We start from the raw sequence: 72,089 nt of genomic DNA, 5'->3' as shown, positions 1-72,089 counted from the left end.
TTTGGTGGATTTATCACGAAAACAATTTTGCCCCACTAAGCAATTAGTGGGGCAAACTTTTTTTAAGAATCCACCTCTGATGTTTTAATTTGACCGTCAATGCTACCCGCTTCCAAACTGCCCGCCAATTCTAGCGCGCTTCCCTCACATGTATAGTAGGTCTAGTAGTATATAGACTAATGTTTTCTGAAAGTTAATCATATTGAAATTTGTTAATTTAGTAGTTTAATTTGGATTATTAAATGATAATATAATCTTATTTCAATGTCATAATTTAATGATCTTTTTGGATATTACAAATCTTTTAATTTCATTGTTATTATATAATATCTTATTCCATAGAATATCATTTGGTGATTTGTTTTACTTATTAGTTTGCTTAAAAATTTGAATGCACCAAACTTTTCAACCAGTGATTTTAATCTACGAAGTGGTAATTTTATCATGATTAAGAAAGTATTTTAAATTGTCTTGCATTATCTGTAAGGGACCCTGGGTAATATTGAATTTTACACGTAAAGCATTGAAAATTTAACATCAATCAGACAGTCAACACTTTCCTTAAAAAAAAACTTGTATAGGTTGCTTCAATAACATTGATAAATTCTTTACATTTTACTAATTACCAGGTTATTAAGGGATAAGACAATGGACACATTTTTTTCGACCATTAGATCTAAATTATTGGTGGAAAAGTTTGGGCACTTGTTATATAAACTTAAATATAAAGTTCCTAAAGTTTTGAAGTCAAAGATTGTGCCTTTTTTAAACTTTAATTTTATAATTTACATTTAATTTCCCTCATTTTCTTGCATTACTCAAACTTAAAATCCTTTTCATGCATGTTTTATTTCATACTCATCTCAAAACAAACTATGTAGGGGGTTACCTCTAGCTAACTCTAGGGACAAAACCAACATAAAAAAAAATATGGAAGGAATATTATATGGAATCCCAGTTTAGTTGTGAGGGTAGGGCTGAGATAGAGAGGGATAATAAGATTCAAAAAGAAATCAAAGTCCATACAAAACAGCAATAAAACTTTATTTTTTTTAAAGTTCAGGATATCTATGTGTGTGTCCGTATCGAAATAAATTGCTAACCACGGAACCAATATGGTTCTCCTTTATAATAAAGATATTTTATGGGAAGGGTTTTACCACAACCCTGCCAAGAGAAATGGCCACAGAATTTTATTCTTTTATTTAATCTTTATAAAGTTCCTCAATTAAAGCACCCCCTCCCTCCCAGCTCAAGTGCCCCTAGAGACCTGTAAGGTCTTAGCTGATAGTGCAAAGATCAATACAAGAACGAAAGCAAACCTAAACACAGAGATATTGGCAAAAATATAGAGTAACAGCGAATTATGTATTGAGAAACTTTTTTGTAGCTTTGTCCTTTTTTGTCTTATCATGTTACAGAGTTTATAATGACGTATCTAAAAATTTAGTCGTACATCGGAAAAAGCCTAAATGTAAAAAAAGCTTCGCTGTTAAAATTTTTTATTTTGTTAGAATAACTTTTTAGTAAGGTGTTGAGAAAAAAAAATATTTTAAAGGATAAACCCCATAGACGCCAAGTTTTGCTTTATAAAAAGTGCTTCTATTGATCTTCATAAAAAAAGTAATAGGATGAGAGTAGGGGGAATGCCTATGTCCGTAAACAGGCGTAACTCACTAACGTGCACAGTAAGGACTTCCAGAAAAAGGTCTTCCAATCAAAGGGTTGTTTGTCTGTTGGATCTTTCCATTTGCTTTCCATTAAAAATTGAAAAAGTCAATAGTAGATACAAACCAATCAATAAATTTATGACACTGGGATTATTAAAAAGTAGAAGGAGGAAGATTAAGCTTGCTAACAAAGCTAAACTCCGCCCTACTGAGGAAAATAAAAACAAGGATGACAACATCCATAAGTAGCGAAGCACAAAAATCGTATATACAAGTAGATTTAAAGTGATTTTTTTAAATTCAAGAATAGATTTATTGGAGAAAATAAACACAAAACCTTGGTTTATTTGTATGATGATGACAGTCAAAGTAAATTACATAAAAGATGCTCAAAACAATGAGAAAAATTATTTTGATACTGGTTTGAAAGTTTGAAAATAGGACCAAAAACAATAAAGATATGGGGAAATATGTAAAACATATAAAAATAGCCAAAAACCTGCGAAAAGACAGTTTGACCGCCACGATTGTTTACTTAAAACTACCGGAAATTTATTTTGATATCTATAACTGAAAAAAATCTTGAAAATCGGACCATAAACACCAAAGATATGGAGAAAAATCTGAAAAATAGAAAAAATAGCCTAAAACCTGCAAAAGGCAGTTGGACTGTCATAGTTGTTTCCTGTAATAGACGGGAAATTTGATTTTGATATCTATATCTGAAAGAATTTTGAAAATCGGATCATAAACACCAAAGATATGGATAAAAATCAAAAAAATATAAAAATAGCCTAAAACCTGCTAAAAAGTGGTCTGACCGCCATCGATGTTTTATAGTTAATTGTGCTCCTTAATGATAGGAATGTTGTCAAAAAGTTTCAGCCTTTTATCATTTATAGGAGCTGAGTAAATCCCATTTCCCCCATAGCGTTACGGACTGACTGACTGACGGACTGACTGACTGACGGACAAAGCGAATTATAGAGTAGCTTCGCTACTAATAAGTATAAAAAATATAGAAATGTTTATATATCTTTGATTAGGAAATCAAAACAACTTCTTTTTAATAGCGAAATTTCGGCAGCAAATGGAGACTCTAAAAAAATCTGGAAAATAATAAATGAAAACATGAATAATGTTTCCAACCAGAACTCTATAGGACCAATTTTAGTAAACGATCAGTTAATCACAGAAAACAAAGAAATGGCAAATCATTTTAATTTACACTTTTCTAATGTAGGCAAAAAAGTCGCTGAAAAAATACCAGAGTCTTCAACTCATTTTTCTGATTACCTCCCCCCTCCCATAAGAAACTCATTTTTTCTTGGACCTATAACTAGGCTTGATGTCATATATTATATTTTTATGTTAAAAAAGAAAAAGTCTCAAGATATGAATGAAATTTCTACCGAATTATTACAATTCATTGCTTGTCCTATAGCTGCCGCATTGAGTCATATTTTTACACTTTCAGCTCAAACTGGTATTTATCCAGAAATATTCAAAATGTCTAAAATTATACCAATTTTTAAGTCTGGTGATATGAAAGATATGTCATGTCACCGTGGCGTAACAATAACGGATAATATTTCAAAAGTCTTTGAGAAAATTGTAAATGACAGATTAACAAATTTTCTTGATAAAAATAATTTTTTCTACTCCCATCAATATGGATTTTTAAAACATAGATCAACAAATCATGCAGTCATTGATTTTATTAACCACATTTCTGATAATTTAAACAAAGGAAATATAGCCTTAGGGCTATTTATGGATGTAGAAAAATGTTTTGATTGTATATCTCATCCTATTTTATTTAAGAAACTGGAAAATGCAGGTGTGCGTGGCATTGCATTATCTTGGTTTAAAAGTTTTTTTTCTAATCGTACACAAAAAGTAAAAATTGGGGATGAATTTTCTGAAAATACTTGTAATATAGATATTTCTACTTTCCAGGGAAGTGTATTAGGGGTATTAATGTTTATTATATTTGTTAATGATGTACACAATTGTACAGATGCATTTGCAGATTTGTTTGCAGATGATATTTCTACCATCACTGTAGCAAAAAATTTAAAGGATCTTATGATCAAAGCAAATAAAGACTTAGATAATCTCTCTAATTGGTATAAAGCAAATAAGCTTTCTATACACCCTAACAAATCTTATTTTATGATCTTCAGTTCAAACAGAAATATTCTTTCCGATCTTCCTGTTCATGATAGCAATATTTATCTACCTTTGTTTATAAATAATAATGCACCAGGAGAATCTAACATAACTAAAATTTCTCGTGTACAAATGGTACCTAATAAAGATACTAAATCAATTAGAATGTTGGGTGTCTATCTTGATAGCAACTTGAATTTATCAGAACATTGTAAACATATCCATGGAAAAATTTCTAGATCCTTGTATAGTCTTAATTTAGTTAAAAACATTTTGAACAAAGATTGCATGAAATTAGTTTTTAATGCTCATGTCCAATCACACCTTGAATATTGCTGTAATATTTTAGGCATGGCACCTGAAAAATATTTAAAACCATTAAAAATTGTTCAAAAAAAAGCCATACGCATTATTAGTGGAGCTTCATACAATGAACACACTCCACCCTTGTTTAAAGAAAATAAAATTCTTCCTCTAGCTGAACTTATTAATTATAATATATTTAAATTTATGCTTGATTTTAAATTAGAAAGACTCCCAATTTCTTTTTCTGGCACATGGATTCAAAACAGTCAACGTGGAGCCTATGCTCTGCGCAATGCAGAAGATTTCTATATCCCCAATGTTCGATGTATTTCATTTTTTAAACACCCTTTGTTTAATTTCCCTCGTGTTTATAATGAGTTACCTAATGATTTTAAGAATCTTGAAACTAATAGAATTCTAAACTTGAAAAAAGTGAAGGATTACCTGTTAAATTCGATATAGATTTTTGTACTTTAGTTAAAGATAGAGAACACCATACTAAATTATTTACCAACAAATATTAATATTTACATCATACGTGACTACTATAATTTAATACTTCTATACCTGAACCAACCCACCTTGTCCTGCTTGGGCCACCACCGAGCCACCACTCCTGACAACAACATCACCATTTTACTATTTATATTAATTACTCTATTCCGGAACCAGCTTTACAGGCAAGCTTTCCTTGTAACAGTGGATAGCTTACATGCCTTCTTGGAATCTGGATCACATGGATCTTACCTTTTATGAACTCGACCAAAATCATCATGATTTACAATATACAACAATAGTAATAATTAATAAAAATATTTTATTTGTAAACATATTGTCAATTTGATCTCATGTAATAAATATTTTAGCATTTTAGCATTTAGCATACTTAACCTAATATTCTACAAACTAAAGTTAGAGTATTGCATCCCATTAAAAGCGAATGATGCCTTTAGGTTCTATAAAAAATCACTATAAATTGAAGGAAAATCCCGACCAAATGAGCTTATAACTAAAAAAGAAAATACTTGACAACCACGAAAAGAAGATAAGCTTTGATACAGAAAAAAATGTATAAAAGGCTAAAATTACGGTTGATTGAAGCCAATTGACACGTAAAAGTTTTTTTTGTGCATATTTAATACGCATATTTTCTATAATCCTAAAGTAGTAAGTTTTTCTTTTCTGAAGTTTAAAATCTATTGAGTTCTCATTACATTACATTACTTGCAGAGTGTAAATACGAAGTAAGTCGCTCAATGTGAGGGATTATCCATCTCTTTTTTAGGGGTTTTCTTTCCCATTCCTCCTCTCCTCATTCCTCATCTTTATGACGTCAGAATATTTTTTTGAGGGACTTTCTTCGTCTTCACAGAGTGGTTTTAGAATATTTTATCAGAGTTCCTATGCTTTTTAAATTGTATATACTAAGTTTGTAATGAATAGAACAATTGTAACATGCCTAAATTAACGATAAGCGCTATCCGTTACGAAAGACCATACAGACCTACCCAAATTATAGAAAAGCCTTATTTTTTAATCTAGTGATTAAATCATCTTTAGAATAAACAAAGAAATTTTAATATTGATCTAATATTAATATGTTTAAGTAAGATTTCTGTGATGGCTCAAAATTATAACGTTATGGGTATCTGTTTTTCTTTATTATAAAAATTGATGTCAGAATTGCGCTTTCAGCTTTTTGCATTTATGCTGCTTTAATTTGAGAGGGAGGGGACATACCTAATGTTTTCTCATTCGTTGGCTGAAAAACTTTGGGTACTTTCATTGAATTTTAAATGGTTGGTGCCAATTTAGTTTATCCAAACCATTCAACCAATAATTTGATCTACAGAAGGGATAATTTTGTTTATCATCATTGGAGATGTAAATCAATTTACCCCCATTGTCTTATCCCTTCAGATCCCTGTACTGTGTATACTTAAATCCGTTATCCTAAATGGCAGGGATCTTAAGGGATAAGCCTATAGGCGATAAATTGATGTAGTTCCACAATGATAATAAACAAAACTACCCCTTTTAATTATTGGTTGAAAGTTGGGACACTACCTGTTTGGAACCATTCAATAAAAAAGTACCTCTTTTATTTACAGTCCAATGTCTCTTCCTTCTCTGGGTAATGGTATAAGTATTTTTTTAATGTTTGAAATCATATTTTGTTCGTCGCTAATATAAATATTCGATAATTATGTATTATGCAAAGAAAGAAATACCGTATAAAGGATGCTTTATAAACTTTCAAGCAATTTTGTATATAATTCGCTGCTTTAAAATAAGTTTAGCAGCTGGAAAACGGTTGTGGTTGAATTAGTCGCAATTAAAAGGGAGGGAGGGGACATTCGGCTATTTATTACACTGGTCCCTAAAGTTTTATAAAAACGTTTAATAAAACTTTAATGAAATGTTTATTGTTTGGTTCACATGTTTTAATCACTCAATTTAATTTAAAGAAGGGGTAATTTTGTGTATCATTATTGGGGAAATAGATCCATGCGCAGTTTATATTTCTAGTTGATTACATAGATTGTTGTTCACAGATAATAAATAGATATTATTGCAACTTCAGAACAAATTTTATTCTCTTTATGTCATTGCCATCAAACATTTATATTTATAGTTTTAATATTCATTAACAGTACGGACATTCTTGTAACGATTATCAAGTTGCTACGCCTCCCAAATCGAACCTCATATAGGAATCATTATGCAAAGTTTGAAAACTATAGGACAATTATAAAACGTCCTATAGACGTCATACGTCCAGAGCGACGGACTGGTCCTAATTATCGTAAAGTCGTAAGTTAGTAAATAAAACTCGCTAAAACAAACCAATAAAACCAATTTTTTCATTCATTTTTAAAAAAAAAATTTGCATGAAGAAAATGAAATTACACTTTAGCTGTCAGTGAAATGTTGTAATTATTTCAAATTTAATTTTCAAATTATAATAAGGCTCTTCTTAAAGTAATTTTACTATTTAATTATCATTGTTTTTCGTGAATATTCTTCCAGCTGGCTAATATAATGATACTCTCCATCCCCTCCCCTGACTATAGAAGAACGTACTGACCAACATATAAGGACTATATTAGCAACCTAAATTGACGATAAAATTCCGCTGTCACAATATCCACATATTCTGATAATTATTTGTGCTTCGCTACTTATGGATGTTGTCATCTTAGTTTAGATATTTATAAAAATTCACGGCTATTATGAAAATACTTGTTCTTGTTATTTCACACAAAGCCTCGGGTGATATTGAATTTGTTTATTTGAATTGGTATTAGCGAAGATACCCTACAATATGAATACGTATCACTGTGGGCTAGAATTGAATCAAGACAAAAGTAAGTGCCGAGCCCTGGGACCTATGTATGGTGAAAATAGACTTAAAACCATGATTATTCAAGGTAAAACCAAAATATTTCAGCGGGGGCTTTTTGAGAAAATTAGATTTGAAAATTTTATGTTCAATTTTCAGCCCCTAGGAGTTGCCGCATAATCATGACAAGAAAAGCAAATATTATTTATTTTAAATTTTGAACAACTTTGCTTTCATAAAGTTCTTCATAAAACCACTCCTGAAGGGAGTTAATTAATGGCCATTTTTATCAATTGCTTTGCAAAGGTCACGAGAATTCAGCCTAAAATAAATCATATATAGAGAGGTTTTATGAAAGACTTCATAAAAGCAAAGTTGTTCAAAATTGAAAATAAATAATATTTGCTTTTCTTATTATGCGGCATCATCATGGTTTTATTTCAATTTTCACCACACATTGGTCCCAGGGCTCGGCACTTACTTTTGTCTTGATTCAATCAAGTCCATCATTAAGGGCGGGCTCAAAGTACAAAGTACACTCTTTTTTAATTAAATTGAAAATAAGGGGGGGTATTTTTTAGTTTTTTTGCATTACTTTAGGTCAGGTTAAATTGGGTACTGGGTCAAAAGACCAACTCTACAAAAGACCAACGCCTACAAAAGACCAACGCCTACAAAAGACCAACTAGTCGGTTCTACAAAAGACCAACGCCTACAAAAGACTAACTCTACAAAAGACCAACGCCTACAAAAGACCAACGACTACAAAAAATCGTAATGCTAGAAGGTCATGGCCGCAGAGCTCGGCCCCCTGGCCTGCCTAGCCGCGGGCGCTCGGCCCCTTGCCTATAACCTAACCTAACCTATATGTAATAATGTATGAATGTTTAATGTACATTAATAATTATAGTTTAGAATTTCGTGGATTTACAAAAAGTGGTTGGTAGATTTTTTTCTTCAAATTTTTAATATTTTTTTCTGCAACATTTAGGTAAGGTTAGGTTAGGTTATAGGCAAGGGGGCCGAGCGCCCCGCGGCTAGGCAGGCCAGGGGGCCGAGCGCTGCGGCCATGGATTGATAATGTATTACTTTATTAATAAGTTTATGTTTATATAACAATATATATTTGTTGGTCTTTTGTAGACGTTGGTCTTTTGTAGGTGTTGGTCTTTTGTAGAGTTGGTCTTTTGTAGGCGTTGGTCTTTTGTAGAGTTGGTCTTTTGTAGGCGTTGGTCTTTTGTAGAGTTAGTCTTTTGTAGCACCGCCCCCCCCCCTTGGGGTTAAGCATAAGGAAAATCCTACTACTAATAATATTTGCGTTCTTGTTTGATTTGAAATGTTAAAATTAAGGGGTTCAAATATCAAAACATAATAATTATCATAGAAAGAGACATTTATTCTACAAAATACAGTATACGTTACAAAAAATGACCGGTCTTTAAATTGCTATTGCTACACTTCTAATAAAGTTTTAACCATATTTTTTGTGTGTGTGCTCTTTATACATATGTATGCTTGTGTTTGTTATGTTCAATGAGATTAAAGAACATTTACCCACATTTGGCAGGCTATAAAAGAAGATATTCAAAATGTCAAAAATCAACCAATTATGTATTTTGAGTGAATTTTTTCCAACCTCTACCGAAGCGGTCTCACTAAAAGTTGTCTCAGCGCCTTGATAGTTGAGATATCAAGCTACCAAGCTAGGATAATACACTGAGATACCACAGTGAGAGGGTAGACAAGACAAAAGTCCAGTATCTCAACCCTAGCTCCACTTATAGCGAGCTAAAGTCAAACCAAAGACTCATACCTGGAATCCTGAAAATTGAAATTGAAAATGTCTCGATTCTAGCCTATAAGGGGCCCTAAGGGTACTCTAAAGTCATTTTAGACTATGGTTTCAAATGGTAACTGCCTTATTTCTTATGCAATGCATGTATATAAAGATCACACATTAAAAAAATAGGGTTAGAACTTCATTACAGGGGGGGCTAGACCATTATAAAGACCGGTCATTTTTCGTAACGTATACTGTAAATAAAGTGAAACCAAAATGTTAAATATCTAGTAGGCTTAATGTTATTTACATTACTATTTGCTTCACAAGCAGCTATGCCCCTAGAGTGGGGGAGCAAATTCCCTATTTTTTGTTTCAAAAAGAAAAAGTAAAAAAAATAAGGGGGATGGTGAGCATCTTTTTTTTAGCGCAATTTCTTTTGGGATTATGATGGTACCCTCCCCTAAAATAGTTATAAACCTTCCCTAGACCTATAAAAAGCTTCATTGTAAAAAAGAACAATAAATGTCTAGCAGTTAGCGAGATCTTAATCTATAGATAGACTGAGACAGACAGACAGACAGTTAGACATTCTGATATATACTTTTAAATAAGGATAAAGTAGATTATGAAATAATGATTATAAGAACAAATACGATTTGGATATTGTATTAGTGTAGAATCTTTATAATAGCACTCAAATGTAAGTATACGATAATGTTGTCATCCTTTTTTTTGTGCAACACCTATCCCTCTCCCACTATAAAGCTAGTAATTATTAAAGATTTTAATTTGCAGCACAACTATTATCAAAGTCACAAAACATTACAATTCAATTTTTAGTAGCGAAGCTACTTTATAATTGATTATGTTTGTCATTTAGCTTTTCTCACCTTCCTTTTTTTATTTTATTTTCTCTGTCTCTAAGTTTAGCAGGATTTGAGGGGACTTGGTTTAATAAACTAGTCCCCATTAAAAGTTTTCTTATTTGTTGGCTTAACACCTTTTCTGAATTTTCTTTTGGTAAATTCATTAAGTTGAGTGTCCAAACGTTTAAACCACTAATTTTGATCTACAGAATAGGTGATTGTATTAACATCATTGGGGATGTAATTGTACATCTATTTATTGTCTATTGTCTCATCCCATTAACCTTACAATAATAACACTAAGACCCAAGTCTTTATTATTATTATGTTGATTTAATATCAACACAAAAGTTTGTTTTTGTAACATTTGTTATTTTTATTATGAATTCGTTGCTTCGCTTCTAACCTCTAGGAAAAGGAAAGAAGGCCATGAAAATAGCTGAAACCCCCCCCCCCCCCCCCAAAGACATTTATAAAGCTTCTTTTGAAATTCGGACCAGCAGTTTATGAGATCTTAAATTTTAGACTGACAACAACACAAAAGTTTCATAGATAATTAACTTTCCCTGTGCTATTTCATCCAATTCTGACTTCGTATAACGCAGGGATCTTAAAGGATAAGACAATAGACGATAAAATGATATAAATATCTAATGATAATAAACAAATATTACCCTTTTTGTAGATTACAATAATTCAAAAGTTTTAGTTTAGAACAACCCAATCAAAATTCAATACCCAAAAGTTTTTAGCTAGCGAATTAGATTAAGTGGCGATACATTCAACTTTGTGTACCAGTGTAATTTACAGTCCAATGTCCCCTCCCTCCCTGGGTATAACCTCTTGTTTTGACCTTATGGTACTATTTATCATTAACAGCTCAGGGAAGTACTCATATGTGGATGGACTAAAAATCTTGATTGAACAATTCTTCCTGTCGTCAGAAAGGTGCCATGACAACACTGCGTCATAACAAAGATGTTAAAATGATCTGCCCGGCATGTAAGACTAGTGGGAATACCTTGGCCTATATATAGGGGTTACTCATTATCAAGCACAGTTAGAACTTTCAGACAAGGTTTGGATGTCTAATAGCAAAACGTTCAGTTTAATTGAACGATGCACCAAGGTTGCTATTATAAGCTCCTAGAGCTTATAATAGCTACTGCATATTTCAATATTTATTAACTTCAATTCCCAAAATTAGTGCGTTCATTAGTGTTTTGTTTGATTAAGATCAAAACTTTTATACCATCTTTTTAAATGAAATTTTGATGCTTTCTTCAGTGGTCGGTTGGGCATTTTGGAAAAAATGAAAAATAGGTATATTTTTACTATGCTTAACCGCTGTGGGGATAAATAGTACCTACTACAACCTAACCTATCCTGAAAATAAATAAATGAAAACCTGTTCTCCTTGTTTTCAATTAATTTTGATTTTTTCGGGGGGGGGGGGGGGGGGGGGGGGGGGGGGGGGGGGAGGAGGTTACTTGTGTGGTAGAGCCAAGCTTTTTATATCTAATCTTTAATTTTAAAACAAGCAATTTACTATCCCTTTATCTCTGAATACTTTGCTTTCATGTCGCCTCAAATTTATTATAAACCAAACTGGCATAGGAAACTATAACCAATAGATGTATTACTCTAGATGGTAAATCTGTTCAGCTTAAAATTAAATTCTTAGCAGACTGGAAAACTGATATAGGAAAGTATAACCAATCGATGTATTACTCTAGATGGTGAATCTGTCCAGAATCAGATTATAATTAAATTCTTAGCATTCTAGTAAACTGACATAGGAAATTATAATGAATAGATGTATTACCCTAGATGGTGAATCTGTCACGCTTAAAATTAAATTATTAGCAGACTGGCAAACTGGCATATGAAAGAGTAATCAATAGATGTATTACCCTAGATGTTCAATCTTTCCGACTTATACATTTTTAGCAGAATGGCAAACTGAAATTGGAAAGTATAAACAATAGATGTATTACCCTAGATGGCAAATCTGTCCAGCTTAAAATTAAGTTCTTAGCAGACTGGCAAACTGGCATATGAAAGTGTAACCAATAAATGTATTACCCTAGATTGCCAATCTGTCCTTAGTTCTTAGCAGACTGGCAACCTGGCATAGGAAACTATAACCAATAGATGTATTACTCTAGATGGTGAATCTGTCCAGATTATAATTGAATTCTTAGCAGACTGGCAAACTGACCTAGGAAACTATAACCAATAGATATATTACCCTAGATGGCCAATCTGCCACGCTTAAAATGAATTTCTTATCAGACTGGCAAATTGACATAGGAAAGTGCAATCAATAGATTTATTACCCTAGATAGTCAGGTCAACCTGTCCAGCTTAAAATTAAATTACTAGCAGACTGGGAAATTGACATAGGAAAGTGCAATCAATAGATGTATTACCCTAGATGGTCAGGTCAACCTGTCCAGCTTAAAATTAAGTTCTTAGCAGACTGGCAAACTGGCATATGAAAGTGTAATCAATAAATGTATTACTCTAGATGATCAATCTTTCACGCTTAAAATTAAATTTTTACCAGACTGGAAAACTGTTATAGGAAAGAGTAATCAATAGATGTATTACACTAGATGGTAATCTGTTCAGCTTAAAATCAAATTCTCAGCAGACTGGCAAACTGGCATATGAAAGTGTAATCAATAGATGTATTATCCTAGATGGCCAATCTGTCACGCTTAAACTTAAATCCTTAGCAGACTGGCAATTTATCATAGGAAAGTATAACCAATAGATTATTACTATATGTCAAGGAATATGGATAGACAATAACCATTTCCGAGATTTTAAGCTCTACACAGAGCAGACATCCTCTACTTCCCCAGTGAACTAGGCATGTTACGAATAGTTGTTTATTGAACTAACTATGAAACAGATGTACCTAAAATAATATTAAAATTAATACATATTTTTAATTCCTTGTACTTCAATCTTTCTTCAATACATTTTTTTAATTTTATTAGAAAGAAAGAGTAAAAAATTACAAAGGTTTCGTGACTTTTAGGTTTATCAATAATTATTTATTAATACTAAATTTAATAAAGTTGTAAGGGTTTTAATTAGGGGATGGACGCACAGCTGCTAGTTGTAGCAGGGCTAGGCAGCCAGCCAGACAAAAGCTACTGATTATTATGTCTCAGAAGTTATACTGCAAAGATTAATTGCCATATTGCGAACTTTTCAGACATCCGTTTCTTTTAAATCATCAAATCCGTATTCATTGCGCTTATAGGATGGGTTGGCTTTGATAAAAGAAAAACCCAATATTTCATAAACGGGATAGAATACCGTTGCCTTTATTCCGTGTTTCTCTTATTTCTCTCTTTCTGTTTTGAGATAAGAAAACGTTACTTTATAGAATGTTTTACCAAACAGATTTTAAAAACCGGGATGCTGCGCAAAATGGTACAAAAAAAATGACGTCATACTATAAAGTTGTCCAATGAGAGGCCAGTATACATTGTAATTGACCAATGGTAAAATATATACTCGCCTCTCATTGGTTATTTTATCATATGACGTCATTTTTTTGTACTATTTTGCGCAGCATCAAAAACCGGGCCAAAAGCTATATTCTATGAAGAGTAGAGCCCAATCGGTTTAGCTGTTACTAAGCTTCAGACAGACAGACAGACATCGTTATTCTTTATTAAATGTTGATGGTATAACTAATAGGCGGAAATGACTGCCAACTTAATGAAAATAGAAATGAAATATTTGGATATTGTGTCGAGATTCTCGCATACCCTGATAAGTTTCTCCCATCTGGCTAATTCAACTATACTCCCAACCCCTTATGACTTTACCTCATCCCCTCCCCAGACCATGGAGGAACGTATTGACCGATATCTGAGGACTATATTAGCAACCTAAATTTACGACAAAAATTGCCCAGTCACAATATCCACGTATTCTATATCCATTGCAATGAATCTTGTGATTGAAATGGCTGATTTGAGATGTAAAGATATGTAGTATGTAGTATGTACCCACTTGATGAATTAGTATCATGATCAGAGATGTATCAAGCACTCAGGGAGAGGACAATAGACTAGAAAAATCTGTATTTATCAGGGATGCTGGGATAGAGCAATTTACAATAAAAAAAATCGGCATTTATCTTTAACTTATTGGTCTACTGTGTTACATCTTATCTATCATTAACAATTTATCTTGTTCTTTTAAGCGATTTTGATACATTTGAGTTAATTTAAATTTTTCTCAATGACTCTGGAATTAAAGTGCAAGGCTTTTGTATAAGACATTGGCACTTTCGTTCATAAGCTTTTTATTTTTTTTTTCGAGGGGGGGCTCCAAAATCTCAAAAGAAAAGAGTAGGGAAACACTCCCCTTCTGCACGCCTACACGGTATACCACCAAAACAAGTCTAAGTATTGGGATGCTAGGGGGGTGGGGTGGAAACACCCCTACACCCCCTTCTGCACGCCTCTGGATAAAGGTATGTGTGTAAATATTGAATTACTAGGGGGGTGGGGATTACATTCATTACAACCCCCTTCTGCACGCATCTAGATATGTGTGTAAGAATTGGGTTGCCAGGAGGGGTTGATACAACCGTTACACTCCCCTTCTGCAAGCCTCTGGATGAAGGTATGTGTGTAAGTATTGGATTGCCAGGGGGATGGATACCCCCCTTCTGTACGTCTCTGTGTGAAGGTATGTGTGTTAGAATTGGGTTGCTATGGAGGTGGGGCGGAAAAACCCTACACTCCCCTTCTGCACGTCTTTGGATGAAGGTGTGTGTGTGTGTAAGAATTGTATTGCCAGGGGGGTGTATACACTACCTACACCTCCCTTCTGCACGCTTTAGAATGAAGGCATGTGTGCAAGTATTGAATTACTAGGGGGGGGGGGTGATACAATTCTACACCCCCTTTGCACGCCTTTAGATGAAGGTATGTGTTTAAGAATTGGGTATGTGTTGAATTTTGTTGATAGATTTTTATCTAGACCTTAACCCTCACACACTGAGTAGGGTTAAGTGCTCTGAAAACAATTAATATCAAACGGTAGAAACTTTCAATTAGAACCTAATAAGATGGGGGATGGGTGGGTGGGGGAAGTCGACCCACCACTTCCATATTAGTTTTTTTTTAAATAAAATTTTTTAGAGGATAGTTATAAATTTGGTCTCGACCTATACGAAGCTTAAGTGTAAAAGATAGCCATATAGATCAGTTAGCGGTAAGAGAGATATTTCACACACACACAGACAGACAGACATACATCCTGTTACTTATATTATATGAATACAACTCAACACATGCATCCGAATGTAATTTTTTTTTTTATATTTTGCTGTACCTTTATTTGGTATACAGTCGTTAGAACGGACACAAATGAGAATACACGAGTTATAGAGTAGCTGCGCTACTTCTATATTATATAGTACATATCTGTCTGTATATCTTCAAGTGTTGAAGATCTTGTTTGATAGAGAATGTTAGGAATCCTACACTATGTAGCATGCTTGGGGCGTGCACATGATTTCAAGAAGCGGGGCATCTAAAGTTTTTTTAGACAAATTTTGGAGACAACAAACCTCCCCCGCTCTGCCCGTTGCGCATTTTTCCATGGAAGATGGATACAGAGCTGGATCTTTAAATCGTTTTTATAGTGCGCTGAATCGGGGCGATTCAGAGGTGATTTGTAGGTGCGCTGGTGGTTAGCCACAGCGCGCCTATAAAACATTGATATTTAAAAGATTTTCGGCGCGGTGTTGTTAAATCGCTTGCGACACTCAATAAAATATCGATCCGCGCCAGTACAACTTTATTACATAAGCCGTGTCAGTAAGGCATTTTATGTAAAATTCCGTGTCAGCATGGTATTTTATATAAAACATTAATATATAATTTATTTTAAAAATAACTATAAAAATGTTTTCACAATAGTTTTGCAATAAAATATTAAAGTAATTAAAAAAAAATATTTATTTATTAAATAAATCACCCCGATTTAAACCGGCAATGCCACTCGGTGAGTGGCGTTGCCGCGCCGGGCCCGCGCCACTGCCCGATTCAAATCGCCCATGCAAATTCGATTTAAAGATTGATATTAATAATTTGATGGTGCGCCAAATGAATCGCCCCGGTTTAAATCACCTATAAACGATTTAAAGATCGAGCTCAGTAAATACCTACCATCCCACCAGAGAGAGAGGGGACATTTGGTTGTTTATTACACTAGTCCTTAAAGTTTTAGAATAACGTTTTCTTAACAACTTTAAGTACTTCTATTAAATTTTGATTGGTTTTTAGTTGTTGGCAGGCTAGGGGGCTGCGCAGTGCGGTTAGGCAGGCCAGGGTGCCGAGCGCCGCGGCCACAGACATAGTTTCGTTGGGGAGGGGAGATCAAAATTTGTTTAATTGAAAAAAAATCCTAAGAGGATGATACCGGACAGTTTTCTTAATTGTTAGATCAAGAGTTGGATGCACGAGCACAGACATTGTTATTCTGATTATAAAGTAGCTTTGCATCTAATTAAAAAAGCAACAGTCCTAATTTTTAAATACATTATATTACAATGAATAACAGTACATACAATATAAAAAAATATTTCTACAAGTTGTGAAGTATTTAACAAGTGAATATTATTATTTTATTAAACAAGTTTTTTGATAATGCATATAGTTGAGAAAGACTAGGAAGCTAAATAACTTTTGTGTCACTTTTGAGGAAGACGATTCCTGTGACGTTATATACATTTCGGAAAAGAAAAAGGGAAAGGGGGAAGAAAATCTCTTCAAAAGAGATGGGAGAAAAGGGAATCGTCTTCCTCAAAAGTGACACAAAAGTTATGTAGTTTATAAGTCTTTCTCATATATTTAGTTTAGTTCATGATGTTATATTTAGTATCAACAAGCGGCACTTACTATCTTTTAATTTCATTTTTAAAAAGAAAAAGTAAAAACTAAATGGGCTGGAGTAATTTTTAATAGAACGATTTCACGTGGAAGGTTGGTGGTAACCTCCCCCAAAAAGTTATAGACCTTCCCAGGACCTTAATAGTAAAGGGAAAAAAACTTCGGTTCAGCGGGTAGCAAGATCCATTAGCACAAAGAGACATAATGAATTTCTGTTACTTTTATATAAGAACTAGTAGATTCGCCCCTTGCCATTTTTCCTAGGGCGATTTTTTTCTTGGAATTGTAGATTTACCCTTTTAAAAAAATAGTTATAAGCCTTCCCTGGACCTATATGATGCTTCGCTCTAAAGGAGGACCATAACGGTTCAGCAGTTAGCTACAGACAAAAAAGCTTACTACTTTATATAATAGGATAGAATAATGTTATTCTTTATTATAGTAGCAGGTTCTATATGTGACTATCTGTACCTAGGAATCTCGCTGATCCTATATGGTTCTCCTTTACGAAAAAGCTTATCATAGGTCCTGGAAAGGTTTATAAATATTTTAGGGTAGTGTACCACCAACCTTGCAAGAGATATCACCCCTAGAAAAAAATACACCCAGGACCATTTTTTTTCTTGGGTGGTTTTAGACACTTTTATTTTTCGATTTAAGACTATGGGTGGTTTTAGACAATTTTACTACCATCTCTAGAGGCTAGGGAAACAGCCGCTGGTATTAATATGAAGTAAAATAATTACATATGTTCATCAGTAGCACAACAATAACAAGCTGTCGGCGTTTTTAACATAATTCTCGTGGTAGGAACTAATTACAAAGCTAAGAAAATCAATTTATAAAAATATTTAGGCAACTATTTCTATTTTTATCAATGAAAATGTTCTATTCTCTGATTAAAATAAATTTGTTTAACATAATACTTTAATCACTTGATAACCATCAATTATAAAAATGCTACTAAGTTAAGAAAATCATGTAATATTACAATTTTGGGTATCTGTTTTCACTTTGGACCAAGATGGGGGATCAGGGTGAAAATTGTATTCAGTTAATATTCTCCAAGATTCATCTTCTTTAATATATACATGTTCTATATATCTTATTTGTCCACTTGAACTAAAGTTGTATAAGATAAAAAGATTTTCTTCATGTCTGTCCCCTCGCCAAAATAATCTGCTTCCTATACCTGTGTCTCCTTCAGGTACTTTGAATCTGTACATGCCATCTTGTAGCAGTCCATCCTCGTTCATTTTATGTATGTACTCAATATTGTCTTCAATGCTATGAACTAGTACAAATGGTTCTTGAGATTTTCTATATAGATTGACTTTAGCTTCGTTTCCACTCTTGTCACTATATACGGTTTCTCCAAAAGTACACGTCTTGTAAAAGTTAGATTCTGTCTTTTCAATTTCATTGAAGTCTGGAATGTATTTTAAACCTAAACAAATATATATTAATCTATTAGATTGATGATGGAGATTAAGAAAATACAATAACTTTAACTAAAAATAAAAATAAAAATCGTGAGTGCAAATAAACATCCCTGAAACAGTTCAAATTAAAACAAGGGGTTTTATAAAAAATTGTTACAAACTTTTTAAGAAAATTGTTTTAGATGTCACAAAGGACATGCAAATGACGAAAAAGTAATAAAAAACAAGGATGACAACATCCATAAAAGCAAATCACTGAAACGGTAGGACAAAAGGACATTAACACTTGTATAGTGTCAGAACTGAATAATCAGAATATAAAAGTATAAGAGTTGAAGCAAAATTGTCAGTAAATTTGTTAAAAAACTGCTTGATACAGGATAATGTTTATGGACATACTTACATTTTTAGGACTTGATTATAGAGTTACTTTGCTTATAATATTGTACTTTGTTGTCCCAGGAATCAATATACCAAATATCAGATCAAACGGATAATTAGATCACATAAAAATTTGTTGTTAAAAAAGTAGAAAAATCAACATGTTTAAAATGGACATTCTAGAAATGATTATAGAGTTGCTTTCTAAAATGTACCTAACTACTACAGGAATCACCATGCAACGTTTGAAATCGATAGGACAATTCTAACATGCCTAAATTAACGGAAAAAGCTATCTGTCTCGGACGACCCTAATTATAGAAAAGCGTCGCTTTTAAAAATTTGAATTCATAAAAAATTAAAATCTTTTGCCTTTTTTCCAAAAGGCTGAAAAAATGTAACAAGTCTACTTTATCTTTATTGTTGAGTAGTTTCTCTTATATTTTTTTTTGATATACATAATGATTCTTACCTAGTTTGTTAGCCCAGTCTGCTTTGACATTAAGGGCAGCAAAGAAAAATCCAGAACAAACACTCTGGATTGCTTTCTCTACAATTTTCATGTCTTTCTCAAAAAGATTTGTTTCCTCGTCATCTTTCTTCTTGATGTCAGATGAGAAAATGAGTTTATTGAAAGTCAGTTTAAGTTCCAAGTATTTTGACCTAATAATAATGATATATTTAAGAATATTGTAAATTAAAGGTGATATTGTAAACTATTTTAGTTTCATAAAAAGCACAAATATATCTAAATAGAATGAATAAACCGTTTATTATTACCTGCGGCTTTTGATTCTCTTGTACTCCTCAAACAAAGGGTTCCAACTATTTTGACATTTCTCTTTGTAAATTTTGTTAAAACCTGTGAAGAAAAAATCTTCGTTAAAGTCTTTCAGACCTTCATCTTTCATACCATCCTCTATACATTTCTGGACTGCAATGTCTACAGTCTTCATATCTTTCTCATATTTCTTTTCCTCATCATGTTTGATCTTGATATCTTTGTCAGATGAAAAATTTGAATTTGTATAGTTCAGTTTGAATATCAAGTACATTGATCTAAACAATAAGAAATTAGGGATATTAAATATATTATGTTGTACAATCTGATATCAATAAAAATAATGAAAGTAAGCCAGTAAGAAATACACTGCTATAAATGCTGAAATAGACACAATACCACAAATTTTAATAACAAAAAAGTTAAAGGCAAAAAGACATTTTAGGTAAATGAAAGGGGTGTTTTAATTACAAAAAAATGTGATCAGTTACAGCCAACCTAACTTTCTGCTGAAAATAAGCTTTTAATTTTAAGGTAAAGAACAAATATATCATAACAGAAAGTTTAATTTATTTAAATACACCTGCGACTTTTGATTCTCTTATACTCCTCAAACAAAGGGTCCCAACTATTCTGACATTTCTCTTTGAAAATATTTGTAAAGCTTTCATAGAAAATATCTTCCTTTATATCTTTCAGACCTTCATCTTTCATACCATCCTCTATACATTTCTGGATTGCAATATACAGTCTTTATATCTTTCTCAAAACGTTTCTTTTCCTCATCTCCTTCCATTTTAATGTCTTTTGGAGATGAGTGAATGAGGGTAATGAACGTCTGCTTTAGTTCCAAGTATTTTGATCTAGGTAATTATGATATAATCGAACACAGTAATAGTGTCTGACTGATTATGACGTAACAAAAAAAAATTAGCCAATGGGAGGCCGTTATTGACCAATGGTAAAATTTATAGTGGCCTCTCATTGGCTAATTTTTTTGTTACGTCATAATCAGTCAGACACTATTACTGTGTTCATATAATCAAGTATGGTGTACATTTAATTTGAGAAAATAAACTTCTTTAGTTTTAGAAAGAAGAGCAAACATAGCTAAACAGAAAGAAAAATATATCTAATTATACCTACGACTTTTGATTCTCTTGTACTCCTCAAACAAAGGGTCGCAACTATTCTGGCATTTCTCTTTGAAAATTTTGTTAAAGCTTGAATAGAAAAAATCTTCGTCAAAGACTTTTATACCTTCATCTTTCATACCAACCTCTATACATTTATGGATTGCAGTGTCTACAGTCTTCATATCTTTCTCAAGAAGTATCTTTTCTTCATCACCTTTTTCTTTGATGTCCTTTGGAGATGAATGAATGAGGGTTATGAACGTCAGCTTCAGTTCCAAGTATTTTGATCTAGAAAACATTAATGAATTTAGAATTATATGTTAATTAAAGGTGACATAGTGAACTATTTTAGTTTCATAAAAAGCACAAAAATATCTAAATAGAAAAAATAATCAATTTATTAATACCTGCGGCTTTTGATTCTCTTGTACTCCTCAAACAACGGGTCCCAACTTTGCTGACATTTCCTTATGAAAATCTTTTCAAAGCTGTTATAGAATAAATCTTCATTGAAGTCTTTTAGACCTTCCTCTTTCCTTCCATCCTCTATACAATTCTGGATTGCAGTGTCAACATTATCTATATCTTTCTCATAAAGTTTCTTTTCCTCATCACCTTTCTCTTTGATATCTTTGTCAGATGAGAAATTAAGTTCTATAATTTTCAAGTTGAAATTCAAGAACATTGATCTAAACAATAATATAATAACAAATAATTTTTACTTTATAGCATAAAATGATTAATATTAACAAAAAGGAATATACAAAATCATACCTACGGCTCTTGATTAGTCTGTATTCCTCAAACAAAGGGTCCCAACTATGCTGACATTGCTCTTTCAAAATCTTTCTAAAGCTTCTATAGAAAATATCTTCACTTACATCTTTCAGACCTTCATCTTTCATGCCATTCTCTATACAATTCTGGATTGCATTGTCTACAGACTTTAAATCTTTCTCATATAGTTTCTTTTCCTCATCACATTTCTCTTTGATATCTTTGTCAGATGAGAAATCAAGTTCTATAATTTTCAGTTTGAAATCTGAGTACAGTGATCTAATCAATAAAAATTTAATATATTAAGCCATTTATAATTTACAAAGCAAACTTAATTTTAAAGATTTATTTTAATATAAATTGTTTTGACTGATATGATGCTTAGTTTGATATCAAAGTAAAATAATCAAATTATTTTAAAGTTGATTTAGGCTTTAGATTTTGAAAAGACCTGCAAACTTCAAGTTTAATTATTCAACTGGTCAAGATAGATATGATTTTTCACATCATTATCAACAAATTTTTAAAAGTCTTCTTTAGTCAGTGCTTTGTTGGAATTTATTACTTAAAATTTCATTTGATTGTTTAAAATTCTGATTTGTTTAAGACATTGTATTCAAAGATTTTATTTATTCATTATCATAGATATTTATTAATGTAAATTTCTAAACTAATGTACCTGAGGCTCCTAATACGACAGCATTCCTCATACAATGGATCCAAACTATTTTTGCATTTCTCCTTTAAAATCTCCATAAAGCTTACAGAAAAAAAATCTTCATGAAAGTCTTTCAGACCTTCTTCTTTCATACCATCTTCTACACATTTCTGGATTGCAGTGTCTACAGTCTTGATATCTTTCTCATGAAGTTTCTTTTCCTCATCCCCTTTCTTCTTGATATCTTTGTCAGATGAGGAAATGTGTTCAACAATGGCCAGTTTAAATTTCAAGTAGATTGATCTAAACAATAAAAATATTAAATAGATTATGTTGTACAACATAAAATCAACAATAATAACAAAATACAATATAAGAAATTAATTTTACCTACTGCTCTTAATTTGTCGGTATTCTTCAAACAAAGGGTTCCAACTTTCTTGGCAATTCTCCTTGAATATCTTCATAAAGTTTGTATATAAAAACTCTACATTAAAATCACTGAGACCTTCATCTTTAAGACCCTCATCTAGAAATTTCTTGATTGCGATGTCTAGAGTCTTCAAATCTTTTTTCATGATTTCTTTCTCAACTCTCTCCTTGGATTCTTTTTTGGATTCATCAATTTTTCCTGTGAAAGTCGGTTTGAGTTCCATGTATATAGGTCTAAATAATAATTCAATGAACTATTTAGAAGTTAATAAAATTGAAAAAAAAGAACTAGAAAGGAAGGAAAAAGTGGTAAGGAAAAAATTGCAAAGGGAAAAAAAGGAAAAATGAAAAAAATCTGTAATTATAAAGTAGCCGTCAGGCTGACATTGTTATAAAATGGTCAAACATATCCTATAGATATTTAAGGTAATTCTACAAAAGAAAAGAATAGTCTAAAAAGCAGTCAAGGAGCGAGGTGGCTGCTAATGTTATTAAATGGACTAAAATAACCCATAGTAAGAGTAGTCTTCGCTAGAAACATCAAACCTTTATCTTTCATAGAATATGAGAAAATCTAACTTACTTATACAGAAAGACCCTAGCTATAGAGCAGCTTGCCCTTTTAAAATGAGTACCTAATGCTCTTAAGTTTAGTGTATTCCTGTAAGACAGGATCCAAGCTGTTTTGACATTTCTCCTTATATGTTGTCATAAATCTTGTGCACAGAACATCTTCCTTCAAGTCTACCAGACTATCATCTAGAATTGATTGTATAGCCTTGTCCACAGTCTTGATATCTTTCTCAAGAATTTTTTTTTCCTCATCACCTTTCTTCTTGATGTCAATACTAGTTGAGTGAATGTGTGCAATGTAATTCAGTTTTACATCAAAGTACATCAACCTTAAAAAATAAAATTAAAATCATGGAAAACATATAAAGGTATTATTTTTAGTTGCATAACATGAAATAAATGATACATTAAGTGCATCATACCTACATCTCTTGATTTTACAGTAATCCTCATATAGAGGGTCCAAATTATTTTGGCACATCTCATTGAAAAGCTGTGCAAATCTAATACACAAAATTTCTTTACTAAAGTCTTTCATATCATCTTCTAATTGGCTCAAGAGAACTGGAAACTGATTCTTAATATCTAGGATGCTTTCCTGCTTTGTAAGGTTTTCATAATGTTCAATGCTCACACAGAATTTCATAGATTGCTCTCCATTTGAAACAAAGCGTTTGAAATCATTTGACCATCCCTGCAATATAATCAAATTTGGAATAAAAACTTGGAATTTTGACAATCTTATAAAAAATTAAAATTCTTTTTTTAAAGGAAAAATCTATTACTTTATTTAGCACATTTGTTATTGTTTCATTGCATCATCTTAAACATATCTTATTTTAAAATTAGAATATGTATAAGGTAAGAAAGATTTTGTTTTAGAAAATCAATTTGATCATTTGGAAGCATTCAATCTTGCAGTTCAATTAGTTAATTGTCCATAGATATTTTTTTGGAACTAACAATTACTATCTCAGTCTATCTGTAATGCAATTGGATGCAAAAGATACTGGATAAACTTATAATATATAATTGATGCTTATAAACAAGGTGTCACCATCGCTGAAAATTGTATTATGCAAGAGCAAGAATTTAGTTGTTTATCATATATACAGCTGAGTTTTTTTCTACTAATTAAAACTTTTGTTTACTATTTAATAAATCCAGAGATTACATTTCATAATGTAAAAAAAAAAATTTGTCCATTTATCTTATGTTATCAAAGTTTGAAATAAAAGTATTTAATGTATTATAAAAATTAACCTGGTTCCAAAAAGAAATGTCTGGTAGGAACTTGTACTCTGTTGTTTCTCTCCACTCCAGATCATCCATAAAAGCTTCCCGTTGGGTCTCTTTTGAACTATTACTTGTCATCAAAGACTTGAAGAATCCGAAGCATACAGTCTGGATAGAATCCTCGGCAATTTGGAAATCAGTCTCAAGCAATTCCAGTTCATGCTTTATAAACTTATCTATGTCTATTGCAGGTGCTGTTTTTGGAAGATTTAGAATATATGTGCACTTGATGAAGAAATACATGGCTCTATGAAAACATTAATGTTAGAATATTTACAATTTCAGTGAAATAAATATAACTTAATAGGATCATTGTTAAAACGAAAGGAGAGTTGAGAGGCTCATAAATTTAGATGATTCTAAAACTGGAAACATCTTCCTGTAGAAAAAGTTTGAGATTTTAGTTAACTTACTGCATGCCCCATAAAAAAGTATTATTTTGGGTTTACACCTCTAATTTCTTAATGTATCATCACAAATAGCATATGCTCTTGTTCTCTTTTCTAAAATTTAGCTCTAGAAACCTCCATTGTTATTGTAGGTAAAATTTAAATTCTCATATATGCTTGTGTGGAAATGTATAGAGAACAAGGAAATATGCTACTTTTGATGATACAATAAGACAAACAAGCTGTAAACCCTTAAAAAACTATTTTATGTGTCATGCGGAATTTAGACGGATTGACAAACTTACAAACAGACAGACATTTAAACTAGGGGGCACTGGACGTCCATTGTGTCATAGATTTAAAAAAGGATATGAGAAAATATTCCCACGCCAGGCTACAATTGAATCAAGACAAAAGTAAGTTCCAAGCTCTGGGACCTATGTATGGTGAAATTAGACATAAAACCATGATGATTCCAGGTAAAACCAAAATATTTCAGCGTGATCTTTTTGAGAAAATTAGATTTGAAAATTTCAAGTTCAATTTTCTTCCCTAGGAGTTACCGCATATTTATGAAAACAAAAGCAAAGATTATTTATTTAAAATTTTGAACAAGTTTGCTTTTATAAAGTTCTTCATAAAACCACTTCTGAAGGGAGTTAATTGATGGCCATTTTTGTCAGTTGCTTTGCTAATGTCACGGAAATTCAGCCTTAAATAAATCATATATAGAGAGGTTATATGAAAGACTTTATAAAAGCAAAGTTGTTAAATATATAAATAGATAGAATAGGAAATTCAGCCTTAAATAAATCATAGATGTATGTATAGAGCGGTTTTATGAAAGACTTCATAAAAGCAAAGTTGTTAAATATTTTAAATAGATAATCTTTGCTTTTCTTGTCATGATTATGCGGTAACTCCTTGGGGATAAAAATTGAACTTGAAATTTTCAAATCTAATTTTCTCAAAAAGAACCCCATGAAATATTTTGGTTTTACCTGGAATCATCACATCATGGTTTTATGTTTAATTTCATCATACATAGGTCCAAGAGCTCGGCACTTACTTATGTCTTAATTCAATTGTAGCCTAGGGAGTGTTCTATAATAACAAAAAACATACCTGACATCCCATATATAAATGAAAGCCCTACATAAAGGTTCCCATGACTTGGCACACTGATTTTTGAATATTTTCAGGAAGAATTCAGTAAGATTGCTCTTTGAGAAGTCTCTGCGATGGCCTTCGAATTCAGCTACATGATACTGGAATTTGAAACTCCATTCTTCTATGCCGACTTTGGCCATGAAAGCAATGTATTGTCCCTGAATCAGTTTACATCCGGATATGTGGCTGAGGTCAATTATCATGTTTTCTATTTCAGTAATCTGAGCCTAAATATTAAGTTTAATTTAGACACAAATTCTATATCATATAATAGCGGCTTCGCCCCTAGCCTCTAGGGGCTTTGCCCCACGAGGTTCGATCAAACCAATTTTTCGTATTTTAGATTTAAAAGAAAATTTTAAAAATTTACAGAACAAGAAAGAAAAGGATAAACATATGATAGTGAAAAAAAGAGAATTTTGATATGGCCCTTCAGAACATTGCTTTTTATTCTTCTCCATACTAAACTTCAAATATTTATAAACAAGTTAAAGGTTTTTGATAAAAAGAATTTTTTTTTCAAAAAACATTTATTTATTGCAAAATACAGGATGTGGAAAAAGCAGTAAGGAGAATAAGTAAAAGTAATGTGATGGGGAAGTTAATGGCAAGTGGAAGGTAAAGTGAATTATCTGCATTTTCAAAATAATCAGCCCACCTCTTACTTAAGACAGAAAGAAGGACAGAAATCCACAATTACTTGTTGAAGAATACAATTGCTACAAAAAATACTAATAATTAGTATAAGGATCAAACTGAATTATACCTGGACTAAATGAATATCATTTTTCAATTCCTGCATTCCCCCAACTTCTTGTTCCTGCAAATCTTTGTAGTTTGGGTCAACAATTTCTGGGGAGTCTACAAATTCTTGATCTTCTTTGCTAGCACTATTCTTCAAGCCACTAACCTTAGTTTTCACTCGAGATACATAATCATCAAACTTCTTGGCAATACTCTATAAAGAATTGCTTGAAAGGGGTTATATAACAACTTTCCATACCTTATTAGTAGGACTAGTATTATAAATTCTATCCATACATTTGTAGTTAGAAAACCTATAGAAAAGCTATAATACAAAGTAGCTTGATGTCTGTCTGTCTGTCCCTTAAGATCTCGGTAACCACTGAACTGATCGGATTCTACTCTTCAGGGAATATACCTACTGGTCCTTTGGTGGTTTTAGGCTATTTTCTTGTGGCGTGGGACACCCCCAAACCCCCCAAAAGTAAAAAATCCCCCTCATTTTTTTTAATAATGGAGAATGAGATGACGAAGATAAAGATCCTCAATTTTTTTTTGATGATGCAGATGAAGATCCACCACATGTACTACATTTTTTCTAATTACCTCTTAGGGCAAAGCCCCTAGAGGCTAGTGGTGAAGCCACTAGTCTTTATATAAAGACATTATTGCAATTCTATTTTTAAAAAGTTAATTTATCACATTATTTAAGAACTTTAACCTTTTGAGCTTGTTTTGCATAAAAGTTAGAGATTTCGATAAAGCCCATGCCGATGCATTTAGCTCCAGTTAAGCCACCAGCCGGAATCTCACCAATGAACTGTGCAAGTCTGTTAATCCTAAAATAATTTGAATATCTAGATACATGTTATAATATGACATATTATAGTTGACTTAAGTTTGTGAAAATAAAAAAAAACAGCCTTTTCAATTAGAGGTAAATTTGAAAACTTATTAACAAGACAATCTAACAAGAAAAAACAAAGTTGGATTTTTAGTTTTTGGTAACCAGAAATTGTTTTAGAGGGAAAGACATACAGATAGATTAAATAGTATTATAGCTAAGTAAAGAGTGTAAAAAGAAAAGTTTCTAAATCAGAAGACCAACAAGTACAAAATTAAAGGCTCAAGTACATGTAATTAAAAAAAAATATGGCAGCGAGTAATACATGTTTCACCCCAGACAGACAGTTAGACATTTTAAATTATAGAGTAGGATTGCTTCATACATAAATAGGCTTTAGAAGACACCTACCTATCAGCAGTTTTAGCCACCTTGGGAACATGTTTGGATACAAATATCCTGTTCACCCTGAGGTGATTAACATCAAGAATACCCATTCTCCTTGTCCAGCAAAGCTCCTAGGAACAATGGTGAAAATTTCACATTTATTTATGATATTTTATATGTTGTCTATGGGGCCGTGAAAATCATTTTACTTAGTTTTATAGATACTAGCGGCTTCGCCCCTAGCCTCTAGGGGCTTTGCCCCAAGAGGTGATAAAAAAAATTAAGGCAAAATTCGTTAAAGGACCAAGGAAATCTTAAGCAAAAAAAAAAAAAATGGGGGTGAATTTTTTCTTTTTGGGGGGTTGGGGGTGTCCCACCCCCCAAGAAAATAGCTTAAAACCACCACAAGACCAATAGGTATATACCCTGAAGAGTAGAATCCGATCGGTTCAGTGGTTACCGAGATCTTAAGGGACAGACAGACAGACATCGTTCTACTTTGTATTATAGATAAAGACAGGATGTTTGTTAGTTTACTTGTCTATCTGTAGTGAAGGATTTCGCTAACCAATGAACCTATATAGTTCTCCTTTACACGGTCGCTTCTCATAGGTCCTGGGAAGGTAAATAATTATTTTTGGGCAAGGCGGCGTTAGCTTAGAAATATGAATAAAAACAACTGATCTTAACTTAGACAAATTAGATGTCTCTAGGGGCATAGCCGTTAATCCTTATAATAAAGTAACAGGGTGTCTGTTTGTGTGTACTGAAGGATCTCGCTAACCACTGAACCGATCAAGTTCTCCTTAACAGGGTAACTTCTCATAGGTCCCGAGAAGTTTTATAAATACTTGGGGGGAGGATACCACCACCCTCCCAGGAGAAATGACAAAAAATCAACAACAAAAATTCGCCTACAGACTTAAGAGACTTAAAAGAGACTTAAGAACCAAAAACAAACAAATATTTAAAGTGCTACTAGAGGCCTCTAGGGGCGTAACCGCTATTAAACATTAAAGTAAGACAATATAGGGGGAAGGGGTTAATTAACTATATGTCCTAACCCCGTGTTGTATTGTATCAACCAATAGCATGGAAAATATTAACACAGCCAAGCCGCTACAAAAGAGCAGAAAACAATTTGCTAGCAGACACAAAAGGTCCCCAACACTGTATCCAGGTAGTCATCTGTGTTACAAATAAACAAAAGGTGGCTTTATGTACATCAGATCATTTCTAAGCCTATCACTGTAGAAAACTTATTTTAAAATTATACATTAAAAATCTCTGTAGAATACATTACCTGTGAGTAAACAGGAAAGGTGGTCTTTAAACTATCCAGACATTTTACATCATAAACTCTGAAAAAACAAGAATGACAAATTCCATAAAAACGAAGCACTGAAATGGTAGGACAAATGAACATTAACACTTCTATATTGTCCTGAATAATATATGTATACAGGATACTATTTGAAGACGTACTTACGTACTTTTTAGGACTTGTTTATAGCGAAGCTTTGCGTTTAACATTTTACTATGTTGTCCTAAGAATCAGTATTCCAAAAATCAGGTGAATAGTATATTTGTATCACGTGAAAAATTAGATGCTGTGAGTATTGGTGCAAAAAATATGACGTAACAAAAAAAATTAACCAATGAGAGGCCGTTATTGAACAATGGTAAAATTTATAGTGGCCTCTCATTGGCTACTTTTTTTTGTTACGTCATATTTTTTGCACCAATACTCACAGCATCGAAAAATTAGTGTCAAAAAAGTGAAAACTGAGCACGTTTTAAATGGACGTATGGACTTTCCTGCGGTGATTTTAGAGTTGCTACGCCATTACAGATACATCTTACACTTTCTTTTATATGGTGGGGGTAGTCGACCCCACTATTTTAATTTTAGTTTTAAAAAGAAAAGAAAAGAAATTTTTTTTTGTCTAGGGGGGGGATTTTAAATCTTTTTAGGGGGTCTGGGGTGTCCCACCCCCCAAGAAAATAGTTATAAACCTTCCCGGGACCTAAGAGAAGCTACCCTGTAAAGGAGAACCTGATCGGTTCAGTGGTTAGAGATATCTTTCGCTACAAACAAACAAACAAACAAACAAACAAACAAACAAACAAACAGACAAACAGACACACAGACAAACAAACAGACAGACATCGTTCTACTTTGTATTATAGATGTTGGAATTGCCATATCAATTTCAAACTTTACAAGTTGATTCCTGTAATAGTTGGGTACTATTTAGAAAGCGTATCAACTCTATAATCGTTACCAATAAGTCCGTACATCCATTTTAAACATGTATATTTTTTTACTTTTTTGACAGCAACTTTTTTTTATGGTGTAATTATCCTATTCATATGGTACTAGGAATTATGATTTCTAGAACAATAAGATACAATATTAGAAGCGAAGCATCTATAAAATCAAGGCAAAAATATGAGTGTCCTTAATTAATATCTTGTATTTAGACAATTTTACACTAAAATTACATACAATTTTATTCAGACCTTCAAAATAACATTCTGCTTTTTAAGTTCTGACACTCTACAAGTGTTAATGTTCGTTTGTCCTACCATCTGATTTTAAAGCTTTGCTTAAATGGATGTTGTCATATTGTTTATTCAGCAAGATAAAAAAACAAGTAAGAGAGAAAAAATGATAATGAGAAATATGGAAATAAAACAACAAGAGTTAGAAATACTATAATTGTAGTGTAGATGTGTTTTTGAATATTATTGAAAGCTAAGCTTTTCTATAATTAGATTCGGTCCGTCCGTACGGCTGAGACGGGTAGCTTTTTTCGTTAATTTAGGCATGTTAGAATTGTCCTATCGATTTCAAACTATATGATGATTCCTGTAGTAGTTAGGTTCGATTTAGAAAGCGTAGCAACTCAATAATCATTACCAGAATAACCGTACGTCCATTTTAAACATGTTAATTTTTTTTACTTTATTAACAACAAATTTTTATGTGATCTAAATAAATAACTCTATAATCAAGTCCTAAAAATGTCCAAAAAACATTATCCTGTAGCAAGAAGTTCTTCAACAAATTTACTCACAATTTTGCTTTGGCTCTTATAAATATTATATTTTGATTATTCAGTTCTGACACTACACAAGTGTTAATGTCCGTTTGTCCTATCGTTTCAGAGCTTCGCTTTCATGGATGTTGTCATCCTTGTTTAATATAAATTACTGTTTTGCTGTATCTATTTAATTACATTTCAATGCATCTTTGCGTGTTTACAGTCTTGTTTAATAACAAATATAAGCTAAGAGAATACATTTCGCCCCCATCTAGAGAGATAATTCATAGGGGCGCAAAGCACTTTTTCTAGGGGGGGAACATATGATTTATAACATTTCCTAAACCTGAACCGTGGTGTGCGAAGCTTCTTGTCTTAGGGGTTAAGGGACATTTTTGACACCCCCCCCCCCCCCCCCGACAGGGAAAATTTGGTTAAGTGGAGGGGGGCATTTTCATCATCTATACACTTTTTAAAAGGCATTTTTAAGGGGGTTGTTGAAGCTTTAAAAGCATCTTACAAAAAAATAGTGAAATATACCCCAATTAAAAATAAAGTCCAATTTTTTATACTATAGTTTTGGGGAAGAAGGAAAATGACTAAAACTTACCTAAATACTTTATACTGTCTAAAAAAATGTAGAATCAGCATTAAAATAAAAAAAAATCAATTTATTGTGGAGTATATTTTATTGCAGAGGTTGGCCAATTTTACGTCCAACGAGCTGGATCATAAAATCATAATTCCATACTGTGAGGTTATCTATTTATAGTTAAAGAGTATCATTTCAGAATTTAATAATGCTTTTAAAAGGTTTAATCAAATTAAAGCAAAACTAACAAATTGAAATAACAATATATAACTGATAAAAAGGTTGCCTGTGCCACGTTCTTTAGCATGACTAACCCTACCAAGGTAAAAAAGTGAAATTTTTTTAATGGTAGGCTTGAAACCCTCTTTCTTTGATCATGGGGAATTATTTACCCCAACTCCTTATAATGCGCATATGCGGCCTAACTACAAAAGCATCCATACCACTCCCCAATTTCATAAAATACAAAATACCTTCCCGACCCTCTCCTCCCTCACACAACCTGAGCAGAACAGAACAAGCTTTACCTCCCCCCCCCCCCCCCCCACATATGCAACGAAACCGATTCTTTTCCGCTGGATTATAACTAGTTCTTGGCACTACCAAAGAATTTTTGCTAAAACCTAATTTGCACATCATTTTTCACGAAAATTAAATCTGAAAACATAGAATAAACCCTAATTTATGACATATAGGTCTTAGGCCCCTCAGAGCCAATAAAGCCAAAATTATTTTTATTTCTTTTGATTTCTCTATCCGCGGTCGTGTTTTTAATACGAGTAATAATAATTTTCTTCAGAAATATTTTATCACGAAACCTTATTTATAAATATCTTATTATGGAACAAGTGCAAATATAAACATGAATTTTTTCGCAAAAAATAACATAAACTATTCAATATATAATTTTTAGTAAAGCCATTTCGGAAAACATGGAGTAGCCCAAAAAAAAATTTTTTAATAAAAAAAAAGATAATATGCCAGAGTCAGCTAAACTAATTTCTTTTTCGACTTCACAAAAGGGAAAAAATCGTCTAGACTGCCTCATATACCAGGTTGCCAAATTATTTTCTTGGAAATGAAAAATAATCTTATTTTTAAAAATTATATTGCCTTACGATATACTAATCTTAGATTGATTTGTTAAAAGTTAGCACAAGAAAAAATAACTTGAAAATATTACCGGTATTTTTATATCTGGCAACCGTACTTTGTCAGCCATTTTGAAATTTCTCTCCACAGCTAAAGCCCCGAGTCGAACCGACTGAAGGCATTCAATCAAACTGCTGCAATTCAATCAACAAAGAAATTAAACACCAAAATAAGAACTGAAATTGAAGGCAAACTTTAAAGACAAACAGAGGCGTGTGTGTCAGTGAGCAGTTATATGAATTAAGGTGATTTTACATATACATATAATAATAATATTTCAGCCATTTTGTTTAAACTAAAAAAATCTTCAAATTTTAGATTTTGCGGATTTTTATGATTTATTTGGAACATTTTATTATGAAAATTAAATAAATTTGTAATCGATGCGGCCATTCTTAATTTTTTTCAACTATTGTTTATAATTGTTTACATGCTTTAAAGTTTTTTTTAGCTTTTTGGGAGGGGAGATATGAAAACAGGTTTAGGTTCAAAGAAGGGTCTATTGACCCCTAATTAAAATTTAACTGGGTTTTGCCATTTATTTGAATATATTTCATACTCCTAGGGATTCAATTATTTTGCACAAGGCATTCCGTCTAGTTTAAATTTTTTGTTAAAAGTTTCTATTTTTACATTTGTTCTTATTTAAAAATATAAAGCTAGGTTATTTCATTAAAGCAGAGTCTGTTTATATACGAAAACACAGGGTCATGTCGTAAGCAGAAATTTTTTCCCCAGAATTTTCTATTTAATAGGTATAATATTTACCGCTAATTAACAGTATAAATTTATTATTATCATATTCTTTCTTTGACCTTTCCCTGTAACTTATAACGAAGTAGAATGATGTCTGTCCGTACGTATGTCTCAGGATGAAAATTTCTTTAATGCTGTGCCGTTTGGTTCCATTTTTCTGGGAATGTTTCTAAATATGGTTCTAGGCTATTCTCTTGGGTGGTTAGACTCCCCCAGCCTCAAAAATAGGTACATACTAACATTGCTATGATATATTTTTTTAATTACTTTTATTTAAAAAGTAACTGAAAGCTGGTTGTCTGTTGGGTGTTTAGGCTGTCCATAAGGCCCAATATTTACTTAAAGATTATACTTACTTACTAAAGTGAAAAAAAGTGATTTACAACACGAGTGAACATTTAGTTCCAAAAAGCCTCAAAAAGTTTTAAGTTAGTGTCAGAAAAAGTGTTTTTAGTGATTATTTTATATCCATAGTTTTAAGTTAAAAAGTTACACAGTGCTTTTATTTTCCAAAGATTAAACCCGTCCATGAAAGGCAATTCAAATCACTTTTGGGTAAAAAGATTGGATCATGTGAACTAAAACAGATTTATCATAAAAAAACGCATATTTTTGTATCACATATTTGAATAAGGAAAAATTGTTTTGCTCTAGTGAAATACTTTTGTTAAAGAAAAGTGATCTTTTTTAAAATACAAAATTAAGCTATGTATGAAAAAAAATTGAAAATAAGTGTCTTACTCTTTTGTGATTTAAATCAAGTTTTTAGGTTCCTTAAAGTGAAGTGATTTTGCTTTTAATTTCTGTGATATTACTGTGCCTTTTAATTGTGAAAAAAAGTTTAATTTTACTCCAAATAGGATTATTATTTTTTTAAGTGATTTAAGTTTTAAGTTTGGTGATTGTTAACAGTTTGTGATATTTTTTAGCATGATATTCAAGTGTTAGTGTTATGGAAAAAAGTTGTAATGTTACAAAATTTAAGTGTGCTTGTGAATTTTAGTATTATGTTATCATTTTTTTCGAGAAAGGTATGTATTTGGGGTGTAAAGCTTCCCTTTCTATCTTTTTTTTTGGTGGAGGTTGTTTCATCAGAAGAATTATGATTTTGCCTTCTCCTCACGTAAAGGAAAAAGTCAAGATACCTTTTCTATTTTGATAATTAAAGCTTAATGCTCTACAATGATTTATTTTAATGGCGAATAATTGGAGACAAAATTATTTGTCTTTTGATGAAATACCCTTTCCTAAATTACTAAATCCTAAGTTTTAGATCGACTGATAGATGGATAGATAGGTTTCATAAACGTATTAGGTGTAGGAATAAGGCTTTTAAAGATTATATACATATATATATATTAGGTAGATAGTTTTAATTTTATGTTAAGTTAACACTTGGGTTGAGCTAATTGGCTAATTTTTATTTTATTTTATTACAATGGTACCTACTAAATTTTCTTTTTTTAAAAATCTCACTGAATCATTATGTATGTAACAAATGGGGAGGTTATTATTTATTCATTTTGTACAATATATAGTATTTTAAACATCTTAGAAAGAACATTCTATCTTCATAGAAAGAGGTATTGTAATGCCATATCTAAAAAGATTTTTGTTGATTATAATATTCGGGTCATGTGAAGGAAACGAAGTTGTGGGTTTCGTCATAGTTACACACAGAGTTTCGGATCCGGATCCGAAAGGATCCTTGGACTCAAAAAAATGCGGGGAAAATGGAAAAATCTACCTAAATTTATATAAAATCTCAGACATTCTCTTGATGAGAGCCAATCTTTAAGGTTTAGGTTCAGACTTGAAAATTAAAAGTATTTTTGACTTCGAATTAAAGAATAAAATTTTTTTGAAAAAATTGGTGATTTTATTTTTATTGTCAAGGATCCGGAACCGGTAGGATCCGCACTGACCAAATTTTGAGGATCCGGATCCGCATACAATCAATGCGGATCCGAAACTCTGGTTACACAGTAGCTTTTCTCCTATTTCTAGCCTCTGCGTGGGGCTCTAACACGGCGGGGTCAATTGCCTAACCCTGCATGGCAATCACCTAACCTTTCAAAAGCTGTTCTGAAAATACGACGAAACCCGCAACTTCGTTTCCTTAACATGACCCTGATATTCATCTCAGGTAATATAAGAAGTGCTAATTTAAATTGTAATCTTAACTTATTATGCTAAGTTTCTCTACATCTAAATTGGCTTTGCATTACTTGTTTATATGAAGCTTGTTTTGAATTTTTAAGTATTGTGTAATTTTCTATATGTGCCCTTGAATCTTAAGGTACGAGACATCTACAAAGACTTCCCCCTCTAGGAGAGAAGTTTTATTATTTTGTTCTATTTTCCAGGACGTTACTGAAACATTTCTTTGGGCAAATTCTTTAAGACAATAATACATTTGAACACTCCCTAAATTTACCACTATGGACCGTAGACGATCCCCTCCTGGGGGAGGTCACCGTGGCGGGCCGCCACCACCCCACAGAAGTCGTCCCCCTCCCGGGTACAAAGTGCTGTGTGTCAGCTCGCTACACCCCAAGGCGAGTGACGACGTGGTACGGGATACATTGTACAGAGAGTACAAAAAGTATGGAGATATTAGTGTCAGAGTTATGCAGGAAAGTTTGGAATGGTCTTGCTCAATAGAATGCTTTTTAACGCGCCTGTCCGTGGGTATTAGGATCGATTATAGGCTCTTTAAGAAGCCTTAAATAAAATGGTACTCAATGCTGCTGTATAATGTGCGTGACATTGATAAATAATGAGGACACCTTCTTGATATTCTGTTTAGTCTTATACTTATTCAAAGGGCGTTCAATTAAATTCACACCCACTTTTTAAAACCCTGGGCATGGTACTGTTCATTATTGAATCAAATAATAAAGGGGGGGGGGGGGCGAAAGTGACACTTTTTAAAACCAAAACTAAAAGTCAACAAAGGAACTCAACTAAAAAAAGAGTTACAGGTCTGAGATTTTGCATGGCAGTTGCTTTATAGGGGTAAAATATGGAACTGTGAAGAAACGGCGGCGCAACCGCCAAAAACCGCCGTTTCCCGCCGAAATTTTTTTTGCCTTTTCTCGGCGGTTTTCGGCGGTTGCGACGCCGTTTCTTCACAGTTCCATATTGTACCCCTATAAAGCAACTGTCATGCAGAATGTCAGACCTGTAACTCTTTTTTTTTAGTTGAGTTCCTTTGACTTTTAGTTTTGGTTTCAAAAAGTGTCACTTTCGCCCCCCCCCCCTTTATCCACTCAAGCTTTAAAAGTCTGTTACTAAAAAAAGGCCTAGCTGAGACAGGGATATTACATTTCTAAACTTGGTACAGGAGCCTGATGAGAGAGTTGCGTATGTGTACTTTAGAAATTTTGAAGACGCGCGTGACGCCAAGCATAGCAAGTCAAGAATTATACTTTTTGATAAACCTGCCATCGTTGAGGAATGATCATTATACTTATTAGTTTATGTAATAACTAGCGGCTTCGCCCCTAGCCTCTAGGGGCTTCGCCCTATATAGTTTTGGGAAGTCAACCCTCCTTAATAGAAATATTCAAAAAATTATTCTTTGTTTAATTACTCTGTGGTAAAATTAAACCCAGGTTGTGCGCTTTAAGCACAAAATTTTTAATTTGTACAAATTAAACCCAGGTTGTTTGCCGTATACACAAAAATTTCAATTCGTAAAAATTAGACCTAGGTTGTTCGCATACACAAAAATTAAAATTAAAAAAAAATATTTTGATTTTTTTTTCTGGGGGAGGGATTCATGGGGGCTTCGCCCCATGTTGCAGTGGGGTTCCCCCACCCCAATTACTGGTTTTTGTTTAAAAAAAATTAAAAAAAAAAAAATTTGGAAGTGGGAATTTTTTTATTTTTGGGGGGGTTGGGGTGTCCCACCCCCCAAGAAAATAGCTTAAAACCACCAGAGGACCAGTAGGTACATTCCCAGAAGGTTAGAGCCCAATTTGATCAGCAGTTACTGAGATTTTACAAAAAATGTAAAAAAAAAATTTTGGGGGTTGGAATTTTTTTTATTTTTGGGGGGGTTGGGGGTGTCCCACCCCCCAAGAAAATAGCCTAAAACCACCACAGGACCAGTAGGTATATTCCCTGAAGAGTAGAATCCGATCGGTTCAGTGGTTACCGAGATCTTAAGGGACAGACAGACAGACGGACAGACAGACGGACAGACGGACAGACATCAAGCTACTTTGTATTATAGATAGATAGATAAGAGGCAACATAAGACGGAATGGTAGAATATTAGATTGAATTAGAGATTTTAGATAAAATAAGAGGGGGGGATGTTTTGAGACATTTGCGCAAACAGTGTGTATACTGTATAGGCTTTATCTTTGACGAATTTCCACCAGTTTTAAGATTTTTTTGGATAGTCCTCCAGGTTCAGGAGCTGCAGGCTTCCAGTTTCAGGGGCTGCAGGCCTCCATGTGGTCTCTGGACAGGCAAAAATAACAAAAAAAATTTTTTTTGTAGAGTTAGAGGTAGACTTATAAAATATAATATGCATATTTTTTAATGTTATTTACATATTTAAAGAAAAAAGATGCATATTTTGTTTTATAAGTTGACCTTTAACTCTTCAAAAAGATTAATTTTTTTTATTTACCTGTCCAGAGACTACTTGGAGGCCTATCCAAAAAATCTTAAAACTGGGGGAAATTTATCATATAAGAATGATTTTCTCCCTAATAACCTATCCTCTCAGTCCAAAGATAAAGCCTATACACACTGTTTTCGCAAATGTGTCAAAACATCCCCCCCTCCCCCATCTTATCCCATATCAATTTAAGATAAACATATATTATTGATCGCATCGTATTATAGGCAAATGACTGCAGATATAGGAAAACCAAAAGTTATAGGATATATTACTGTTTTGTTGCCCCATACAGATGGCCGAAGGCCCAGGTCAACAAATATAATTCAGAAAGAAGGATAAGTTAATGTTAACAAATCAAGATTATATTTAAAGAAATTTAAAAATTACAGGAAAGAACTCATAAAAATTAAAATAAATTAACAAAAAGATAGATAGTCTAATGGGAACATGTTAGACTGTTAGATGATGGACCATAGAAAATAACTGATAAATGTTGATAAACTTGCAAAAAAGAATAAAGTATAATATTACCTCCCCCCTCAGGCTGTGTACGAGAGTGCGAGCAGGGAGGAGTACGAGTCCCGCCGCCCCCACAGCCTCTCACCCCCAAGGTACAGGGACTCATATTTGCCCGGGGGGGCCCCAAGAAGATCCCCGGATAGATATGGCGGGTGAGTTGATGATTATGACTGGAGGCGGGGAACACGTGTGTGTGGGCATTTTTTTTGCCTTATTGTCACAGTCACCATCGGGACGCTTGTTTGTCCCATGAATGTTTTTCCGCTGTGGTATTTTGGACAACTAGACCGTTGATTGCACGACATTTGTCTGAATTTGGCATGTTTAAGCATTATAGCGTTGCGCCCCTTGCCAGCTATTTTCAATAAATGTATAAAGCTTTTTTTATTTGTGTATGTACATATATCAATATTTTAGAGTACTATGTACCTAGTGTTTAAATTTTGATTTTTATCTTTTTACAAGCGATTACGCCCTTAGTACCTATTTATTTTCTAGGGGCGATTTATCTACCTACTCTTTTTGTAACTACCTCTCCATTTATCAATCTAACTCTCCATTATCTATCTATTTAGATACCGAGAGGAATATGACGATTGGGACCATCGCCGAGGGCCTCCGATGCGAGGCCCCCCACCCAGGGGCCCTCCACGCCACGATGATTACCGGGGAGGACCACCACCCCGTAGGGGCGGACACAGGAATGGATACTCAAATATTGTTTAGATAATACCATAGTAATACAGAAAATTTTATTTTTCACTAATATTAAAATAAAAATCATAAAATTATTACCTACAAGTTTTGTTAGCCCGGATCTTCCGTTTTTATCTTAAATATATATTTTTAAAATTCGCGGAAAGTTGTTTGTAATACCTAAAAAAAACTATTCCAAAATTACACAAGAAAATTCATTGAATTTTATAAAAATTTGAAAAGATTCACTGGAAAATACTTTTTTTGGGAATATTGTTCTGCTAGCTTGCTTAAAAAATACTTAAGTATCCAAAACTTTGTAGGGGTGGAGAGGATTACCACCATCGCGGCCCTCCTCACCGCGGCGGTCACAGAGGCGGTTATCACGGCGGGGCCAACCCGGGCGGTGCCTATGAATCTATCGGGGCGATGAGACGGGATAAGAACAAGGCATTTAATGTGCGTTTTTTATCATTATACATTATTTAATTTGTGTTTTTGTTTTTCAGAATTTGATATTGTTGTTTTGTAGGGTAATTTCGGGGTTGGTTTTATGGATAAGACAATGGTCGATAGATTAATTTTCTTCCGAATTATGATGGACAAAATTCTTTATTGACAGATTAAAATCTTTCTAGGGTAGGTAAGGTGGGAGATTATTGTTTTGTATTTTATTTATTTCAACCAACCTTTCCTTCAATAGTTTTTCGCCAATGAATGTTACTTACTAAAGGGGTAATTTTGTTCATCATATTAAGGTTGTAAATCATTTTATCGTACATCGATTTCTCCTTAACCTTCCATTCTATCTTTTTTAGCCTCTATTTTATCCTTTTACCTCCCTTCTTTTATTCTATATTCTCCTTTTTATTGTTCTTAACCTCCATTTTACCCTGATAGACCTCCATTTTATCCTTATTTAACCTCCAATTTACCCTACAAAACAAAGAATCTGTCAGCTTTGGCTTGGAACTTGAAATTCATAATTTATTTTTATTTAGGTTTTTTTATACTTTGTTTGATTAGGAATAGGTAAAATTGGTAATATTTATTTAATATCTTGTGGATTTATTATTACCTACCTATGTACCGAATATATTTAAATTCTTCAAAAACGTTCTAAATTCAAATATTTAATGTACCTACTTCCTAGATAAGTAGAAATGTAACGGAAGGATTTATTTTGCCAACTTCTCGTAATTATTTTGTAAGGGATGCCATCTTTTTAATTGTCTTAAGAAAACTAATTCTTTTATTACCTTGTTATGTTTTCGTTTACAACCTAGACCTTAATACAGGGGTGTATATTTTCAAATTTGACCCGGCTGAGGGGGGGGGGGGGGGGGGGTGTAAAAATTAAGAGAACTGAAAGAATTTTAATTTTTTTCCATTTTTCTCACCTTTATGGTGTAAAAAAACTAAAAGAATATGTGGGAGGGGGGATAATATGGATAAAATAAAAGAGTTTTGAAAATATTTTTCCATTTTATCCCCTTCTTTGCTCGAAAAAATTAATAGGGAAAAAAAAAAAATTGCAGCAGGGGAAAAAAAGAATCTTGTGCAGAATATACACCCCCTGCCTTAATATATTATTTAGTTTGGTTTTTTCTTAATTTTGATGTGACGATTTAAAAAGACCCAAGGGTTAAATCTAAAAAAAAATCTTAATTTGATAGTATCGTAAGATTATGAGGCGGGTTTCTTTGCTTTCTAGGCACTTAAAGGGAAATTACCCATATCTGATCAAAGCATTTGCAATATTTGGACTTATCATTTTTAAATGCCTTACAAATTAATTACGGGACGTTAGCAAAAAAGTTCCCCTCCCCTAATTATAAAAAATGTTACCATTCTATTTGGAAAATAAAATTATTGTTCCAGCCTTCGCGAGATTCCTCATATCTTTACTCAATAAAGGATTTGAAATCTCATAACAAACTATAAGAACAATTTTCTAAAACAAAAAATATTAATTTTAATACAGTGTCTTCTTTTAATGTTGAAAAAAGTAATTTTTTAAAGCAATTTAAAAAGTGACTTTTGAATGTTAAAAAAATGCGCCAAAATGCCTCTCACTCGTAGGACAAGTTCCCCAACTATTTGGACCACATTGCCCCGGAGGAGGACCCGCTGGCCACTAGAACACTATTTGCAGGCAAGGTCTCATCAGATGTGATTGACTGACAATTAGATAGACAGATAATCTAGTTATATATTCAACAATGGATTAACAAAATTTGACATGAGATTTATAGCATCGTAACATAGACAGTTTTCTGCGGATAGTAAATGTTAAATCATAGGATTAATTCTAGTTTTTTTTAGCTTTGAATGCTAACAAAACTGGATTACATATGATGATTTTTATATTATTATCCGTAGAAAATTGTCTGTATTATGATGATACAATACATGAATTTTCGGTATGACTAAGGACTGTTTCTATTCTAGTGGAAATTAATCAGCTTCAAAGCCATACTGGATAGAAGACAGTTTTGCGTTTTAACGTACAGACAAATTTACAAATCATATTTAAGGTTTACTTATTTAGGTCGACCTAATCTATAAAAAGGGGGGGGGGGGGGTTTAATGCAACCATCTCGTAATCAATGTATAAATGGCACTTAGAATTCGAATTTTGATCTAAAATTCTGCATGAGTAATCCTTGGTAGGTCTATTTTCCCTAAATCGAACAAAAAGTTGGAAAAATAACGGCTAACAGCTGGCGGCTCAGCATTTTAGCCATTTTTTTGGGCTATTTTCAATGCAAATCATCACGAAACCTATCTCCACATAATACTATTTTCTGCTTCAAAATGTTTTCAAACGGTTCTAGTCGGTAGTTGCTGGTACTAGAAATCTGAAAATGTTGTTTTTGTATAATTTCACATGATTTAAAGCAAAGATATGTTTCAAAAAGTTGATTCCTACGTAATTTATGACAGATTTGCCCTAAAAATAGCCAAAAATTCGAATTCTAAGTGCCATTTATACATTGATTACGAGATGGTTGTATTACCCCCCCCCCCCCCCCCCCTTAATTAAGAAATTGACAGAAGGACTGGCATAAAACAATAGATATAAAGATATTGAGACTTATCGAATGGAACGATGGACACATAGAAATATTAGAAAACAGCAGTCAGACATAGAGACGTATTATATATTTCAACGTCTTTTGTATGACGTGCTGTCGGCCAGACTGGTACGTCATGCGACTTACATAACATTTGATCTGACCATGCTATAGGTAATCTTGAGCTCAACATTACTGATGAAGAAATGAAAAGAATATTCGGAAGGTAATAATAATAAAAATCCATTAAAATCTTTGAAGGACCATGGATTTATAATCCTTTTGGTATACGACAATGGCTGATAAATTGAAGATACTTCCACCAATCACGATGAACAAAATAGCCTTTTCTTTAGAATAAAATTATTAGTTGAAACACTACACAGTACACGTTCTAAACCAACTAATCAAACGCCAATTAAAGTACCCAATTTTTTTGCGCCAACAAATAAGATAATTTGGTTATTTAACTTTGAATACAGGTGTAATTTACAGGAAATGGGAATGTGAGGTCTAGAATCCTTTTTTTAGAATGGATCAAAAAACCGTCACTTTTCAAAGCTCTATCAATCCTCATAATCAATTTTTTATCTTAATTTATGTCCAGGTATGGACATCTGGTGGACATAGACATCAAACGGCCACCTCCTGGTACCGGCAACGCCTACGCCTTTATCAGATTCTCAAATCTAGACGAGGAATGTTAACATTAATAATTTCAACGGCTTGATATTTATATTTATGTGTTAAAGTAACAGAACATTAACTAGCTAACAAAAATTTTTAATAGGGAAGCTACTCTATAATTTGAAATGTCCGTCTTTGTTTGGGGGAAACGTGATTTTGCGGCTCCTATAAAAGATAAAAAGCTGAAATTTTTTGACAACATTCCCAATATTAAGGAGCAATTAACTATTAAACATCAATGGCGGTTGGACCGCTTTTTAGCAGTTTTTAGGCTATTTTTGTATTTTACACATTTTTTTCCATATCTTTGGTGTTTATGGTCCGATTTCCAAAATTTTTTCAGATTTAGATATCAAAATTGAATTTCCTGTCGCTTAAAGAAAACAACTATGACGGCCAGACTGCCTTTAAGCAGGTTTTAGGCTATTTTTGTATTTTTCACACTTTTCTCCATACCTTTAGAATGTAAAACTATTAATGTTAACACAAAAAATGTAAATAGGCGGCAAAAGCCAAAATGGAATTGAGTGGTCAGTACATTGGCAAGTTTCAATGTAAGATTGGATATGGAAAAGTTAATGCCACCACTAAGGTAAATATACAGTTTCTATCCCTGCTCCCGTATTTACCTCCCAATATAAGCGGATATAGTTGATCTATAAAATTTTGGAAATTTTGACTTATGATTTTTATTCCATACAAGAAGTATTGTGGGATAATTAGAGGGGAAACGTGATTTTCACGGCTGTTAATTTTTAAATAAATTACGAACCTAGTAATAGTGTCTAACTTTTTATCTTTGTGACGTAACTTAAATCCATCTCTTTTTTAGGGGTTTCCTTTCCCACCTCCCCTCTCATCCTTCGATTTTTGTTACGTCACAAAGATAAAAAGTTAGAGCCTATTACTAGGTTCATAAATTACAAGAAGAATGTTAGTTTTTTCCTATGCCTAACCCCAGCGGAGGTATTAACCCCTCGGGGGTTCCAAGTGCCTCCTAACATAACCTAACAACCCGACACAAAGTAGTAAACTGATGAATCATAAACTTTGAAACTACCCTGCATGAAACCCTATTTTCATTTTTTTCCTAAATATGAGGGGACTCTGTGCTCAACCTGGCACTGATAGGGAAACCGCCAATAAAAAATGCTTCTGATACACTATTTTTTGTTTTAGGTATGGGTTGGTGGACTTGGAAGCTGGACATCCTTGAGCATGCTAGAAAGAGAATTTGACAGGTTGGTATTACAATATAGAAAGTCACATACCGACATACCTTAATTGTAGAAGATTAATGGATATTGAATATACGTGGATATTATAACAGGGAAAATTATCAATTTAGGTTGCTAACATGGAACTCATTTATTGTTCAGTTCGTTCATTCAGTAAGATGGGAGGGAATAGGGTAGAGGGGGTGAATTATTGTTATTTTAGCCCACTGCGAGAGAAGCTGAAATTTTGGTGTAACATCCATAAATAATGTATCCATTAGAATATTAGCTTGTATTTGTTTCCAAAAGAGGAACGGTAACAAACAAAATTTTGTTACTCTTTTGCTGAATAGCCTAAAACCTGCCCTGTAGTACTCTTTCTAGTTCATCCAATAGATATTATAATATGAATGACTGGTGATAATTGAGATCTTATTGGACACACACACTTAAACAACACAATACTTCTTGCTTCAATATAATAAAAAAAATCTACAAATAAAAAATAAGAAATCCGCCAATTAAAAAATGAAATTATTTTAGATTCGGAGCTATTCAAAAGATAGATTACAACCAAGGGGACTCTGAAGCTTTTATTCAATATGAAAGCATTGACGCAGCCCAGGTATAGATAGATTGATCTGCAAATCCGAATCGAAGATGGATAGATTAACTTGTAAGATCGATGGATGAACTTGTATAGATAGATGGACGAAAATTACACGTATACTAAAATGAATAAATAGTATAAAAAACAGTTTTATTATTGAAAGAAATTTCAGGTTCGAATGGATCCTACTTTTCAGAAAAGATCTACAAATGTCATGGGTTGGTCTATTGCTTTTTTTTCTGATTTCAGCTATATTCTAGTGTCGAAGCAACTTCCTATCATTTTTTTTAACATCACTAGATATTTATTTATTTTTAATCTACCTATCTGTTTAGGCTGCGGTAAATGAAATGCGCGGTTTCGCGCTTGGTGGACCCGACAAACGCATCCGCATGGACTTTGCGGACGTGGAGAATATGCCGCCGCCACGCGGCTACCAGGGATCAGATTATGATCCAAACATCGCCAGGTAGAAAACTTTTGCCGCATCCTACAGGGAGGGGACAATGGTGGAAAAATTTTACTTCACTCCTAAAAGTTTTCTTCCTATATCCTCTCCTATAGTAGTTAAACTTTGGTAAATAAAACAATCCAAATTATTTCTTATCGGCATGTTTTTACCAAAGATTAATCAATTTCAAATTTAGTATTTTGCTCGTTTTATCTTTTTATCTCACGGAAGGAGGAGACAATGGATTTTAAATGGTATTGTACCACAAATGCTCTTGCCATTTGTTAGCTTAAAATCCAAATAATTCTTTTTAATTAAAATGGTAATTTTGATTATTATAATTCGGGTGTACATTGATTTATTGTCCATTGTCTCAACCCTATTAAAATCTTAAAAAGTCTTAATTTGTATATTATTTTTATCTTTTTAAAGCCTACGGATTGGGTACTCAATATTATTACAAAATCTTTAAAGTACCCAACCTTTTATCTGAAGCCCTATACAAATATCTTTAATTTTATGTGCTTGTCAGACCCTGCAGGGCTGGGTCACACTAAAAGCCCTGCAGGGTCTTAATGATGTGAGGCACTAACCCATGCGGGGCTCTATACAACCTAACCTAGCTTAGTCTTAAGTGTAAGAAAAGACTACTCGATCTGTAGGCTTTAAAATTAACTTTTTTTATAGGGATTTTGAAAGTGAAACGTTAAAAATTCATTCCACTTGATTTTAAATCAACTTATTTCCGTCTATCACCTTCCCAAAAGCTAGATTTAACATTTCACTTTCTTTAATCTTTTTCGTTTTACAGTAGTTCTTATGAAATATTCTAGCGAAACCCAAAAATAAGTCAAAAAAAAACATTGAATTAGGTATGAATTAGGATGATGGTTATGTAAGGTAGAGCCCCGCAGGGTTGGGGTCTCACATCCCTAACCTGTTCTGTTTTAGGATGAATGATGGGTTTAGGTATCTATCTATGATTCTATGATTTATCAATTCGACTGCATTAAAAATTAGTCTGTATTTTTATTAATATTACATTCAGTGAGGAATTTTATTTGTTTATTGTGTAATGAAGTGGGAAATCTATTCTTCTCTTAATTCAAAGAATAAAAAATCCATTAAATACTTAATACCTATTATTCTATTTAATTGTGAGTGTAGGCGGAATTGCAATTTTTTAAAACTAAAATAAAGGTACTTCAAAAAATGTATAGGAATTCTACTTTAATGTAGTATTAATATTTATAAGAGAGAGTACTTGATTTTCCGGTTTAAATCAAAACAAACAATTTAAATTCCTCACTGTTATTGGCCTTTTAAAAAATATTTAACTCAAAGCTTTATATATTTTCTTAATGTGTTTAATTTTTTTTTGAACAATTAAGGTAATAAATATTTGAAAATTAGTATTTTAGATAGGTAGGTTTAATTCAAAATTTTGTATAACCCTGCGGGGATTAATTAATACATAACCTAATTTACCTAAATATATTATTAGATGATTTTTATGCCTTTTGAAAGATTTGAAAGGCATATAGCTTTTACTTTTTCCTTTAATGATAAAAAACTAATGCATTTTTGTCATTCAATTGACTGATTCAAAATTATTGCTCTATTTAGAATAGCCATCAAAACTCAATAGTTTAGTTTTTACAGTGTTACATATATCAAGTCTTATACCTAATCAAAAAAATACTTTTTCTGTAAAACCTTAATGTTTTTTTTTGTCATTCATGCTGCGATGCATTGATTGTTAATGTTCATTTATGATCAATTTTCTATTAGTATTCTACGAATCAAATCAAGAAAACTTGAACCTTTTTAATAAGTAATAAAATCACGAAACCTTCGAAACATTAAGTGTTTATTTTAATGTTGAATTATTTCAGGGCTAGCCGAGCAAGGGCCAGGGCTAATTATCTTCGTGGAGGTGGTGGCAGGGGTGAATATATACCCGGTAAGTTTTCTATTATCGTCAATGAATTGTTTTAGTTGGGGGGGGGGGGGGGGGGGAGATTCAGTGCTTAAAAGCACATTGTGAGAAAGCACCAGTAATTTTTGTAGTTCAGCTTACTATGATGTTTAAGAATAATAATTTATCCAGTTCGAAACCGATTAATATCCGTTGGACTAGAACCGGTTCTTAAAAAATCATGTATAGCAACGAATTACAGACAATTTTTTCCAAATATTAAAATAATAATCTTAATATTATTACAAGTGTATTTCCCCTCGTGGTTATCAAACCTAGTTTTCATCTTAAAATTTTCTATTTAATATCCGTGGAAAGCTGTCTATAATACGATGCGATAAATTATTTATACCTACTACAAATGGACATATTTGTCCCAGTTAATCATTTTAAGACCTTATTCTTCTACGCCCTAGGTCGTGCAGGTTACGAGGACTGGGGTAAGCGGCCAGGAGATGACCTGGATGGACCTCCCAGCAGGATCAGGAAGATGAATAGTTCTCCAAGTTTGAATGGCGGGGATGATACACACACAGCTAAGGTAGGACACCTGCCGTTAGATTTAATTTAATTTCAAAAGAAATACATATGTTTATGGTAATGAAGTTTAATAATATTTTATGCCTCTTTGTTAAATATAAAAAAATACAATACAAATGACCAATGATAGGTCAATTAAAATGTGCACTGGCCTATCATTGGTCATTTGTATTGTATGACGACATTTTTTATAGGCACCATAAGCTGCTTCACAAATAATAAAATGATTATTAATTTTTCAGTCTGTAACAGACTTAGCCAAGAGAATAGACAAGGTATGGGATGGAGGACTTATACTGAAGAATTCCCTATTCCCAACCAGGCTTCTTATCACAGAGGGAGAGGCTGACGTTGTCGACCAGTTGATGAAGGTATCTAGATGTTTTCTTGCTATCTGACTTAATATCTGGATGTCTCAATTAATAATATCTCACTTTTTATCTATTTAGATGTCTTTCTGGCAAACAAACTTTCTATCTAAGGTCTTTCTTGCTATCTTCATTCCTTCTATCTAGATGTCTTTCTTACTATCCTACTTTACATACCTATCAATCTGGACGTCTAAGATGAATTTTAACTTTCTTTTTAAATGTCTATTTTACATTTACTATTATTCAATTTGTTTCTATCTAGATGTATTTTTTGCTATCTTACTTTTCATCTATATGCCTTTTTTGCTTTCTTGATACCATATAGAATAGATCCCTTTCCTAATTTATTTCTAGATGTCTTTCTTGCTATCACTATTTAGTTCCTTAACTATCTATTCTTTATAAGGATGAAAATGAGCGCCCCGTGTTGAAAATCACGCAACGACTGCGCCTTGACGAGAGCAAACTGGAGGACGTGTCGAAGAGAATCAAATCTTCGACATCACACGCAATATTCCTCGGCTTGTCGCTGTCCTCAAGCCAAGCTCCCAATATCGACAATCCCGATATCTTGTCGAGACCATTAAGGTGAGGTTTTTGTTAACGTAACGCGCCTTATATAGCAGTAGGAGGTTTCATTAAAAAAAGCTTTTATAAGCAGTTGAATATAGATACGGAAAAAAAACTTTGTGATTAATTACACCCCCAACGACGATATACAAAACTTCTTTTTGTGTATGAAAGTTGTTGTACTAAAAGATTGGAACCAATTTTCATAATTTCATTAAAGTACTCAATGATTTTGAGCCAACTTATAAGATAACGTGGTTATAAAATTTTTGGAATCAGTGCAATTTACAGTCAATAATTGGTGGGGATAGGTCAATGAAAGAAAAATTGTAAATATTTTAATTATTTTAGGAATCTAGTAAGCTATCTGAAACAGAAAGAAGCTGCAGGTGTAATCACCTTAACAAGCACCAACTCAAGCCAAACAGGCGTACTTTATGCCTTCCCACCATGCCAATTCAGGTAGGTTATATACAAACTAGTGGATACGACCCTAGAGGCACTCGAGGGTGGTTAGCGCACTACGCTGTGGTTGTGAAAATCCGAGTTAAAGTCCCCTCATAGATATTGCACTTGGATGACAAATGCTGTTGATATTTGTCAGAATATAACCACACAACCTTCCCTGTGATGCCCTTAGGTTGTAAGGAGGGGGATCTGTGGGAAATTAGGATACTACATATCAAGAAATTGTAATCTTGCTTTCCCTCGTCCATGCTTCTCATTCATATGAGAGTACCATTAATTAGGGTGGCTTAATATGGAACACCTGCCAAAACTCTAGGCCAGTAGCTTCCACGAGAATTTCGGGTCAGCTTGTAATGTAACATAGAATACACTCAGCTGTGCGCGATGCTTACCAATCTATGATTGGCCAAAGGATTCTCACATCCAATCTTCTCATGCATCTGAATCATAACTTTAGAGAATCAAGGCTACATTACATACATACATACCCAGGGGTGTATATTCTGCACAAGATTTATTTATTTTTCCCCGGCTAAAATTTTTTATATTTCCTCCCCCCCCCCCCCTAGTTTTTTCTCACCAAGTAGGGGGGAAAATGGAAAAATATTCAAAGAACTAATATTTTATTTATTTTGTCCCTCCTACCACACATTATTTTAGTTTTTTTACACCAAGGAGGGGGGAAAATGGAAAAATGTTTTCAGTTTTCTTTATTTTTACATTTTTTTCCCCTCCAACCACTTATTTTTATTCCCCCCCCCCCCTGAGCCGGGGATCCCATGTAGAATATACACCCCTGTACATACCTTGACTCATAATTTTAGTTCTAAAAAAAGAAGTAAAGGGAGTATTTTTTTTCCTTATACAAATATTTATAAACTCTCTTGAGTAGCTTCACTCTATAGGAGAACCACATATACATCCTGTTATTTTATATAATGCAATTATACTCAGATATCAAAAAATGAGTTTTAATTCTTTATTAGTCACATTATGCATATTAGATTATCATTCTTAATGTCAAAAGAAACTCAAAATTAAGAGCTACTGCAGAAAATATTTTTTTTTGTTATATTTCAATCCACTTCATAATAGGTACATAACAGAAAATAATTCAGTATATTATTTTAGTTTGGACCTGCTACGCCGAGTGAGCCCAAGTCTCTCTGACGAGGGAAGCAAGGAGGATCATCTGGTTGTTGTCGTGGTCAGGGGTGGGTGAGGCGAGGGGGGCTCTGTCTGTACCAGCAATAGCCAACAACATCTAGCTAGAGGTATTATAGATAGATAGATAGTTAGTCAGGGTGGGTGAGGCGAGGGGGGCTCTGTCTGTACCAGCAATAGCCAACAACATCTAGCTAGAGGTATTATAGATAGATAGATAGATAGTTAGTCAGGGTGGGTGAGGCGAGGGGGGCTCTGTCTGTACCAGCAATAGCCAACAACATCTAGCTAGAGGTATCATAGATAGATAGATAGATAGTATTAGTTAGTCAGGGTGGGTGAGGCGAGGGGGGCTCTGTCTGTACCAGCAATAGCCAACAACATCTAGCTAGAGGTATTATAGATAGATAGATAGTTAGTCAGGGTGGGTGAGGCGAGAGGGGGGCTCTGTCTGTACCAGCAATAGCCAACAACATCTAGCTAGAGGTATTATAGATAGATAGATAGTTAGTCAGGGTGGGTGAGGCGAGGGGGGCTCTGTCTGTACCAGCAATAGCCAACAACATCTAGCTAGAGGTATTATAGATAGATAGATAGTTAGTCAGGGTGGGTGAGGCGAGGGGGGCTCTGTCTGTACCAGCAATAGCCAACAACATCTAGCTAGAGGTATTGTATTAAAGAAAGACAGACGGACATAGACAGACGGACATAGACAGACAGACATAAGAAGACATTGACAGACATACATTGATAGACAGAAACCAGACCGAGATATTGACAGATACACACAAAGACAGACAGATACATACAGACAGACAAAATTGAATAGATGTCTATATAATTGGAGCTTCCTTACATAGCTATGACTGTTTCTCATCCCTCTGTCTACATGTCAACATGAAAGTCAGTATAATAAAATATTTTTCTTTTAGCTGCAACATTGACATCAGGTGAAGACCAAGACCAGCACAACAACAGCATGATGTCAACCAATCAACATAAACCACAACAACAGCTGTCATCATTACAACAACAACAACAACCCCATAATATTGACAGACAGAGCTCCTCAGTTATCCCCCCACCAGCGCCCCCCACACAATACTCCCACCCCCCACCGGATAATCTGGGGGTGGGAATGGTTGTTGGGGGCCCCCCAATGCTTCAACAACCCCCGCCCACAAATTCACACCCCCATCCCAATCAACAAATAATAGGAAAGCAAGATTTTAATCATAAACTTTAACACTGACCTTATACCACCCAATCAATATTTTATAAAAATAAAAAACAAAGGTTTAAGTTATAAATGAAAATAAAAATTGGGTCCGTATACTTCTATGTACCCTCCCTTCTATCTTAGGGATCTAAAGCATTTTCAGATGTATAGAAAAGATTTTTTCAACCGATTAATATCCACTTTAGGTATTAGAACCGGTTCTTAGCCTTAAAAAAATATCGTATAGTATAGTACATATTTTAAAATACATTTTAGTATAATCTTGCTATAAATGTCAGGTGTCCCACTTAATCCTCCGCCGCTTGTAGCAACAACCAACTGTGGCCCAAATCATCCAAGACATCCCCTAGATTCACACTTTGCTAACTTACAAATATAGTTATAGAGAAGCTTCTCTCTCTATCTCATAACAATACAGTTATCTATCTATATGTCAAGAGTTTTGCAGATTTTTATTTTATATTTTTCGCGCATTCTTTATTAAATTAAAATTACGGGAGTCTTTATTTTGTGTTTAAAAAATGTATCAGAATGAAGATTTCTGTGATATAATTTGATGAGTTTGCGCGGTTGTAAATAAAGTTTTCCTTGTTTCCCAACATAGGTGGGGATGTGGAACTTGAAGAAAAACTATTTTTATCATGCGTAATATATGCTATATTCTGCTATTTTCACAAAAGAAAAAAGTAATACATTAAGTTTTTTTCAAGTTCCATATTCCCGGCTTGTTTGCACCTAAACCAAAAGTTATTTTTGCCTAATTGTTGAATATTTCTATAAATAATAAGTGTTCAAATGATATCAAGTGATTTGTTGTATAAAAAAAGTTATAATTTAGTGATTGTTTGAAAAAATAAGCCATTTTTCTTCCAAAAATAATATTGAATTAATAGTGAAAAACTATTTTTAATCAGCCTGAACTTATTGTCTAGAGACGGTGAAATAAACTGCATTATTTGTTATAAAAGAATAAGTGATTAAAAGTGATTTTTTTTCAAAAATAAAACAAAAATCAACGAATTTACTAAGCTTGAAATAAGACCGTTTATACCTACAGGCTTTTAGTTTATTATAAATGTACACATAGTAGGTACTTGCATATGAATATTAAGGAATAAAGGTTTTTACATAACTTGAATATTCCTTAATAAAGAATATAACTTTGTAGTTGTAACATTATTATTATTACATTATTGTCAACTTAAAAACAAAATAAAAATAAAATAAAACTTATTTTATTTTTTATTTTTAAAAGCCAAGCTTTTCTATAATTAACTACTAGTTCTTTTCGTTAATTTCGACATGCTAGAATCTCCCTATCGTTTTCAAACTTTGCATGATGGTTTCAGTAACAGTTATGGACGTTTTAGAAAGTGTAGAAACTCTTTACCTAATCGCTACCAGAATGTCCTTATGCCCATTTGAAACATTTCTGAGTTATGGAATCTGATTTCTAGGACAGCAAAATACAATGCTGTAAAGAAGCTTCTCTATAATAAAAGTCCTAAAAATGAAAGTATGTCCTTAATCAGTTTACTGTATTTTAATTGGTTTGCTTAAAAATTGGTAATATCCTCTTAGAAATATTTTTTCTATTTTGAATTTTTTTTATAAAATTCGCAGTGCATGTTTACACATTTCCAAGAACATGAACAAACTAAAAAAAGGTGCATTGTTTTAAATTTTGCAGTCTATTAATTAATGCTAGCATCATTTTAATACAGGAAGATGTGCACAAAAACCATTTTTGCTGGACTACTTTATAGTTATTGTTTGAATACTACCAATTCATTGTTTACCGTATACCAATATTCATTTAATTAATTTTTATAAAAAAAAAAGTGTTAGGATGAATGACATAATTTGTAGCGAGGCTACTCACAATTTAGGGCATTTATATAGTTAACCTACAAAAAATATTTTATGCCTTTTTGAATAAAAGGCATAATGACCATTGCAGGGGTGTATATTCTGCACAAGATTCATTTTTTCCAGCAATTTTCAGTACTCTTTATTTTATTCATATTATCCCCCCTTCCACATGTTTATTTTTTTGTTCACCAAAGAGGGGAGAAAAATAGAAAAATGAAGTCCTCTTAATTTTTACATTATACACCCCTGGACCATTGACAGGCGTAATATTGTGAATACTTTCCACGGAGTTGAGTGTACAAAAGTTTCAACTAATTGTAATCCACAGGAGGGGTAATGTTGTGTATCATCATTGAGGATGTACATCAATTTATCAACCATCCCTTCAGAACCCTGTTATCCTCTTAATTGTTTTCCATCCCCAAAAAAATATATTTATAATTAAATTCAAATTGTACTTTCTTTTTGAAATTTTATCACTAAGATAAAAATGTAGATTTTTTATGTTTTTATTTTTTTTATCAAATTTGCGAATAAATTCTCTACATCACTGATTCATCATTTTTGTAAGTTTATACCAAACTGTAAGTTTAGAAATAGCAAAGAAAAGAATTATTTAGTCTATTAGAATCACCAGGGGCGTCCAAGCTTTTTTATTTAAGGGGGAGAAAATGGCGAATTTTACCCCCGAAGTATTAATTTTGGGGGGGGGGGGTAATTACCCCTCCTGAAATCTGTTGGCAGGGGTAAATTTTTTTACCCCCCTCAAAAACAAATTTACCCCCAGGGTAATTTTTTTTTTTTGGGGGGGGGGGATAATTTAAATTTGATTTTTTATTTTTCACCCCACCCCTCTTGGACGTCCTTGAGAAGCACAGCATCTATCAAATTGGAATAAAATGGACAAAAATCTAGATAATTTAATTAAGAGAGCCTGTATTCTAAAATCCTTGGATATTTAGGGATGGGACAATTGACGATAAATCAATGTACTGTACAACCCCAATAATAATAAACAAATTTACAGTAGATCGATATTATTAGTTTAAAACTAACCATTTACAATTCAATGATAAGGAACCAAAAAGTTAAAAATTCTGGGTAATAGTGTATTTTACAGCTCTATGTAGTTGTACCCTCTCTCCTAGAAAAAACATCTAAATCTCTTCAGGGCCAATAAAACAGGAATAATCTGGATCTAACTCAGTCTACTGAAAAATGTTCCTGGTAACGATTATCTTAAAAATCTTTTAACTATTATCTAAACAGGTCCTAATAATTTATCAAATTTATTACAATTTTGTTTCGACTTTTATACATTTATATTCAGTTCTGACACTCTACAGTCCACAAGTATTCTATCTTTTCGATATTCGAGCGAATATGCATGCTATTGTCCTTGTTAATTTTATAGGAACACTAAATTTTGACAATTGATAGAAATAAGAAAGTACAGATAGTTGTTAGATGCAGGCAGGGACAGAGTAATAGATGATAAATTATTCTCCAATTTCAGTTTTAGACTAAAGAAAAAACCGTAGCTTTTTAGTGTCGGGGTTATCTGGGGGTGATTTCTAATGGGTTGGTGGATCGGTACCCTCCTCCAAACTATGTAGTTATATACCTGTAATAAGCTTCACTGTAAAAAAAAGAACTATATCGGTCTATTGGTTAGTGAGATGCTTCACTACGCACAGACAGCCATCATGTTACTTTTGTTTAAGGATATTTAGTTTGTCGTCCATTGATCTGTCTCTGTGATAGAGGTCATTACATGTCCTAATTTTAGTACATGTAGTACAATGTCCGTTTATCTGTCTGTCCGTCCATCTGTTTAAAAAAGGTCACAGGAACCTTTTACTTGCCTGACAAATTTCTGTGTCGATAAAATCATTGCAATAGACCTGTACCGAATATTCCTGTAACGATGAGGTATAATCTTGGATATATTTTTAGAACTTAATTGTTTATCACTATTTTGACTTTTCTGTGCGTTGCGTATCATGGACATATAAGTCCTTGGCTTTTAGAATAGCCAGAGATGGGTTTTTGAAAGTTGAATGCCGCGTTTTTTCAATTCGCGAAATTTAAACAGAGTATACAACTATTTATTTAATTATTTCGCTTTTGTTGGTACGGCCTTCATAGAAGAAAAACAAATTATCTTCAATCTATTTTTGCTGCATATTTTTTAATGCATCTTTTTAGAGCTGTATTAGACATTATACAAATGGCTAAAATAATAATTTTAAAATTTTGAATTCTTAAGTTGTATATTCTGTTGAAAACCTATCGTCTTCATTCAATCAATCAATGTCGAAAAAATGTCGAAAAAACGCAGCATTCATCTTTCAAAAACTCATCTCAGACGCCAAGCTTGCATTTTTACATGTAACTAGCGGTTACGTCCCTAGAGGCCACTTTTGGAGGGGGGGGGGGGTGAATTAGATAACCCATTTTTAGTAGCGAAGCTACTCTTTAATTCACTTTGTCCGTCCGTCAGTCCGTAACGCTATGGGGGAAATGGGATTTACTCAGCTCCTATAAAAGATAGAAAGCTGAAATTTTTTGACAACATTACCATTATTAAGGAGCACAATTAAGTATAAAACATCGATGGCAGTAGGACCGCTTTTTAGCAGGTTTTATGCTATTTTTGTATTTTCACATTTTTCTCCATATCTTCAGTGTTTATGGTGCGATTTTCAAAATTTTTTCAGTTATATATATCTAAATTAAATTTCCAGTCGTTTAAAGAAAACAACTATGACGGTCAGACTGCCTTTAAGCAGGTTTTAGGCTATTTTTGTATTTTTCACATTTTTCTCCATATCTTTGGTGTATATGGTACGATTTCCAAATTTTTTTTCAGTTATACATATCAAAATTAAATTTCCTGTTGTTTAAAGAAAACAACCATGATGGTCAGACTTCCTTTTTGCAGGTTTTTGGCTATTTTTATATTTTTTACATTTTCTCCCATATCTTTGGTGTTTTTGGTCCAGTTTTAAAACTTTTTTGGGGATATCATTATCAAAATAATTTTTCCCATTGTTATGAGCATCTTTTATGTAATTTACTTTGACCGTCATCAATATACAAATAAAACAGGGTTTCGTGTTTATTTTCTCCAATAAATCAATTAATAAATTCACTTCAAATCTACTTGTACATATTACCATCCATGATTTTATTTTTTATGCTTTGTCATCCTTGTTTTATTTTAGATTTAGTAAAAAAAACATGTAACTAGCGGCTACGCCCCTAGTGGCCACTTTAGGAGGGGTGAGTTGAATTAGATAACCCATTTTTTTATTTTAGATTTAGTAAAAAAAATGTAACTAGCGGTTACGCCCCTAGAGGCCACTTTAGGAGGGGTGAGTTGAATTAGATAACCCATTTTTTATTTTGATTTAGCAAAAAAAAAACTTGATATTGACTTTCTTTTTGGAGGGGGGGGGGGGAGAGCGGTCGACTACCTTTCCCCAAATTTTAATTTTAGTTTTGAAAAAAACGAAAAAATATTTTAATGTCATTTTTGATGTAAAGGAGGACCATATCGGTTCAGAGGTTGGCGAGATCCTTTGGGACAGACACACAGATTCTGTTACTTTTATATAAGCTGTAACGCCTATAATATTATGTCTAATTGTCCAGAAATCACCACTTCAACAATGAATCATCTAACAGCTGTACACATTAGAGAAAATGATACTCAATGTCTATAATTTAGATTTAAATTGTTGGAATTTTAAGTACGTCTATTCACACACAGAAAAAAATTGGATCAGTGATATTGCACCTAAAAAGAAAGACTATTTAGCCTCCAACTTTTCTGTACTATGTACAAAAAATATCAATTTATCTGAGATATATTTACTATGACTAAATATAGGGTGTTGTTGTTATATATCCCTACTCAACCTTGCAGAAAAGTAACATTATATGTGTCTATTTGTTTATAGCATAGAATCCCTTCATTCTTAATTTGTTTCTCCTTTACAGCGAAGCTTCTTACATGTCCAGAGAAGTTTTAGAAACAGCTTGGATAAGGGTACCTCAACAGTAACGCTCACACTCACACCTATCCGTGACGGGAAGACAAACAGACAAGCCTCACATGTAGAATGGCATGAATGGATCTGCACTTAACAACTAGATATTCATACAAGAACGGTTTGTAGCAAAAGAGACTGAGATTAATTTTATTTTATTTTAACCCGCGGCAATAGTGTAAATGGCCGAGTGCCTGCTTGCCACTCGGGAAGGTTTAAGGCTCGCGTCTGGACTGCACCAAGTTATACTAGGGATGTTAAAAAATGGTAATTACAGTAAGAGTAAGCGTTATGCCTTGGCAAATAAACAGACTCAGTATAATTGCTATGCACAGTTAGGACATCTAGACAAAGGTCATGCAACCAAAGGTTGTCTCGTGGATGTTCCTTAGAAGATAGAAACACTCGTTTAATGCCCCCTATCACTTGAGGTTAAAAGAGGACCCAAGCTGGTTTTATGCTATTCAGAGGGTGTTAGTTCTCGCCTCGTCTCGCCACAAAAACGGGTCTTTATAGAACAAAATCTGCGTGCCAGCTCCAAATATTGAATCGAGACTATAATTTGTTTCTTTAAATTGTTGAGATGATTTTTCGTCTATTCGCACAAAAATGATATCATTTTCTCAGAAAATTTGGAAATAACAAAATAGGGTATCGCCGACTGCAGTAGAGTAGGTGGTGCTTTCCCCTTAAATGCCTAGCGGACATAAAGAAAGAAGTATTTTTTCTTTACATCTAACCTCTACTGTAGGTCCCTAACTTTGCGGGGCTACCCTCTACACAATTTAACCTAATACACCTTAAGAAAAATTATACGCAAAATATCCCCCTTCCCTTATTTTATATTTATTCAAAATAGGGCCTTTGCTCGACTAGGCACTTTAAGGGAAACAGCCTGACAGGTTTATGGCTATTTTCCGTGAGGTTGCTTAAACCTTCCTGAAGAATGTAGCACTTTTTTTATGGGGGGGGGGGGGGGACCGACATTTTTAGCAAGCCACCTAAAATCTAGGCTCGAAGCCACTGGTCCTAAAAGTCCACAAAAATAGCTAGATGTAATTATATATCAAAATTGTTGGTGCGCTTCTTATGGATATAATTATTCTTGTTCAGCTTAGAATAATAATTTTGACAATTTTTATTAAATATTTTCGCATGAATAGTCTAAATGTAAAATTTGGTCAGATTTTTTATTCCCAGTTTATTCTACAATTATCTTGTCAAGATAGATAGATGGATAGATATATAGATGGATAGATAGATAGATAAATAGATAAATAAATAGATAGATGGATGGAAAGATCTATGGATAGATAGATCGATAGATATATGGATGGATAGATGGATAGATAGATGGATAGATAGATTGATAGATAGATGGAAGGATATATGGATAGATAGATAGATAGATAGATAGATAATATATAGATGGATAGGTATATTGATAATAGATAGATGAATGGATGAATAGTTTGAATAAAAAAGTTAAGGATAGTTGGATGGATATTTAGTTCAATAAATAGATGGATTGATGGATGGATGTGTATTATATAAATAATTAGGTAAACGGATGGACTGATGGATAGAGATATCTATAAAAAGATAATGTATTGATCGATAGATACAGATATATATATATATACTAGCGGCTTCGCCCCTAGCCTCTAGGGGCTTTGCCCCAAGAGGTGATCAAAAAAATTTTTTGTCGAAATTCGTAAAAGGACTAAGGAAATCTTCAGCAAAAATAAAGTACCAAGAAAATCTTTAGGGAAAAAAAATGGGGGGGAGGATTTTTTTGTTTTTAAGGGGGTTGGGGGTGTCCCACCCCCAAGAAAATAGCCTAAAACCACCACAGGACCAGTAGGTACATTCCCTGAAGAGTAGAATCCGATCGGTTTAGTGGTTACCGAGATCTTAAGGGACGGACAGACAGACGGACAGACAGACAGACGGACGACAGACATCTTTCTACTTTGTAATATAGATATAAAAATAGATATTTTTTTTCAGAGTAATGGGAAGGCCTTGTCATTCAGTAAGCAAATTATTATCATATCATTAACAGAAAGGACTTACAAACAAAGGTTGTTCAAAAGTAACAAAACTTAATATAATATTTTTGACAGATTTTTTTTGATCATTTAGATTATTACAAAAAGATTGATTTTTGGACATAACAAAATATTTATAAAATTCAAAAGTTAAATAAGTTGAATCAATTGTTTTAAGTTTCAAGGATACTCTTTAATTAACATTGGTCTGTATTTGTTATCTTAAAATTGTCAGTCGATTTTAGTTTTATTTTATTTCGAAATGTTATTTCAAGAGTACCCAAAGTTTTATAAAGACAGTCTGTAATTAGTTATCTGAAAAACTTTGGTTACTTTTATTAAATCTTGATTGGTTGGTTCAAACTAAAAACCAATTGTTTCAATGAACAGACAAGGTAATTTTGAAGCGCTAAAAAGTGTCATGTGTTACGTCATAAAAATTCGTCTAAATCCATCTCTTTATGGGGTTTTCTTTCCCATTTCTTCTCTCATCCCTCCATTTTTGACGTATATTTATGACGTCACACAGGATACTTTCCAGCGCTTCCGTAATATTTCTATCTATCGTCTATTGTCTTATCCCGTAAGATCCCTGGACTTGGCCTATATTGCTGCGCTACTTAAAGACAAAATTGTCCTTGTTTTATTTGTAATTGTCTGAGTAGAAGGACATTATTGTAAAAACTTGTAAATAATGTTGATACAATTCAACGATTAAACAAACAATCAATTTTAACTAAAAATCAATTAGTTGTCGAAAAGGTGACGATTTTGAACAACTTATGATCTTAGCAAGGACAATTGCGTCTAATTTTAAGAAAATCTGATTAAAACTATTAGCTAACCATTCAGTCTTACATAATACATCCTTGTAATACAGTAACAGGATGTCTTTCTGTTTGTTTTTCTGTACCGAAGAATATCGCTAACCACTGAACCGACATGGTTCCCTATTACAATATAGTTTCTCATCCTGAACAGATTTATATCTTAGTTTGAGGAGAGTACCACCACCCTCTAATGAGAAATCGCCCCAAGAAAAAAGTTTACTCACTTTCCTCTCAAAAAATGCTCCCCTAGAGGCCTTTAGGAGCGTAGCTGCTATTACATTTATAAAGAGGCACAGGTAGGAAGATAGAAGCAGAGAAAGAAAGGAACAAAGATACATATATGGAAAGAAAAAAGGAAAGCATTTTTGTGAAACATTAAGTTAGCAAGTGATGAAATTATGTATTACAGACAAGCACACAGCTAGAGAGACATACCAATATAAATAATTTCAATTTTTATGATTTATTGGCGATTAATAATTGATTGCTAATAAGTCTTTTTAATTTGTTTATTATCAAAATAAAATAAAAAATTGGGATCTACTGCAGTTCACGGTAAAATATTGCTGGTAACGCAATTTTCCAAAAATCTAAGAATTTTAAAGGCTGCTAGCTGCCCAACGGCTGAACGTACAGATCATACCCGCACACCATTTTAAGCGGCATAAGAAGGCCTACAAATTATCTGGAATAGCCAAGATCCAATGATGCACAGGGAAAGCTTCACTGAAGAAAAACGCGTAAAATAGGTCTTTTTCGCGCATTTCTCTGCACTGCGAGATAATTATGCATTATTGATTTATGGCTATTCCGGATTATTTGTAGGCCTTCTTATGCCGCTTAAAACAGTGTGCGGACATGATCTGTACGTTTAGCCGTTTGGCAGCTAGCAGCTTTTAAAATTCATAGATTTTTGGAAAATTGCGTAACCAGCAATATTTTACCGTGAACTGCAGTAGATCCAAAAATTGTAATAAGTTTAGAACAGCATGTTTTAGGCTGAGACTCAAACTAATTACACTCACGATAATGGATAAAGGATGTATTGTACATGACTATATTGACATGGGAAAATTTGTCGTCAATTTAGCTGGCTAATATGAACCTAACTTATTAATCAGTTCGTCCACCAAGTAGGAGGGGATGGGGTAAAGGGATGGATAGTGGGTATCGCGTTATTTTTGTGGGTATAGTCAATTTCGTGGCAACGCTCCATAAGGGGCGATTCTTCGTATTTTTCACAATAGCTTTTCTCCTATTTCTAGCCCCTGCGGGGGGGGCTCTAACCTTGCGGGGCCAATTGCCTAGCCCTGTGGGGGCAATCACCTAACCCAATAAAACCTAACCTAACCTAAAATAACCTATCAAAAGCTATTTTAAAAATATGACGAATCGCCCCTTAAGGTGCGTTGCTACGAAAGAGACTATTCCCATTTTAGCCAGCTGCGAGTATTACTTTATGACAATACATGGAAATTCGGTGTATCATTCAAGTAATTGTTTTTGCTAATAAAAAATCTAGAATTATTGCAGAATTGTTTGAAGTAAAGAATGAATATTGTCAGTTTATTGAAAGCGAAGCTTACATATAACGTTTAGGACCTGTCCGTGCGTTAGTAAAGGTTTGTTTTACCGTAAGAGTGCATCTTCTCGTCGTTGGGGAGGTGAAGGGTTCGAATTTCGGCCTTAAATCGCGTTAAGTGCATGATGAACGGAGGGAATTCCTAGACCACAAAAAAACTTAATAACATGCACACTCTAGACTTTTAGACTCTAAGACTTCTAGAATATGGTCGTGCAATCAAATGATTTGTTGTCTGCAAAAGTTGGGGTTTTAGTGCATTTGGACCTACTTTACAAAGAACTAAGTTTCCTGACAAAAAAGTATAATTTCTAAATTTCTGATTATGTGTACTCCCATTCTGGAGTTATTTAGGATGCTGTGAGTATTGGTGCAAAAAATATGACGTAACAAAAAAAATTAGCCAATGAGAGGCCGTTATTGACCAATGGTAAAATTTATAGTGGCCACTCATTGGCTAATTTTTTTTGTTACGTCATATTTTTTGAACCAATACTCACAGCATCGTTATTTAGACAGTCTACTATTCTTTTTCATCAACAATATTTTATCTTGTTTCATTGTTGCGCTACATATGAAAAATTATATCCTTGCAGATTTTTGTAGGTTAAGACACTCTATTCGGTTGTGATAGTACACTCTTTCATATTGTAAGTAATTTGTGCTTGTATGTAGTTTAGTTATTGTCCAGAGCTTGAATGGTTCACACCTCTGCAGACAAATACATATCATACAGGGTTATTCAGAATATATATATTTTAAAATAACAATAATAACAATTCAAATTTTGTTTATAACTAGTGCAGCAATAATAATTCAGAAAAGAAGAGTAGAATTATTGTTAAAGGGTAAGAGTAGGCTTTTTATAAAAAAAACTTCAATAGAGATGAATAAAGATACCCCCATCCAACCTCTAACCCCATTCCCTTCCTCTACTACTGTATGAACGAACTGACCAAAAAATGAGAAAAAGTTAACAACCTATATATGTATGTTCAGTTGTCAAGACAAAGAAAAGAGAAAATATTTACAAAATTTCTAAGAGTATCAGGAAGCCTTTAAGAATGAGGTGTATATGAAGAATAACTGATAGACATACGGACAAAACGATGAATATAATAGATGCGCATGTTAGAGAAATCTTCACTGAAAATTTCAGCCTTCTATATTTAATAGTAGACGAGAAAATCAAATTTCCAAATAGCGTTGCTGACTGACTGGCAGATTGACAGACAGGCAAAGTGAATTATAGAGTAGCTTCTCAACTAAAAAAAATATTTTTCTGAACTTCATCTGAAAATCAGGGTAAAACAGATTCAAGTTGGGAAAATTAACTCAAACAGAGCAAAATTAAATAAAATCTTAAAAATTGTTGAAAATGAATTTGAGAAGTTATACTGTCCTTTCATCAATATTTATCCTAGGGGTAACTTTTATTTTTACAATCGCATCTACTCTAAGCTTTAGTAATATGATCGTCCGTCTAAATTACGTAAATCACATTTTACACTGACAAAAAAATGTATTAGATTGGTTAATATTTGGTTCTATGATATTAAGTAAGATTTTTGTTTAACTCAAAATATCTTGGAAATAAATCTTAAGTCATGGGAAGGTTTTTAACTATTTTGAGGAGGGTACCATCACCCTCAAAAGACAAAACTATAAACCCCTTGTATTTAATAGTCTATAATATATGTACAGTAGTAAGTTTTTTTTGTTTTTTTTAATGCAAAGGATTTCTAACTTATAAGTTGGGTTAGCTTATGCTTCTTAGGGAAGCTTAGACCTTGTTGTGGATTTATACTAATGACCAAGCATCGCTTACCCCAATTTTAGACGCCATAAAATACGTCTAAAAAGAAGATGAGAGATGTGGAAAAGAAAGCCACTGAAAAAGAGATGGATTTAGACGTATTTTTATGACGTCATACATGACACTTTCCTTTTTAGTTGATGTACACTGAAGTACAATCAGATTGTACATTTGAGGGACAAAAGATATGCAGTGGAGCCGTTACTAAGGTACCTTTTATCAATAGCCGTCATGAAGCTGCCAAAACAAACAGCCAATTTGGATTGCTGGCTGTATGTTACAATTATGTATAGTCCAGAAATTGCTTCAAATTTCTACAGTTGCTGCCAAAAAGTATCAGAAAGTCCATTTTTAAATAATTGACTATTTTATACTTTTTTTTTTACATATGTGTATTTTTATATTTTGATTCTTTAAACTTTTAGGTATAATGGTATAAATTCATCTTTTAGTGATGATGAGCCTAATATCCATTTGGTGAAGCTACTCTGCACTAAGTCATATAGTTTATCTATCCGTTTGTCTGTCCGTTCCAAAGGATAAATGTAATTTACTCAAAGAATATTAGAGAAAGACGGCTGATTTCCCAACATTATGGAGCATCTTTAAATACACATAAAACATCTTTATCAGGTGGACTGCTTATAGGCAGGAATATGGTATAGCCAACAAGCGAAATAAATCTAAAATAATATTTGGGGGGCAGATATAAAGATTCGCCAATCTTAATATGTGTTTTCCCCCACAACGACAGCTCAATATCACGTAAAGGTTTCGTGATTTTTTCCGAATTAATTTCAATTTCAAAGGCAGCTTTTTGGTGATGTTATCTTTTACATCTAACTTCCATGGAGTTTTTGTCTGATTTTGTAAGTCTTTGTGTTTAAGGATAAAATTAATGTTCTTTTTTCATATTGTCTGATTTTAAAGCTTCGCTTATATAGATGTTATGATACTTGTTTTACTTAGGACATAGGAAAAGCTGTTCAATTGTGTAAAGATACGAGAATAACCTTTGCTCTGAAGGTAATCTTCGTAGCACAGCTATTCTATAACTAGTTATGTTTTTATATCTTTGTAGGAGCTGGGTGATACCGTCAATATTTGTACAGGAAGATTTATTCTTAATAAGAAAAAGGTAGAAAATTTTTTTCTTATCTAGAAATCCTTAAAATAAAGTAACAGGATGTTTGTCTGTCTTTCTGTCTGTACTGAAAGATCTCGCTATGATTCTACTTTACAGGGTAGCATCTCATAGGTGCTGGGAAGGTTTATAAGTAGTTTGGAGGAGGTTACCACACACCTCCCAAGAGAAAAGAGAAAAATTTTTTATCCCCATCAAATTAAAAAAAAACTAAAATAGAAAATTAGGTTATTCAACTACTCTTCCTCAAATGCACCTAAAGGCCTCTAGGAGAATAGCCGCTCGTTAATCATATAGGATAAGACAGACTTTTTATTAATAAGATAATGTTTTGACTTGATATAAAACCAGCGGCTACGCTTCTAGAGGCCTTTTAATGTGGTATCAATTTTGGGGGGGTCGTTTTTTCAAGTGGAGGTTTCTCTTGGGAGGGTAGTGTTACATTCCTCTAAAATAGTTATATACTTTCCCAGAACCTATGAGAAGCTTCACTGTTAAGGAGAACCATATCAGTTCAGCGCTCAGCGGTATACTACGGTATAGTCAGACATACAGTCACAAATGCACAAATACACTGTTATTTTTATAAGGATATAACGGTAGTCATTTGAAGTAAAATCCGAATTATGATAAACCGAATAAATTAATTTATATGGTGCTAGTTTTTACCACCCAAAAAAAAAGAAAAAAACAAGAATAGCAAAAAAGTTAATCTTTAAAAAGTATTTCTATAATTAACTTTAAAACTGACTTTATCAAACTGTGTATTAATTTTATTTATTTACTGCTTTTGTCATCAAAAAAGGTATTTTTATTTTTAATTTTATTGAGTCTATGATTGCTTTTATCCTTGTTTTAGCAGCTACCTTCCTATGCCCTAAGAGAAGCTACCATGTAAAGGAGAACCATATTGGTTCAGTGGTTAGCTAGACACAAGAATCCTGTTTTAATAAGTATTAATTTTATAAATATTTCAGTCGAAGATAAAACCTGGATATCCTGTTGTGGGAGTGGATACTGGCCCTGGCAAAGGTATATAGATAGATAGTTAGATAGATATGTATATAGATTGATAGATAGATAGATAGAAGATTAAAATAATTAGTGGCCAATAAGGAATTTTTCATTATTACATGACACAATGTAATAATCATAGAATCTTATCACATAAAGTAGAAAGGTTATTTTTGGCTTGATAAGTTTGTGATGGTTTAGGCTATTTACATATTTGCCTAGTTGTCCTAGATGCTATAGCGCCTCCGCTGATAATTACATATTTAATTATATTTTATTTAGATTGTGTTTGGCAGGGAACAACTTATTGTGAGGGAGATGTTGTTATTGATCTGTATAGATGGTGGTTTGAATCCAAGGTAGAACAGACAAACAGACAGACCATATATGTACATATATATACATATATATATATATAATATATAGATCTATATAGATGGTGGTTTGAATCCAAGGTAGGACAGACAAACAGACAGACCATATACATATATATATATATATATATATTGATCTGTACATATAGTGGTTTGAATCAATGGTAGGACATACAAACAGACAGACCATATACATATATATATTTATATATTTATAAAAAGGACGCGCACCAACTATATATATTTATATATAGATCTGTATAGATGGTGGTTTGAATCCAAGGTAGGACAGACAAACAGACAGACCATATACATATATATATATATAATATATATTGATCTGTACATATGGTGGTATGAATCAATGGTAGGACATACAAACAGACAGACCATATACATATATATATATATTTTGATCTGTATAGATGGTGGTTTGAATCCAAGGTAGGACATACAAACAGACAGACCATATACATATATATATATATTGATCTGTACATATGGTGGTATGAATCAATGGTAGGACATACAAACAGACAGACCATATACATACATATATATATTTTGATCTGTATAGATGGTGGTTTGAATCCAAGGTAGGACATACAAACAGACAGACCATATACATATATATATATTGATCTGTATAGATGGTGGTTTGAATCCAAGGTAGGACAGACAAACAGACAGACCATATACATATATATATATATATATATATATATATAGATGGTGGTTTGAATCCAAGGTAGGACAGACAAACAGACAGACCATATACATATACATATATATATATTGATCTATATAGATGGTGGTTTGAATCCAAGGTAGGACATACAAACAGACAGACCATATACATATACATATATATATATATAGATCTGTATAGATGGTGGTTTGAATCCAAGGTAGGACAGACAAACAGACAGACCATATACATATATATATATATTGATCTATATAGATGGTGGTTTGAATCCAAGGTAGGACAGACAAACAGACAGACCATATACATATATATATATATATTGATCTGTATAGATGGTGGTTTGAATCCAAGGTAGGACAGACAAACAGACAGACCATATATATATATATATATATATTGATCTGTATAGATGGTGGTTTGAATCCAAGGTAGGACAGACAAACAGACAGACCATATACATATATATATATATTGATCTGTATAGATGGTGGTTTGAATCCAAGGTAGGACAGACAAACAGACAGACCATATACATATACATATATATATATTGATCTATATAGATGGTGGTTTGAATCCAAGGTAGGACATACAAACAGACAGACCATATACATATATATATATATTGATCTGTATAGATGGTGGTTTGAATCCAAGGTAGGACAGACAAACAGACAGACCATATACATATACATATATATATATTGATCTATATAGATGGTGGTTTGAATCCAAGGTAGGACAGACAAACAGGCAGACCATATACATATATATATATATATATATATTGAGGAGCGATTCTAAAAGTTCTGTGTAAGGCCTTTTTAAAAAATGAAATAAAACTTTTACTTTTCAATACATTTTTAAAATTCCGTTATTTGTATGGACTTTTTAACCCCTAAGATAGTGATTTCAAATAGTTTGTCTATGTCTGTTTATATTTTAATGTAACTATTGTTCTAACCCCTAGTCTCTAGGGGCTTCATATTAAAAAAATTGCATGTTTACCAAAAAGGGTTATTCCCTAAAGAAGAAAACTAAATTTGTCCAGCTTTGTCAATTTATCATAAACTAGCGGTTACGCCCCTAGAGGCCTTTTGCAAAGCTCTTAAAAGATGGGGGGACGGCCCAACACTTTAAATTTAATTTTTGGGGATGATTAAAAAGCTTCACTTTAAAGGAGAGCTTAATTAGTCCAGCAAGACTTTTTAGTACAGACAGACAGACTGATAAGCACCCTATTACTTTTATAAATGAATATACCTTCTAAATTGATTTAATATTAGTGTTCTGGTGGAAGAATGAGAGTTAAAAGCCGCTCACTCAGCGAAGTCATCAATGACCCCAGGTATCTATATCTATCTATCTGTTGTTAATCTTTTTATCTATGGTTAATCTATTTATCTGTTGTAAACCTATTTATCTATGGTTATTGTTAATCTATTTATCCGTTGATAATCTACTTGTAAATATATTTGAAGGGTGCGTAATGTAAATTGGCAAAGAAAATCAATAGAACTGCAAAGCATTTTGTTTTAGGGCGGGGGGGGGGGGGGGGGGCGGGTTAGTTTTTGCCCAAAATGTCAGCTTCGAACACACATCCATAGATAATTCGAATCCGAATTCTATCTACAGACACTACAAAGGACGTTTGAGCTTTTTATGATGATGGAAAAAATGAAGGGTTTAATAGATTTGAAGGGGGTAATCTGAAGTATTTTTAAAGATTTTGACGGGGTACAATGAGGGATTTCAAAGTTTGAAGGGGGTAAACACCCTTGTACCCTTTCCCCATTTGGACGTCAGTGGAATTTACGCTTGGTTGAGTAAGCCAATTTAAAATGTAATCACGCAACCTTGCCAAATGGAAGCTGTATTATTCCCAAAAAAAGTTTTACAATAGCATTACTTTCAAACCGGCGGACCAAACGTGTTGGATGATGTAAAGAATGTTCATTTGTGATTAAAATTTGGTAAAAATGTTGCTGACCATATTACGTTGCATTATAGAGTTTCCCCAAAATAAGTAGATGACTTATTGAAAGTCAGACTGACGAACATTTAGATATTTTAAACATCATTTCTTTTTGCTAGGTATATAGCTTTACAGGCAGAGAAATCGCCCTAAGAAAATTCAACAACAAATAAAATTTTTTTATGCTTATTTTAAATGTAATAATCAATAAATATTCATTCTTTTTGGATTTAATTAATCGTTTAATAGCAAGGATGTATGTACAGTGTGTTTTTTGATGGAACTAGAGAATTGATTAATTTAACCCACTTATCGTTGACAAAAAACATCAATCTAATTTTCTTCATTGGCTTGGGACATTTTGTATTTTGTAGTTTTAAACGAATTATACCTCAAAAATTTGTTTTTTCCATAGTTTTAAAATGTTAATTGACCAACGCCAAATTTAAAGGTTATTACTTTGACTAAATAACTTTAAATGAGTACTAGGATAAACGTAGTATTATCTAAAATATTAAGTTAGTTAAGCACTACCATAAACTTTTGATTAGGTTAAGATATGAATTTACAAAAAGCCCCCTCAGGAATCAGACATTTAAAATTCTATAAGATCGTTTAAAATAGGTTAGGTTAAGTAACCACTCCGACGTTTGTCACTAGGACCTCTAAATGAAGAGCTAATAGCAATAGGATTTGTTATTACTTGGATCTTACACCATATTATCATGAACTCTTATAAAGTAAATTTGTAGCTGGCTAAAATATCGACTCCCCCTTTTGCCCTATTCCCTCCCTTCCTATTGGATAAACGAACTGACTATTAAGTGATGTCAATGTTAGCAACCTAAATTGAAGACAACTTTTCCCCTGTCATAATATCAACGTATATTCTAGTTCCATTCTGTTGAAAGTCCATTAATTAATTAAGTCCATAAATTGAAGAAAGTAAATAAAGTATAGTCAACTTTTGTAGATAAAAATTATTGGATGAAAATTCTAAACACAACCAATAAAAAGTACCCAAGGTTTTTGGGATAACAAATAAGATAACTGGCTTATAAAACTTTGGGTACCGGTTTGATTTATAGTACTATATACCCTCCCTGTCTGAGAAAATCATAAAATTCTACTTTATAAAAGACGACATTTGTAAAATTTTGTACTAAAAAATGTAGCAAGTTTTTATTTTTGTATAGGGAAATTTTAAAACAATGGATAAGAATATACGTGGATATTATGACATGGAAAAATTGTCGTCAATTTAGGTTGATTACATGGACATGATAGATTGGAAAGTTTGTTCATCTAGTAGGAGAGACGATGGGTTGGATGGGGGGTGATTGTTACCTAAGCCAGTTACAAGTTTAACTTCATTAGAGTTAAAGGGTGAGCAAAAAAAATGCGTAGATTTTTAAAATTAAAATTGCGCAGCTTGTGGTAATAGTAGAAAAATGTTATGCATACCGTTAGAACCGCTAAGAAGTCTATTTTTAGGAAATATAAAAACAATTCCTGTGCTACGCATAGTTTAGGAGCTACGTGTTAAAATGTCCCAACTGACTTCAAACTTGACTTGCGAGTAAATTTTGGAACATTTTACCACCTAGCTCCTAGATTATTTGTAGCACAGGAACCGTTCTTATATTTCCAAAAAATACAGCTCATAGCGGTTTTAACGGTATGCGTAACATTTTTCTACTATTAACACAAGCTGCGCAATTTGAAATTAAAAAATGTAGGTATCTCTTTTTGCAAAATATCGTCTCTAATTTTTAGTTATATTTTAAAATTTACTCGCAAGTCAAGTTTTACATCAGTTTGGACATTTTAACATGTAGCTCCTAAACTATGCGTAGCATAGGAATCGTTTTTATATTTCCTGAAAATAGACTTCTCAGCGGTTCTAACGGCATGCGTGCCTTTTTTCTACCATTAACACAAGCCGTGCAATTAGAATTTAAAAAATCTACGCATTTTTTTTTGCTCACCCTTTAGATATATTGATAGATAGATCGATAGATAGTTATTGAGATAGATAGATAAAAGACTTCAAAAAAAATCCCAAGTTATCATTCGTTTAGGTGGAAATTTTTTTTCGTATATCATTTTGTTTACGATAGTATATATGGTCTTACTCTAAAATTGTATCAATTTTGTTATACTATAGTATAGAAAATTTGTTGATTCTACGAAAGTATACCATCGTTATGCAATAATTCTTACGAGAGTACGAAAAATTTTGTTAGTACTAGAGACATATATTATATACGAAAATCATTTTTCGGCCGTGATCCAGTGGGTTAGGAAATTAGTACGAGGCGGTAAAAATTAATACGAATAAAAATTAGTACGAAGTGCAAAAAATGTTTACGAAAAATTAAAAAGAAATAATTTAGGACCCCTTGCAAATTTCGTTCGACGTTTCAAAAATTGATACGAAGGGACGCAAAAAGTAAGCCCAAATTGTTTAAATTTCTATCCAAAAGTACTAACAATTTTGTAATTTTTATGTGATGCCAACGAGACAGTTTGAACAGATTCAACAGAATCATATTTCCTCAAAAAATATTATTGAGTTAAGGGATATATTTCCATGTGTTTAACTCTGTTTTAGCATAATAAGAGTACTTGGATTTTTCTCTTCCTATGCTTCCTAATTGGAAGTAAGGTGAAAATATTCAGTTTTCAACTCTATCATGCTTTGACTTAACTCTTGACAAGATTTGATTCACTTGACTCTATAGTTTAAATTTTGTAACTACTAAAATCAAAATATTTCAAAATATTGAAAAAAAAACAATTAAAAGGGAA

At 32.9% G+C, this 72,089-nt stretch overlaps 3 protein-coding genes across 4 annotated transcripts; 2 read left to right on the top strand and 1 right to left on the bottom strand.

Moving 5' to 3' along the window:
* Window positions 1-18,071: 18,071 nt before the first annotated feature.
* LOC145305859 (uncharacterized) lies at window positions 18,072-29,439 on the bottom strand. Its single transcript, XM_080147685.1, has 17 exons — window positions 29,386-29,439; window positions 28,107-28,213; window positions 27,573-27,690; window positions 26,874-27,065; window positions 26,063-26,334; window positions 24,516-24,795; window positions 23,675-23,946; window positions 23,315-23,581; window positions 22,638-22,913; window positions 22,269-22,550; window positions 21,587-21,868; window positions 21,220-21,501; window positions 20,819-21,100; window positions 20,260-20,539; window positions 19,676-19,954; window positions 19,368-19,558; window positions 18,072-18,519 (listed from the first exon to the last, which is right to left on the bottom strand). Exons 2-14 carry the CDS (start codon window positions 28,190-28,192, stop codon window positions 20,380-20,382), a joined length of 3,051 nt encoding a protein of 1,016 aa, XP_080003811.1. The 5' UTR covers window positions 28,193-28,213; window positions 29,386-29,439; the 3' UTR covers window positions 18,072-18,519; window positions 19,368-19,558; window positions 19,676-19,954; window positions 20,260-20,379.
* Window positions 29,440-32,955: 3,516 nt separating this feature from the next.
* Window positions 32,956-53,085, top strand: nito (RNA-binding protein spenito). The gene is made up of 21 exons (XM_080147961.1): window positions 32,956-33,118; window positions 35,996-36,267; window positions 36,978-37,087; window positions 38,813-38,879; window positions 39,363-39,489; window positions 39,808-39,942; window positions 41,566-41,638; window positions 42,735-42,786; window positions 43,168-43,259; window positions 43,751-43,839; window positions 44,427-44,488; window positions 45,008-45,089; window positions 45,410-45,543; window positions 46,477-46,494; window positions 47,421-47,488; window positions 47,920-48,044; window positions 48,286-48,414; window positions 48,821-49,002; window positions 49,336-49,446; window positions 50,584-50,726; window positions 51,549-53,085. The coding sequence occupies exons 2-20, from the start codon at window positions 36,071-36,073 to the stop codon at window positions 50,672-50,674; spliced, it is 1,944 nt and encodes a 647-aa protein (XP_080004087.1). The 5' UTR covers window positions 32,956-33,118; window positions 35,996-36,070; the 3' UTR covers window positions 50,675-50,726; window positions 51,549-53,085.
* Window positions 53,086-62,924: 9,839 nt separating this feature from the next.
* LOC145306028 (uncharacterized) lies at window positions 62,925-69,512 on the top strand. 2 transcript variants are annotated; one of them, XM_080147960.1, is made up of 8 exons: window positions 62,925-62,983; window positions 63,551-63,672; window positions 64,200-64,271; window positions 65,144-65,200; window positions 66,184-66,238; window positions 66,503-66,579; window positions 68,590-68,651; window positions 69,398-69,512. In XM_080147960.1, the coding sequence occupies exons 2-8, from the start codon at window positions 63,625-63,627 to the stop codon at window positions 69,429-69,431; spliced, it is 405 nt and encodes a 134-aa protein (XP_080004086.1). In that variant the 5' UTR covers window positions 62,925-62,983; window positions 63,551-63,624; the 3' UTR covers window positions 69,432-69,512. The 2 variants fall into 2 exon arrangements, with proteins under 2 accessions (XP_080004086.1, XP_080004085.1); XM_080147959.1 differs by lacking the exon at window positions 65,144-65,200 and adding an exon at window positions 65,032-65,088.
* Window positions 69,513-72,089: the final 2,577 nt, after the last annotated feature.

The sequence above is a fragment of the Acartia tonsa genome, chromosome 14 (assembly GCF_053477335.1).
Source record: "Acartia tonsa isolate MP-2025a chromosome 14, ASM5347733v1, whole genome shotgun sequence".
NCBI classification, from domain to species: Eukaryota; Metazoa; Arthropoda; class Copepoda; order Calanoida; family Acartiidae; genus Acartia; species Acartia tonsa.
Note: the sequence above shows the minus strand (reverse complement) of the source record. Positions and strands in the feature narration are given on the sequence as shown.

Bases quoted from the DNA above. Each gene is read 5' to 3' on its own strand.
- LOC145305859 (XM_080147685.1), bottom strand. From the start codon at position 28,192: ATGGGTATTCTTGATGTTAATCACCTCAGGGTGAACAGGATATTTGTA. The intron at 26,335-26,873 runs GTATAATTCAGT...CTTAATATTTAG, and splicing joins ATGATATTCATTTAGTCCAG to GCTCAGATTACTGAAATAGA. The intron at 22,551-22,637 runs GTAAAATTAATT...TTTATTGTTTAG, and splicing joins CGACAAATTAAGAGCAGTAG to ATCAATCTACTTGAAATTTA.
- nito (XM_080147961.1), top strand. From the start codon at position 36,071: ATGGACCGTAGACGATCCCCTCCTGGGGGAGGTCACCGTGGCGGGCCG. The intron at 36,268-36,977 runs AAGTTTGGAATG...CTTGGTACAGGA, and splicing joins AGTGTCAGAGTTATGCAGGA to GCCTGATGAGAGAGTTGCGT. The intron at 41,639-42,734 runs GCAAGGTCTCAT...ACCATGCTATAG, and splicing joins CACTAGAACACTATTTGCAG to GTAATCTTGAGCTCAACATT.
- LOC145306028 (XM_080147960.1), top strand. From the start codon at position 63,625: ATGAATTTGAGAAGTTATACTGTCCTTTCATCAATATTTATCCTAGGG. The intron at 66,580-68,589 runs GTAGAACAGACA...ATTTAATATTAG, and splicing joins GATGGTGGTTTGAATCCAAG to TGTTCTGGTGGAAGAATGAG. The intron at 68,652-69,397 runs GTATCTATATCT...TCTTTTTGCTAG, and splicing joins GAAGTCATCAATGACCCCAG to GTATATAGCTTTACAGGCAG.